This window comes from Malus domestica, chromosome 09 (assembly GCF_042453785.1).
Source record: "Malus domestica chromosome 09, GDT2T_hap1".
In the NCBI taxonomy this organism is placed as follows: Eukaryota; Viridiplantae; Streptophyta; class Magnoliopsida; order Rosales; family Rosaceae; genus Malus; species Malus domestica.
In genome coordinates this window covers 17,421,623-17,493,197 of record NC_091669.1, presented here as the reverse complement: position 1 = coordinate 17,493,197, position 71,575 = coordinate 17,421,623, and the positions used below count along the sequence as shown (strand labels likewise).

Genomic DNA, 71,575 nt, shown 5'->3' with positions numbered 1-71,575 from the left:
CCAACAACAAGATATTGGTGAATATTATTAAGAGAATGGTGGCAGACAACCCATAAAGCTGGCATGAGAAGTTGGAATATACACTTTGGGCTTACAGAACTTAAAAAAGAACATGAACTATTTCTTATGCCTTGACATTCTGGCAAGATGTTGTACTCCTTATAGAAATCAATGTAAGCTCTATAAGGCTTTAGAACTAACTTGGCCAGCATAGGGATGAATTCATTTAGGCCATGTGTCAAGGAATTGAAGATTTAGATGTAGCCTGAATTGAAGCTCTAAACAAGATCCAAGAAGGGAAGAAGGTTGTTGCCCGATCATACAATAAGAGAGAGAAACTGAAAACCTTCAAAGAAGGAGAATTGGTGTGGAAGGCAGCTTTACCCTTGAGAGCTCAAGTTAGAGGTTTTGGGAAGTGGAGTCCTACTTAGGAAGGCCCTTTTACAATTAACAAAGTATTAGACAGTGGAGGGCACTACTTGGCAGTTTTAGAGGCAAACTTGCAAAAACATCCGGTCAATGCTAAATTTCTAAAAAAGTATCACCCAACTCTTTGGGATGTTAGAGACTGTTATATTGATGAAGTATAAGTACTCAGAAAAGTAGTGAAAATCCTTTTTATATGTTTAAAACAGTTAAGTATTGTTAGGAAAATGTAAATAAGCAAGTAAAGTAGTGAAGAAAGAAGTAATCTTTCATTTCATAAAGGGGGAAAGTATAGAGACCCTAGCCTAGTATGTTTACATCTTTAACTAAATCAGCTATCCTAGAGTGGTAGGTCTGCATTATGGTGAAAATGCGGCCAGGCTCTTCTAAGGTTATGTTGCTATTGGTTAACTGAACCTCAGCATCATGAACTTCATGATTGACTTCCTTCACTTCTTTAATTTTCTTGTAAAGTTTGCTAGAGAGGGTCATCTGTTTAGCTTTCAAAGTAAAGAGTGTTCCTCCAACTTCTAGATCTTAGCGGCCACCATCATGATTCTATCCTCTATGGCTGAGCCCTTTTCCACCAACTACTGCAAGGTTGTGGAGGTTCTGAAGTGCTTCTCTTTGTAACACTTCACCCTATTGGCTTGCCTCTCAACCTTGAGATGTTGGTCCCTTAGAGACCTCAGAGCCCTCAGGTTCTTAAAGAAGAGAAATGACTCATATTGCATCTTTGTTATCTGTTTAGCTGGTACAAGTTCGTGGGAGCTATCTCAGCACCTTGAAAAGCTTTGAGCTAAAGGAGGCAGTGAAGTCCATTTACATCCATTTTCTGAAAACCTAGTGTTGATCTTGGAGGTTTTGAGGCTCAAAAAGGCACCTTGGGGATCTTAGCTTTGTTTGAATTTGCTCGAATTCTTTGACTAATTCGGGCAAAGAAGCCGTGGCAGGAATGGAGGCTAGGGAATGAGACATCACATTAGCAGCTTTAGAATCAGCAACAGCAATAACAGCCTCATCATAAATAGAAGTTGGGGCCTAAGTAGCAGCAGCCGTTCTAGGCTGAGGGATGGGGATCCTTATGACTCCAAAAGCTCTTGAACATCGAGGGAGAACTACCCTACTTACAGCAGGCTGAGCAAACTGGCTTGAGCCCTCACCAGAGTTTTATTGAAATAGAAAAGAGACAAGTTAGTGGGATAATCTAGACCTGAGTTAAGAAAAAGACGAGAGTGAAAGCATGTTTAAACCTGAGAAGACCCTTAAGTTTTGGGAGGATGTTGTGTTGCAGCAGCTGCCTTGGAAGGGGAAGGCTGGCTTGCCCGATAAGAACCTTGAGGAGCCTTAGAACTGGTCACCTTTGAGATAACTTGTATCTTAGGGGCTATAGGCTCCCTAGTGGCTGGTGTTGGTCGAATAGTGGTCTTAGGCATGGGAGAAGACTGGCAAAGACAACATATAGAGTGTAAGTTCAAAGTGAAGAAACTTAAAGAAAAACTTAAAAGGGCTTAAAGAGATAAGACTTACAGAAGTACTGTCATCCTCTACAAAGTAGACTATCTCCCCAGTTGTTGGATTGAACTAAAAAGTATAAGTAACCACCATTGATGGAGGAATAAAAGAAGTATGACGGTTTGATGCTTGCCCGACCTGAGGCACTGTAGTATCTCTCATTGACTGGAAAATAACAAAAATAAGGTCAACATTTAAAAGTCATAAATACATAATTAACAAGTATTGAAAGTGATGATTTTACCTTTGAGTGCTTAGCCCGAGAAGGAAAAGTATGTGCAAGTCAGGCTAGAGGAGAAGAAAGCTTGGTTTGTGAAGTCCCCTATGCTTTGGTAGCCTATTTTGGAGAATAACAAGAATCAGCTAAGTACAAGAGCATTGAACTTTAGAATTAACTGAACACTCAAAAGTTAAGAAGGATACCTTCAACTCATCTAGAATCTTGGCGAGGACTTCCGTGTCTCTTTGTTACACTTCCATGCCCGCTTGCGACTTTTGAGGGGTAAGATCAGGTTTCTTGCTGAGGGGAGGCCCTAATTACAAGAAAAGAAGGGATTAGCTCAAGACTCAGAAGAATCAAAATTAGGAAAAGGAAAAACTAAATCTTGATCACTTAAGGGCATATGAAGGTTTAAAGGCTTGAGATGTCTGAGACCTAGTCTTTTTCTTAGTGGGGGGTGGCTCTCGGGATAGGTAGGGCGAGTTGAACTTAAGGCCTTTTCTCGGACTCTGATGATTCCACCATAGAGGGCATTGCTCAACGAAGAGCCTTTATCTCTATTTTAGGCCCAACCTCTATCTTGTTGAACAACTCAGAGATGTCTCCAACATCATCGGGAGCATGGTTGGAACCCATTCCTTACCTAGCTGCCTCTCCAGTAACCTTTTGAATGACTAAGGCATATACAACCTCTTTTTCTTGCCGGACATCCACTTCATTAGTGTTGCCTTAGGCTGCAAGGTCTAGAAAAGAGTTGGTAAGCACATACTATAAAAAAAAATGAAGTAAGAGGAGAAAGGCAGCAATATAAGTTACCTATAAGCAAAAGTTCATTTTTTTGGTTGATAGCCTCCTTCCAGCTCTCAAATTTTTCCTTATTTGGGAGAGACTTGAAGAAGACTTGCCCAAAAGCCTGTTATGTGCTTCCTTAAGGACTCCATCATACTTCTTGGACCACTTGGCCTCCCACCAAGTGGTGAACAAGGAGGTACACTCGAAGTTGAGGGCCACGGGCTTGTGAGTCATCTTGCTCATGACCTCCAAGTTGCCTTTAATTGCTTAAAAAATGCCTTCAGAGGGGGAGCGGAGGTGGTAGAAGGTCCCATAATGAATAGAGTTGAAGAATAGAACTGGGATCGCTTGCCTGAACCCTAGTTGCCTACCACAAGTTATGGTGGTAGACCTCCCCCGTGCTTGTAGCATGCTTGGTCACTCCGAACTTCCCAAGCTAGGTTCCTCTGTTAGATGCAGTTGTTAAACTTCTCCTTGCATGAGCTGCTAACATCCTCCCCAACTAAGTCTTGGAAAAGTTGTTCCGAAAACCAAGAGTACCTCTTGAGCACAGAGGCACCCCATTCCAAATCTACCTTAAGTCCGACAGATTCTGAAGAAGTAGAAGTAGGCAAGTGTATAGTGACTGATGGTAGGAGCCTCTGCCAAAATCCAGGCTGGAGCTACGGCCTCTAGGAATTCTAAGTTGGTAGCCCGATATTCTGGGAAGTACCACTGGAACCAGAGCTACACCATCCAGGTAGCTCCATTGTCATTGGTCTCGAATGGCTGACCTTTTGTCATCTCGTGGAAGAGATGGTAGAGATGTGCCAAGATGAAGGGTCTGGTGGCAACATAGTCAAAGAAATGCAGCACCACTACCGGTAGGATCCACTCCAGCTTAACTCATTTGGATTTATTAGGGAACACATGCTTGTTCAAACAACAAATGAGGAAGTACATGTGTTCTTGTGCTAAGTCCACAGTGGGGGAATGTAGGCTAAACATCTTCTTGGCGAAGGGGATGAAGCCCGCAAAGGAAGTCATGTAGCTCTTGAAAGTGGTGGAGTTCTACTCCAAATTGGTGATGGATTAGGAAGCTTTTGAATTTTTGACAGTCGGGCGAGAGAGGGATAACCAGTCGTGTGTGATGTCAACACATCTAGCTGATGGCTTTAGACCGAAGACCTGAGCCATATCCAAGATGGTGGGAATCATAAGACCCATTCTGAAGTCGAAAGTATTGATCCCATTATTCCATAAGAAAAGAGTTGTTAAGAGAAGCTCGTGTTTAATGGGGACGATGGTTTTCGACATCATGATGAGCTCATAGATGCCATTCTCCATCCACTTTTGGTTACAGATGGGCTCCAATTCATGCACTCATTAGGACAATGCTTCATCCTTCATCAAGGGAAAAACTTTCCTGAAGTTGGACTACTTGGAAACAGAAATCCCAACCTCGGCAGAGTAGGGGTTGGGAATGAATCAATTGGCAGTGGGCATGTTTCTCTCCATTGTAATAGGGACTCGGACAGTCTAAGCAAGCCCAAATGAATATACCCTTTCTTCATCGAAGAAGATGGAAAGATATAGGCCAACCTAAGAGCGATGGAGGCCATTGAGTTGACGACGCAAATTGACAATTCCCTCTCCAGACTCGCATGTAAGGCGCAATTTGAGGGCCATGTTTGAATTTGGGAGAAGACCGTAAAAAGTGATTGAAGACTAAGGCTACAAATGGCTGAAAATTCGAGAGTTTTGAAAGTTCAGAGAGTCGAGTTTACTGAAGGTGATGGCTGAGAAAAGTAAAGTGGAAGTCATTTAACGGGTTGGTAGTTAACTTTGAAAGTCGTGGGTTAGGACAAAAGTTTATTCAAAACGGCTAATTAAGTGGAGCGAATAACCAGTTAAGGCATGCAATTTATTTTTAATCATTATCAATGTCTTGATTAGCAGACTTGACAATGATTAAAGGGGGCATTGTTTGTGTGGAAATTTAATGCTGGGCTTTGTAAGGATGGAGGCCCAAGAATACAAAAGTAAAGGGAAGATTGGGCTCGGACAATAACATAGGTCCAAGAAGGATTAAAAACCTTTTTAGCAAGGCATATGCCACATGCCTATGTGAGAAGTGATAGGCGACATGAAGGCACCTCACCATCAGCAAAAAAGCACTTTTCAAGGGTATGGATGGTAAATTAAAGGTGACTCACTATTCTTCGAAGGCAATCAACAAAAGGCAAAGCTTGGACAGTCAGGCTAAAACGTCTATAAAAGTTGAACGGGACACTAGAGACAAAGACACTTAACCAATCAATCAAAAGGCATCCCACTTTGCTCTCAAACAAGCAAGAAACTAAAAAGCTACATTTGTCTAGATTCCCCCTTCCCCCATAGAAAGCCATCTTTTGTCAAGTTAGAAGCTCTGCTACCTTCCCCAATGTTGTAATATCGATTCCCTTTCGTAAATTCTATTTGTATTTTGTTTCCCAAAGTCCACAAGCCCCTGTAAACACAAAGAGAAAAAGTTGCAAGAAGTTGAACCTTGCCCGACAATGTTAAATCTTGCCTCTTTTGATTGTACTTACATAAAGTAGATCTATTGTTTAATGCATATCTCATTGTGTTTTAAAATCACTTTCAACTGTTTTTCGTTCGAAATCTCATCTATGATCAAGTTTGACTAAACTAATGAACTTGTTTTCTTTAAAGTAAATTGGGATAAAAGAAATGGTTGGAAGGGCCCTGAGGCCCCTTCATTTTGGACATACAATATTATGAGTAAAAACCCTTGTTTACAAGGCAAGAAAAAGAACCTTATGCAGACTTACCTCATCTGTGACAATCCAATAGGATCAAGAAGTTTAAAGTAATTTGTGGCACAAGTAATCAACCCAGTAAATAACCCATAAAGACAGTCTGTTATACAAAGATAACAGTGGCACGCTCAAATCTGTGTTAGCTTTAATTGTGAGCCTCAAGGCCGAACAAAGGCCTTACAAAGGCACCTTTCAAACTAACAGCAAACTCATATTGCAACACACCAAGCATCAAACCTTGCCCGACAAGCAAAACCCCGAGGAGTTGTGTGAGGTACAGATCCAGCCCGAACACATGGGTTTCCGGGACTCCAGCTAAGAACCTTTAGTGACACTGCTAATCCCGACAAGTCCAAGCTAATCTCATTAATCTTAGCCCCGCATGATAACAAACACTGGACTAGACTAAAAGCTAGTCCAATCTAGTCCAGTGCAACCTAGTGAAGCAAAACAAGCAGCCCTTACATTATTGATTTCTACACTAATGACCTTAGCTCTTGTAGTCTAACCATCGAGTTAACTTTTAACTTTTTTACAACGTAGCATTCAGTTGACTTATCCCTTTGCAATATCATGACAAATGGATTAAGAAATGCTATATGAACAAAAGAGTAACTTTTAATTTAATCATAGCGCTCAAAGACGGTACATAAATTTCTATTCTACTGAATTTCCACTAGCTTGCCCTTTCATTTTCTCACTATTCATGTGTTTCCTTAAACTAATTAGGGACATAGTATTGAATAACCAGGACCTCCATAATACATATGGGTTCCAAAGTTTGAGGTTTTGTCTTTAACAAGTACATCGTAGCATTTAGGATTTGTGGCATATGTTCTAAGATGTTCAGCATCTTTGAACTGTGAAGAGTTATCCAAATATTGGATATTGCGGACATAGCTTGCCCTACCAAATCCTTCGATAGGAAAATGATGACTTCCCATTTGAGTTGATGTGTGATGACCCTCAGGTTTTGAATTGAAAATCTCTCCACCCCAACTAATAATTTCAGCACTGCCTCTTAAACCTGGGACGATGGTGTCCGGCCAATATCCAACTGCCTCATTTCCAACTTGAAGCCACCAATGTCCACTCACTGTGTTCTGATGAAGCATAGAAGTATAAGATTATTGTATACTTGTGAATATAAATACGTATATATATGTATATAAATGTTTTCTTGTCAGAGAATTACATAACAAATACAAATTCTTATCTTGTCAAACTTTGAACAACAACCACACAATTTGTTAAATATAGTCGTGAGCAATGATTCAGATAGTCTAACTGTTGGAAAATATTATTATTTAGATTTATTTTAATGTTTGGTATTTTGGGCTTAGCCCATTAGTATTAAGGTTTCGTTTCCTTGCCTATTAGGGTTAGATTACTTTTCTATATATATGGTACTTTGTAACTCTATAGAATTATAAGTTAGTCACAATGTAGCATCTTAGGGTTTTGTAGCCATTTCGGCATTCTCCTTTATTTAATAATATTCCTATTATTTTGTTAGTTTTGTTTGTTGCGCACTCTGATATTCAACTTGGTATCAGAGCAGGTTTGATCCTTCGGGATTTAATCTGCTTCTGTTTGCTCGTATCAGTTTGTTTGGTTTTGGATTTCGATATTAGTTGTTGGTAGTCTAAACTGCATCTGGAGCATCTGCACCCTTCACGTTCCTGCACTCGCATCATTGTACTCTTGTGTTTTGCAGGTTCTTTGTGGAGAAGACTGTAGAAAAAAAAAAAAAAAAGGAAAAACGAAACAGAAAAAGGAGGAGGAAAAAGACAAAAGGGAAATAGAAGAAAATGCTTTGTTTTTTGAGGTTTTGACTTTGTACCCACACGGGCAAGAAAGAAGTATTGATATTGGTATTGGTATTGGTATTCGCATTGGCATTGGTATTGGCATCGGCATCGGCATTGACATTGGCATCGGCATCGGCATCGGCATCGGCATCGGCATCAGCATCGGCATTGGCACTGGAATTTGGAGTCTTGCATCCACATCTATTTTGGCAAACCCATGTCGTGTACCGCCATGAGTTTGACGGGAGGTGTTGGAAAATATTATTATTTAGATTTATATTAATGTTTGGTATTTTGGGCTTAGCCCATTAGTATTAGGGTTTCGTTTGCTTGCCTATTAGGGTTAGATTACTTTTCTATATATATGGTACTTTGTAACTCTATAGAATTATAAGTTAGTCACAATGTAGCCTCTTAGGGTTTTGTAGCCGTTTCAGCATTCTCCTTTATTTAATAATATTCCTATTATTTTGTTAGTCTTGTTTGTTATGCACTCTGATATTCAACATATCAAGAGAACATGATTACCCTACAACAAATGTCTCCAAATTACTATGGAAAATGTTAATCTTTTAGAGAACAGGTTTAAAATGTCAATCAGAGATCAGCCATGTATACCTTGTATATACTTAAGAATATATCATACTGAGTCCCATTGTAGATAGAAATAGGCGTTATGGGATAGCCAATGGCAACTTTGCTGTTTATTTGGACGAAACCAGGACAATCAAGATTGTAGCAACCACCTTGGTAATTATCACCCTATACAAAAACACAAAATCCCTTATAAAAATTAGTTAACTTGCGAGAAAAGTAACATGTAATATGGTCAAGAGATTAATTAGGGTACACTAAGAGAACTTAAAAAACTTACAGTCCAAAATATGAAGAGCCTTGTTTGGCTATCAGGCGATCTAACCTGGAAACCACAAATGGTTAATCAAATCCAATCGTTTTGATCTGTAAATCAATCTTTTAAATTAAAAAAGTGTGAAAAGATTCAATAGTTTATTGGAGTGGGGATTTTGGTTGGCTAAAACTTACAAGCCAGCCAGCTTCTAAAGTGCTCAGTTCTTGTCCTTGGCCTCCCACAATCCATGTTTGGGTTATACTGATTTCTCCATTAAACGATGCAGGGTTCCATACGTTTAATCTTGCCTGTGCTCCATAGTATCCACCATCGTACATACCAACCTGGGCATACTACAAAATACACGATTAATCAGGTGAACTAAATTTATGTATATAAAGCTTATTAGATATCAAAGTACTAATTTCAAGTAAGGCACTCTAAAAATCTCATTATGCGTTTCTCACAAGTATATTTTTCTTTTTAAATATAAAAAGTTCGGGGTGCATAATGAGATTTTTGGAATACTAATAACAAGACCCTCTATTGGTACTAAATTCACCTAAACTAAAAGAGGGAGATTAGATCTGGGGATGAGATTAGATCTGGGGATACATGCTTTTGACATATATTTTAACACTCATTTTGAAGGATTCACTTTGTAATATATTTTAATGATATGAACTATCTATATTTTAGTACATCATTCATAAATTATCTTTACAAAAAATTAGACAAATCCAAAACTATTAAAGCATTCATTTGTAGTGAAGAACATAGACAAATATAGTTCTACAATGAAACACTAAATTTAATCTAACGGTCATATATATGATTTCGAAATTGAGTATTTTTTTAGTATATACATGATGTTTGAGGTAAGACATAAAAGATAGAGGGTAAGATAGATGAAATACATTACAGAGTGGGTCTCACAAAAATATGTGTTAAAAATGTATCCCTGGATCCTATCCCATATATATAGAATCTGAAAATACATATTTTTGACACATATTTTAAAGAGCCCACTTTATAATATATTTCAAAATTGTGTGATATGTACCTCATGACCAGTTGAAGGAGTGGACCCAATTTCTTTAGGGTTAAACCGTGGTTTAGATCGATGATGATCAACTCCCTGTGTTCGTACAATGGGGATTGTTCCTTCGGGGCACTCTCCATTCTGACGCCAATACTGAAAGAGCTCATCTTCAAGACTTATGGCTTCAATTCCATTTGGATATGAACTCGGTTTCAGCTATTTTTCCAAACACATTAAGGTTATGTTAGACTTCAAATTATTCAAAAATAAATTTTAATAGAAACCATAGTACGTACTTGGAAAAGGAAATGGAGGGTTGCAGTCCTTCCATAGTGAAAAAATAAAGGAAAGAGGTGCACCTCTCTTGTTTCGAGTGTTCTTTTTAATTGCTGTCATATTTACTTGAGGAGTGCTGAGATGGACTCGAGTAATGGAATTTAGACAAACAAGGGTCCAAATCCAATTAAAACTATGTTGTAGCAATGGTTAAAATATCAGTATCGGTAGAAATATCGATATGCAATTTTTTTTAAAATATTGATAGATATATTAGTTATTGATTTTGATATCGGATGTTTTCGATAGAAATTATGAAAATTTAAAATGGAACTTTAGGAAATGTCAAACACTAGTTTAGACAAAATATAAAAGTTTTTTCGATATTTAACCGATATGTCGGAAATAACCATGAAATTTGTCAATTTTAGCCGAAATTTGAAAGTTTCTCTAATATGTATTGAAGTTTAGACTTCACCCCCTTTCCATATTTTTCTCTGATTTTTTGGATATTTCACAAAAATATCGACAATATCGAAAAAATTTCAAACATTAGTTGTAAGTTTAGTCTTTTACACGTAAAAAGGGGTGAAAACATAAAAAAAAATTAAAATAAGGTAAAAGTGTTTTGGAATTTCTAAAAAATTAACATTTTCCTGAATTTCCCTTAGATATGCTGCATATTATACCATTATCCTTGAAACGGAGAACGCAGGATTACTTGTAATCATGGTCTAAAATATCCATAATATCTTGATATTTCTATCGAAATTTTCGTGTTTTTGGACTAGTGATATTTTTTTAGACTACCAATATTTCCGATATCATCGATATTTTAGACCTTGCTAAGTCACTCATGTATCTTACCATACAATGTATAAAGTGTAAAATATTGTACTAATTCATTATATATAAATGATTATGGTGTGTTTAAACTTATTTCATTAATTACTACATATTTTTTACACTCACAATGTTTGACGGTTCGTTATATAATCAACTTAAATCAGTTATATCTATCATGCAATGCATTTCCTTCCAATTTTTTGTGATAAACTAATAGATAATTGACTAAATGAACAATCTGCAAAGTTTCAATAAAAATTTCCAAGTTTTTCTTACAATTTCCGTGGTTTTTATTCAATTTTTATCGATATCTATAATATTCCGATATTTCCATCGAAATTTCCGTGTTTTTGGACTACCGATATTTTTGATATCATCGATATTTTATACCTTACTTGTAATGAATGAGGATCCTCTCCGGATCCTCTTTGTGAGGATTCCGGATATCCTCTAATCATATCCGTTCATTGTATATCGTGCGGTCAGAAATTATTATAATTTTTTTATTTAAAATTGAATATAAACATTACCTGACAAAAATTGACCGCAAGATGTATGATAAACAGACACGATTGAAGAATTTTCAGGATCCTCACAAAAAGAATCCGGAGAGGATCCTCGTTCACTTATAATTGTAAGATATGCACATCACCACCAAACATCCACTTTTCAGTACCAAATGATTATAAAAAATTAATTAAAACATTTCTCATGTAAAATATAGTGACTAAAATGAATCAATCCACCAACTGAACAATCTAATTAGTTATAAAAGGGCAAACCTCTATGGTGTGATTTATGAGAAGTGGGTGATTAAGGGCTGGCTGTTTATAGATATCAACGCAATCTATCACATGACCGCCATCTCCCTGCCAAAGATCGATCGCCGATTATTTTCAACTTCCTATCAATTCCCAAATGTAAAATGGCTAAAAAATATTTGAAATTAAAAAAAATGGGGAATGGCAAGGTATACACACACACACACACACACACACACACCCCACTGAACCTTTATCGTTTTGATGACTGCTTTGTTGTGCTTCAGAGACTCTTTAGTTTGCACTGTTCCAATCTCTCTGCAATCAACAAATATCAAACTTGCCACTGCTGCGATGAGAAAGTAGCCTCCGACTTTGGTGTAATTAATCCCATTTGCCATTTGAATTGAAAAAAATTCAATTCTCGCTTGCAAAAGTGTGGACTACTGAAAACTCTTTATGTATATATGTATTCTTATAGTGCACTCATGTCCCACGACGGTTATTACGAAATATTAACTTACTTAAATCAATAAGATTTATTAGAAAATATTTTGCGACTTTCTTTTTCAAACACTCAAGGTTGTAACTGTGTTCTACGTGCATATATGTACTTACTCAGAAACTTGTACTAGAGTCACAAATATAACAAATTAACAAAAATGTCATTCCTTTGACAAAAGACAGAAAAACAAAAGCAAAAATAATGTCATTCCTTTTACCAAAAATGCACTATAGCTATCAACGTCGTAAATTCTTTTTCAGGCCCCATGTTTTTAGAGGGTGTAGTCAATTTGGATTTCAGAAGATTTTAATGGACTTTTTTAAATGACAGATTTTAAAGGATTTTAATAGATTCTGCAATTCCATATGGATTTTGACAGATTATTATGGATTTCTATTATAGATTTCTATGGATTTGTATGGATTTCTTTCATGGATTTCTTAGGATTTCTTTTTTTACTCCGACAACATAAATTTTTTTCTCAGTGACAATCTAAAAAAGACATAAGCATATGTATATTGATATGGAAATATAAACCGATCAAATATGTCTTTTCTTTCCCTTTCTCATTTGAATTGTGATTTCTTTACGAAAAATAATTTTAACTAATTAAAACAAGTAGTGCTTCTTAAATCAAATGTCTCAAAATTAACCTTTTTTCCTCAACAATTGATTAGTTCATAATTTGTTATTCAGTCTAAGTACAGTTACCAATATAAATAGGCTTTGGAAGATGCTTGCACCCTTACACTAACATGATTACACGAAAAAGAACAGAAAACTTGAATTGGCAATAAGATTCTTAGTAGTAATTTCTAAGAGTTCAATTAACATGGTAAAAAATTAACACATTCAAATAGAACGCTTAATCATTACAAGAACTGTTAGTAGTTATTAACACTTCCCATTAAAGCATTACAAGAAATACTATTACACAGTCCAAAATAAAGGAAATAAAAAATTCAAAAAATATTGTACAATTCAAAAAAATCAAGTTTACTACTGGGATGGTGACAGATGAACGTGAAAAGAAATAAGGTTGACGGGTTCTCTGTCTGAAAGAAAATGGAGAGTGAGAAAGAAAGATCGAGTTGCAAAATGGAGAGAGAGAGAGAGAGAGAGAGAGAAAGAAAGAACGAGGGGGTTGAAAAGAAATCCTAGGGATGGAGGTAGGATTTTGTTATGCTTATAATCCCTTCTCAAATCCTACAAAATCTCTTATTGAAAGAAATCCTTCAAAATCTATGAATTTTTTAATACCTATAGATTTACATGGACTCTATAAAAATATTTTAAAATCTCAATTGACTACATCAAGATTCTAAAGTCTTTTAAAATCCTTTAATTGACTACCCCTGTGTTTGAATGGATTCTTTTAAAAAAATTTAAAATCCTAGTTGACTACACCATGATTCTAAAGTCTTTTAAAATATTTATTTGACTACACCCATCATAACCTTCGTTCGCCAACTTTACTTTCCAAATATTTGTATTTCTGGAAAGCATTAATTGTCAATATACAATTGTTGGTTGTAAAAATTATCAACCCTATGTGGAGTACATGTTGAGCAATTAATGAGCTAACTACATTTTTTTTTTGTGAATGCGGGCATGCCAACTTGCGATCAAGCTCGGTTGGTGAGTAAAATTGATGCGATGGTGGTGTTGAATGCGTTGTTGGCTCATGTTTGAAGCAATCACAGCTGAGGAAGGAACACATCTTGGTTTTGGGTTCTAGAACCTAAAGACAAGGTTGCTAGTTCATTGAGAAGGTAAAAAAAAGTTCAACTTTCAATGTGCCGAACGCTAAGTAACTTGGGTAGCACTTAACTTCGCCGAGAAGGCTAATGAAGTGACCTCTCTAAGCGAGAGAATCAAAGATTCCTCTCTGACCGAGACTTAGATAGATAACCAACCGAATTCGAAGCAACATTGTTACTTCAAAGTATGCTCCTCTGTCACTTGATTTTACAGCTCCAATGTTGATAATCCAAACTGAAGATATCGCCGGTTGTCAACACAAGGCTATTAATCCAAGCTGTTAATCCAAACTAAAGATGTCGCTGGTTGTCAACTCAGTGTCATTAATCCAAACTGAAGATGTCATCGGTTGTCAGATGGCGAAGTTATGAAAATTAGTGATTTCTCAGAGTACGAGAAATGTATGCGTAAAGCGACATTTTGTGATGGGCGTTTGTGTGTTGAGTTGAATGTCCCTTTCTGTTGCACGGTCTCTTTGTATTTAATTCAGCCAAATTTAATATTTGGCCAATATTTATGCAAGCTGAATTTAATGTTCAGCCAATATTTAATAAAGACCAAATTTAATGCAGGTTGAATTTAATGTTCGAATAACATTTAATACAAGCTGAATTTAATGTAGGCCGATAATGTAATACATGTCAAATTTAATGTTCGGCCTACAAACTTTTTTTCAGTAAGCACATTACTTGTGGCCCCCTTGTTTTCTTAAGTATTGGTCGTCAAAACAATTGAATGATTAAGTAAATAAAAGTTAATTTTTTTTAACAAACAAAAATAAAATTGGCCAAACCATAATTAAGAGGAGGCCAACAATACTTTATTCTGAGCCAAGATCTTTGCATATGACTATTTTCAATATGATTTTGTTTCATGCTTGATGTAAAACAATAGCGGCAAATTTCAAACTTTCTTGTTTTCTGGTTATAAAGTAATCGAATTATTATTGCCCCCGAGCATAATCAATTCGCAAATATTGGCTTTTATCTCGAACACTCAACCTAACGAGATTGCTTCATTTCTTATTATTGGACAATTGCTTCACATCTTATTATTGGACAAACCCTCTCGGTTTTATCCTCATCTTCAACCTCATAAAATATTTCCACAAGATAATTACCACGATAATTGAATAGTAATATCTAAGAATTATATTAAAATTCAACGGCCTCCAATACACGGACCAATGATACAAAATCAGGTCCAAACAACATCGAATAAAACTGAGAATAAATATAAATTAGTTACAAAGGAAAAGATGACCTAGTGTAATACTCAAGACAAGTTCTTGATTTTGTAATACTCCATGGCATTCTTATATCTAAATTTGGCAATCATTGAGTATTGAGGACCTCTAAAATAGAAATAGATTTTGTAACCAACCCTATGTTGTAACTATGCTTTAAAGCCAATAATAAGATGATACTTTATGGACATTTCACATGTTAAACTAAACTAGTTTAATATAAGAGTAAAGATTATTGTTTAAAATCATCTCATTAAATGTTATACACTTAAACGATAAGTCCAAGGAATATGTTGTTAGGAGAAATGTGATTTAAAGAAGTTAGATTCATGAGATATTTATCTCTTATACACATATCCTAAACAATCCTGATCATGGGATTTCCAATTGGACATTGACGATCAGCATAGATCAATACATGTTATGTCTTCTCTCTGGGATAGTGACTAGTCTTGAGTCATTGGTGTGAATGGCACCAAGACAAGTATGTAGGTGTTCAATAGAAAATGAGTTCACTGAACGCGATCAACAAAGAGTTCTCATACTCATGTCACATGGGAACTTATAGTTGGGATAATGCAAAGTAGTCATTTGGCCGGAGACATCATAGTTATCTTATGGTTAAGTCCTTAACCCTTGACTATGTTAAAGACATTCCATTAGAGAGTGTCCACAACATAGTTGGGGCTAAACCACTTAATAATGTACAACAAGATATCTTTAACCTTCAAACCGTTGAGGGAGAATACTCTACAATATGATTAAGAATCTCTGGCCATAATATGAATGAGATTTAAGAAGTCGTTCCACATCACATTCAAGGTAATCGTATAAGTAAGAAAATTACATTGGATAGTAGACATGAATAAACTATCAAACCAAACAATATGATCAAGAGTAGAAATACCGTTTTGCATTTGTAATCCAAACTGAATAGGTTATCTAACCTCTTCTAATTAGCTTGGGAATGCATGATATACTGCTAGGTGTCACTCATGGTTTGTGGAAGCCCTAAAGATGTATAATCAGTAAAGGGAGAAATGAAAGTAAGTTTTAATTCACAATCGATTAGAAAAAGTTCTAATCGCCCACTGCCTTACTAAAAATAAACTAATAGATCGCACATCGTGTAAGGTAATGATTGAAGGAAATAATGAAGATGAGTACGGAAAATTAAATAGTTTAATTGGATATGACAAGGATTAATTAATACGTTCATTATTCATATGAAAGGTTTGTATCGGACTTTAAGTAAGTTTCGGGCTTTGAGACCCAAATGAGTTTTGGTCCACCACAACCATTGAGTCTAAGTTGTATAAAATTAACCCAAGCACAATTACACAATGAAATTGGTACCAAGAGGAATAATCTGTAATTTAAAATTTGATATATGCTTGACTGACTAGTCAACATCACTAATCAACTAACATTGGATTTGTTAGTTTACCAAAACCAAGAATAAGCAATTATATTTGATTTACTAACATAACCCTAGTTAACAAAGCTTCAGTTCAGTGCACATTTAGACTTTGTTAAACTTAGTTGAAAGCACATATCTATTTGCTAACCCTAGAGTCAATGAGTTACATGCAAATTAACAAGATATGTTAACAAGAATAACAATAATCAACACAAGGAGTTTTTGGTCGGAAAAACCCACATTTGGGTTTAAAAAGTAGGGACTCACCACTGAGTACAATCCACTAGTGTAAACAAGTTTCATACAAAGTATCCATACAAGCTATGAAGGAGCTTATACATTTGTGCAACCTTACCTTAAACGAGAGGGACTCTTTCGGTCTTCATGAAGTGGTAACTCCTCCTGAGCTCATCACCTTGCGGCACTGAGAACCAACATAACCAATCCAAATGATATGACAATGATGGTTATGTTAAATCTGGATTCAATGACCAGTCAGTTTCTATAGTCAAACATTTAAAGGAAGAAACTGATAAATCCTAAAAATAAGTCTATAAAAGGATTTGAAACTTAATGCAAGACCATGAAAACAATGCAAACCTACTTCCTAATGATTGGTGTATAATGCATGAAGAAGGTTTGACAGTTAGGGTTTCATAAATGGAGAAGATGCAAGCTCAAAGCTTTTAAGGCAACTCTCTCACTCTAAAATAAAGTATAAAACTATAAGAAACAAACTGAAACCCTAGAACACAAATATATCAAAGGAAATCTGATTTCCATCAGCCAACTTGTGCAAATGACACTTGTCAACTGCAAAAGAGATCTAGGCAGATCAATGGCCAGAAACTGACTACCAGCAACAAGATGTCAGTTAGCCCATGTGGCCAGTCTTAATTTATGTGCCCAGATAGCTGGAAGTTAGCGCAAAAGTGACTAGACAATCAAACTAGGGAGAATGTAACATAAATATAGACACGAAATGCACATGTATGAATAAACCTTTTGAGGTGAAATGTGCCACATCTTGAACATTTACTCCAGCAGTAACAACCCATAATTAGAGTATAGCCTAAAGCTAGATTAAGCATGTGTTCGGTTCAATTACAATATTTAACAAGGAAAGGCAAACCTAAAAGTCTTGACTTCACATACAAAATCGGCCAAAGAGAGAGGGAGTCATAGTTTACTTATTACAAGTTTGCCACTCACTTAGAAATAAGGTAGAAAGGCAACTTTACAGCTCCATCCCTCATTAAGGGTTTCTTTGAGCAAAGATGAAAGACACAAGTTCTCCTTTTCTCTCTAGAATGCCAGCCACATACGAGAAACTTAGCTAGCAATCTTCTTTCTCACATTCACTCATCTTCTTCCTTCATCACCATTGGTATCAAAACCTAGATGTCTCCTATTTTGGAGACTTTGGGAGAATCTCTCAAGCATTCAAATTCAAGAATCCAAGGAGGAAACTACAAGGAGATGATAGCCATGGATTTCAACTTCATGAGAGGTATGAAGGCACTCTCATGGGTGACTAGTCTTTGCTCATGTACAGAGGAACTTCAAAGGTATAAAGTTTCTTAACACTTTTGTGATTAGAGTTGAGTCTTGATTCATCATCACTACTAGGCTTTGAATTTCATGGTTTAAGTTTATTTTAAAGTGCATGCAAGCACGTTTCCGCCATTTCATTGTTAAATGCATGAAATATGTTGCTTAATAAACTTAGTTTCTCAAATAATGTCCTTCAAGTGGTATCAAGAGTCTAGGTCTAGTACTTGGTGAACTCTTTGGGTTCTGTTGTTCATAGCTTATGATTTAAATGTTGTAACGATCACAAGCTTTGTTATCGCTTCTTTGAACATAAATTTTGCTTGAAAATTTGCCATCTCAAAAGTTATAGATGTAGTTCGTATGAGCATGAAATTTGGAGCTAAAATTTGGTGCCTTTTGTTTGGGGAAATTCGGCCAAATCCATGGGTGGATTTTTTGGGTTCTTGTTTGTCTTGTTAAAAGAGTTTTAAAGTAACATTAGAAGCCCCTAAGTACTCTAGTATGTTATGGAGCTCTTATGGATTTTTCATGAATGTTCTTCATGTTCATAATAAGAACAAAGTTTTGGAGTTTTTTTATTCAAAATTTCTTTTAGATTTGTTTAGTATTTGTTTGTAATAGTTGATGTGAGTTGATTGTCACTATTCAATCATCACTTTACCTATCACCTTTTGAAATTTGTGTTGTAAAAATTGTGAGAATGATTGAATGCCCACATGGGAATAATAGTGAATAGTAGGAAATAGTTTATTGTGTGGTGTTTTTTCAAAAGTGGTTTATCACGGGTGATTGTTTGATTTGTCACAGGTGATTTTCCTTCTCTGTAAACCTACAAATGTGACTCTATAAATTGAGCACTCCACGGGTAATCAAAACATAGCAAATGAAAAAGAAAAGAACTGAAAGCAATAATATCAGTATCCTTCCATTCATCTTTTTATCTGCAATCATTTTGCGTTATAGTTACAAAACAAAGCAATATGATATTTTGCACCCACTTCGCTCCTATCCTTAGCAAAGGTTATCTCTCTAACTTTTGCCCATTTATAACACGTTATCAACACAACTCTCTAACCTTAAGCAGTTCTCATCTCCATTCGCCGAAAAATACTTTCTCCAAGGATTTTACTGTTCTTCTTCCTCTTTTGCTTCACATGTTGGATGTACCCTCACGAAGAACTGCTAACACCATACTTGCTTCTAGTTCTTAATATAACAATTACTTAAATCTTTGATTTCTTGTTTGGTAAAGCTCCTGATTACTAACCCATTGTTTATTTATGTTGACTTTACTACGATTGAAGATGGTGCAGTATCATCGCCCCTCTTAAACTGATTTAATTTTATTGCAATTTTAGGTGGTGCGGTATAATCGCCCACCCTGCTTTGCATATTTACATTTCCTGCTATATTGTTTCAAAGAGAGTGGTGCAGTATAATCGCCCTCCTCATTAATCATGTAAGTCTCAAGCCTGAAGTTTCAAGTGCTTATCATTGTGGCCTAAATATCAAAATGAAAAATTTGTAAAAACCAGAAGTTCTAACACTACATTCCTCTAGAATACATATTATTGCATGTTCTTACACATCTTTTTTTTTCTTTCAAAAAAGAAAATGGCGAACTTGGCAAAGCTTGATTTTGTTGCTCTGGATATTACTAGGAAAAACTACCTTACCTGGGTAGTGGATGCCAAGATCCATCTGGAAGCAGGGAATCTTAGAGAAACCATCAAGGAGGATAACAATGCATCATATCAAGATTGGGCGAAGGCCATGATCTTTATCCATCGCCACCTTGACGAAGGACTAAAGAACGAGTACCTAACTATTGAGGATCCATTAACCCTCTGGATGGCACTGAAAAATAGATACAATCATCAGAAAAAGTTGATTCTTCCAAGGGCTCATTATGAGTGGACACACCTAAAGATCCAGGGTTTCAAGTCGGTGGCTGAGTACAATTCTGCAATGTTCAAAATTAGCTCCCAGATGAAGCTCTGTGGGGAAACCATCATTGAGGAAGATATGCTGGAAAAGACTTTCATCACATTTCATGCCTCCAACATGTTCCTGCAATAGCAGTATAGAGAACGAGGCTTTATTGAGTACAACCAACTGATATTTGTAGTCTTTATGGCTAAACAAAACAATGAGCTTTTGATGAAGAATCATCAGTCTTAACTTACTGGATCGGCACTATTTCTAGAAATGAATGTTGCTTCCTTTAAAGTGAATACCATATCCTCTTGTGGCAATAATTACAAACGAGGACGTGGCAACAAGTGAGGTCGGTGGATCGGGAAAGGCAAGAATCATGGTGTCCAGTTTCACAACTAGGTTCTAAACCATAATTCAGCCCTGCTGAGCTTTAAGAATGCAAATCGCCACAAAGGCAAAGCTTATATGAATAACACTCTTAGAAATCCTGAAGGAGTTTGCCATAGGTGTGGTGGCAATGTACACTAGGCGCGTACCTGTCGTACCCTAAAACATCTGGTGGACCTGCATCAAGCATTCCTTAAAGAGAAGGGTATCGAAACCAATTTTATCAACCAGGTTAAACCGATGGATATACCTGATCCTGTTTGATTTATCAGGGCAATTTAACATAACCCACCTGGATGTCTCAAACTTCATTGTGAAAAGAGGGAATGAAGTGTATCGGTCAAATTGAATCATTTCTGTTTGATGTACTTTTATTATTCTGAACTTGTAATTTAAAGCTCGCATTTTCAATTCAATAAAAGTGGCATTTCAATTTCCTTTTATTATGAATAAACTGTTTTTAACTGTGATTCCCTTACTCAGAAAGCATGGATAAAAATTATGGTTATTCTTAAAACAAGAGCTATGGTAGAGATATTTATCTTGCAGACAGTGCAACCATGCATACAATACTTCGAGATCGAAATATTTCTTAAGCTTGATGCTTACAAAAGTAAAGGTAACAACAATATCAGGCCAATCAGATGTAATTGAAAGCTTAGGAAAAACCCAGATCATGTTACCAAATGGAACAATATTGTCCATACAAAATGCGTTGTACGCTACTCGATCTACCCGAAATTTGTTGAGTTTTAAAGACATACGTTTAAATGGATACCACATTGAAATGAAAAGTGCAGAAAATGTGGAATATATATGCATTACCTCCAATGATACCCAGAAGCGTATATTGGATAAGTTGCATGGTTTATCGAGTGGATTATATTATACATACATAAAGACAATTGAAGCACATACTGTCGTGAACCAGAAGTTCATTGATTCAAAAATTTACATGGTTTGGCATGACCGTCTGGGTCATCCAGGATCCACCATAATGCGTAGGATCATTACCAACTTTAATGGACATCCATTATTGAGCAGACACATTGCTATCTCAAATGATAACCCTTGCAAGGCTTGTTCTCAAGGGAAGTTAGTAATTAGACCATCACAACTAAGGATTGATGTTGAATCTCCATCATTTTTGCAAAGAATTCAAGGTGATATTTGTGGGCCTATTTAACCACCTAGTGGACCATTTCAATATTTTATGGTTTTGGTTGATGGATCTACTCGATGGTCACATGTTTGCCTATTGTCTACTCGAAATATAGCTTTTGCGAGACTTCTTGCTCAGATAATTAAGTTGCGAGCACAGTTCCCAGATTACCTTATTAAGTCAATCCGACTTGATAACGCTGGTAAATTTATGTCTAAAACATTTTATAATTACAACACTAGGCATTGATGCTGAACAACCTGTTCCTCATGTCCATATTCACAATGGTCTAGCATAATCATTTATCAAGCTGCTTCAATTAATAGCTCACACTTTACTCATGAAAACAAAATTACAGTCTATGCATGGGGACATGCCATCTTACATGGTGCATCATTGGTTCGATTGAGACTTGAAGCCAACCACCAATACTCAGTAATATAACTCGTGTTTGGGCATCAGCCAAACATTTCACATTTACGATTTTTTTGTTCTGATGTTTATGTGCCTATTGCACTGCCACAACTCACTAAAATGGGACCTCAACGCATACTGGGAATTTATGTGGGTTTTGATTCACCATCTATCATTGGATATTTGGAAACCTTGACAAGTGATATGTTTACAGCTCGTTTTACGGATTGCCACTTTGATAAGACAGTCTTCCAATCTTTAAGGGGAGAAAAAACCATTTTAGAATAACGGCAAGAGTTGACATGGGTTCTACCCACCTTATCTCATTTTGATCCACAAAACACTCAATGTGAAAATAAAGTGAAAATGATCGTTCATCTTCAAAGTATTGCTAATCAAATGCCAGATGCAAAGTGACAAAATCACATATACCAGCTGCAAATGTGCCTGCAAGAATTGATGTCCCTGTTAGAAACAATAACGTGGCAGCGAATTATTCATCCAGTGCACGCCTGAAGCATGGTAGACCTTTAGGTTCAAAAGATTCAGTCTCTTGAAAGAGAAAGATGAGGGCACATCTAAATCCAAATAAAATCATTTAGGAAAAGAAAGTGAAAGACAAATCCACAATTCATGATTCTGAACTTTAAGAAAAAGAAAATGTCCTTGATGAGACATATTTCCCTGAAGAGACAGAAGTACATGAAACCAAAGAAATCTCCATAAATTATGCATGTACTAATGAATTGTGGGATCGAAATGAAATAATCATTGACAACATGTTCGCATTCGCAGTAACCACTGAAATCATATTAAGCGATGATATTAAGCGATGATATTAAGCCCCGCTCTGTTGATGAATGCAAACAGAGACAAGATTGGCCTAAGTGGAAAGATGCAATATAGGCAAAATTAAATTCCTTAGAAAGGCGAAGTGTTTTTGGACCGGTAACCCAAATCCCACCTAGTGTAAACCCCGTGGGTTACAAATGGGTATTCACAAGAAAACGTAATGAGAAAAATGAGATTGCAAGATATAAAGCACGACTTGTTGCACAAGGTTTTTCACAAAGACCTGTAATTGATTATAAGGAGACATACTCTCTTGTAATGGATGCAATTACATTCCGTTACTTAATAAGTTTGGTGGTTTCAAAAAAAAACTTGACATGCGACTTATGAATGTCATCATCGCATATCTATATGGAGAATTAAATACTGACATATATATGAAAGTCCCATGAGGACATAAGTTGCCTGAAACGACTAACAAACCATGAGGTATGCTCTCAATCAAATTAAGGCGATCATTGTATGGGCTGAAGTAATCTGGACGAAGGTGGTACAATCGTCTTGGTGAGTATTTGTTTAAAGCAGGATATACCAACAATGTCATTTACCCTTGTGTGTTCATTAAGAAATCAAATTCTGGGTTTGTTATAGTGGCAGTATATGTCGATGATATGAACCTAGTTGGAACCCCTGAAGAGCTCAACAAAACTGCTGAATATCTGAAGAAGCGAATTTGAAATGAAAAACCTTGGGAAAACAAAATATTGTCTCGGCATGTAGATCGAGCATTGTGCTAATGGAATTTTGGTCCATCAATCAGCTTACATTGAAAAAAATCCTAAAGCTATTTGGCATGGACAAGGCTTACCTACTCAGCACGCTAATGGTCATTTGTTCTTTGGATATTAAGAAAGATCTGTGGAGCCAAAAATAATCACAAGGCGACACGTGGATCTTCGGATAAAAAAGGACAAGAATACCCTTGAGGCACATTGGGATTCCTACGCGCGAGTAGCGGAGAATCATCTTTCAACAAAATCAAAAATGCTCCAAAAGAGGTAACCAATTCAAAGTCCATCTCATCAAATCCCCTTTTGCAAGGTAACCTACAAAATAATGTTAATTGGTTAATTAATGGATTAATTACCCAATTAATCCATTAAACATCAATTAAATTACGCAATTAATCACAAAATATATCCCATTCACCCTAAAAATAGGTAGTGACCGGTCACCTCACATTCTTCTTAGTCTTTCTTACTTTTCCCCATTTTACTACCCCATTTATACAAATAAATAATTTTATAACCTTCCATTTACTTCTTTCATACTTAATTAGCCAATAAATTGGCTAATTAAGCCAAAATCATAACCACAAAAACCATCAAGGCCGGCCACAGCAAGGGGAAAAATGGGTAAGCTTAATCCTATAAATAGGCACCTATTCTCACCAAAAAGTCATTCCAATTCTCTTACAAAAAATCCCAAATACTCTAAACACTATTTCTCTCCAAAATTCTAACTTTGGCATCGGAGGTTCTTCAGCCAAAGCCCCCCCATTAATCGTGGGGGCGTGAGGCTTTTGGCCTTAACCTAAGGTGCTAGTTGTTTTGTAGGTGCAAAATCATCCAAGATCGAGGAGGAGAAAATTTGCATCCACAAATATGGCGAAGTTTTTCCAAAAATATGGCATCAAGCAGCACATGTCTTCGCCAAGATATTCTCAAGGCAATAGGCGGGCCAAAGTATCCACCAAGATGATCCTCGACTGCCACAAGAAATCCCCTACTAGTAAGAAAAGAAAATGGCCAGACGAACTCGCTGGATGTCTATGGGCATATCGCACCACCAAAAGACGAGCAACCGAAAGGAGATGGCCACAAGCTTAAATATGGCAGAGGATAAGTGCGAGCAGACTATCACCCGCATCGCAGCTTACCAGCAGCAACTCCTCCCCAGCTACAACAAAAGGGCCAAGATCCGACAGTTTCAACCCAAAGATCTAGTCCTAAGAAAAGCCTTCATCATTGCCCACAGAGAAGGCTTCAAAAAGATGGATCCTATCTGGGAAGGTCCGTACAAGATCAGCAGAGTAGGTGGTAAGAGTAATTACACCCTTGCCACCATGAAACAGGAAAAAGATTGAAAAGCAGTGGATGGCCTACAATATGAAGAAGTATCGTGTGTGACCTCCCGCTACAGCAAAACCCGAAGACTCAAGAAGCTCGACGAGCACCACCTCATAAGCCAAGGACTATCCAGTTGTTATGCAGTTCCTACCTTATAGCTAAGTTCTCGTTCGTTTCACTCATTTTTTAATGAAGAATTCAGAAGTAATCACAACTTGGCTCGACTGCATGCTTACAACAACTGATCACTCCTGCACTTCAAAAGAAGACTGCGCCCTACTTAGGGATTCATCGCAGGAATTGCGCCCCCCGAGGGACCAACCATGCTCTCTAGTGTGAGAGGGTAAACTAATTGCTCTCCAGTGCGAGAGGTAAACCAATTTTCCGACACCCACATAGGTCAGCTCTCTAAGACGGGAGGATAAACTCTACACTCCGAATATCCAGACGTGGATGAGCCTGGCTGCTCTAGTATAATTAGATGCAGGATGGCTTGCGCCGGGATTCTTAGAAGTAGCCACAATGGTCTTTTTCAAGGCTTAGCTAACTGAAGGACTTTGGGTCTCTTGGCCTAATCCGTAGGGAACCGAGCCCTAGAGAAAGAGGGGCCACATTACACAGTACATCCGATGGATAGCTGCCCTGGAATCCTAAAGCTGCTACCGAGTGCACTAAGGTAGCCTACGAATTCTAGATACTGCCTACGGCTTGCCCTTTGAGCAGTAAAACCGCGCTAGACTTATACAACCGCACATTCTTATGAAAGGTTAAACAAGCTAGCACGCATATACGAGGTTTTATCCACTGCCGACATGCTACGTAGTCGATAAGCTTCACCTCTGGCAAGCGCGGAACAACCTACACCAAGTCCTAAAGTGTTGTGATACTTGCTACGCAACCTACGGAATTGGAGAAAGTCAAGGTTAACAGCCTAGTGGTTACGTGGACTTGTCTGCTTCTATAAGTAAGGCATCCGGTTGCCAACCCAATGGCTAACAACTTTGCATAGGCTACGCGAGCTTGTCTGCTTATAAAAAAGTAGCATGCTTGCCACTGGTCTATCAAGTCTAAAGGTTAGGGCATGAACAAAAGAAGCAAAAATGAAGAAAAGCTAAGGAAAACATGTTTCTAAACAACTAGCAAAGGCTGGAGGAATTCAAGCAAAACAAAAGCTACAAGGAAAAACAAAGAAAATCTTAAAGGCTACCTAGATGACTACACTTTAGCAGCCTGGACATCCCACGACTATTCAGTTGCCACACCTTTAACAGCTACGAAGCTCTTAGCAGCGGCATCACCCCCGACTGCTCCAACCTGGGCACCAACTTCTCCAACTACTTCACCAATACCAACATGGACGTGCTGCAGCTCATCCACTTATTTCTTCAAACTTTCGTTGATCTTCAGTACACCTTGAAGTTCCAACACTTAGGGTTCAAGCCTATCGACGATTCTCTTGAAGTGGATCACTTGATTATAAGCAGCAATCAACTTTTCATCCTTTGCATAAACAGCGAAAGAAGTCTTTGGTTTTTTCTCAGCCGGCATCTCTTGAGCAGGCAGAGAAGATCCTTTTTCCCACCTTCACTCGCAGCAGGATCCACAATGGTGTTTGCAGGATCCACCTTCACTCACAGCAGGATCCACAATGGTGTTCGCAGCAGGATTCACCTCTTTTTTTTTTAGCAGCCCACGTTTCTCCTGACGAAGAGAGTTAAAGTAGCCAACGCCATTTGTGGTACCCAGCAGGGGAGTTCAACCCAACATTCCAGCAGCTCATGAGGCCCGCAACCTTTTCATTTCTCTCAATCACCTGCCTAGGTCGCGTTATGTCCAAAAGCCTAAAAGGACATGAGCCATGTGACTCGTTTAGCATTGCGCTACAATCCATGGCCCCAGCCATACAAGCTGGCCTTGGTTCTAGCCAAGTCGAGCAGCTTAAAGTAGTGGTCCCTGCCACAATACCTCCTCGGCCCATGCCGAGTCGACTCCTGGTCCATGCCAGTCGACGTGCCGCACCACCTCAATGGTTGCGCCGCGGTAGCACCATCCAAGAACAAGACAAGGAAAATTAATTTTTTCTTACCTCGATGCAGCATGAAGAAGATGAAAAAAGCAATGAAAGACGGTCCTTTGCAGGGGCAAGATGTAGAAGATTGCTAGAGGAGGGTGAACAAATATCCTCTAAGCTATCTCTTTCTTGTAGGGTAGAATAAATCGCTCTCCAAAGTTGATTTAATAACCCACTTAAGGTGGACTTAAATAGGCTTTGAGAGAAATTTATTTCCCTTTCCTAGAATGATCTAATTTCCTATTAAAGAGAGAATCAACATCAAAATAGGAAGCAGTCTTAAGTTTCCTAAAGCAAGAAGATCTTTACACCTGCTACCCTTTCTTGCGAGCAGCCCAATAGGTGTGGGGGCATTTGTGGAGCCAAAAATAATCACAAGGTGACACGTGGATCTTTGGATAAAAAAGGATAAGAATACCCTTGAGGCACATTGGGATTCCTACGCGCGAGTAGGGGAGAATCATCTTTCAACAAAATAAAAAATGCTCCAAAAAAGGTAACCAATTCAAAGTCCATCTCATCAAATCCCCTTTTGCAAGGTAACCTACAAAATAATGTTAATTGGTTAATGAATGGATTAATTACCCAATTAATCCATTAAACATCAATTAAATTACCCAATTAATCACAAAATATATCCCATTCACCCTAAAAATAGGTAGTGGCCGGTCACCTCACATTCTTCTTAGTCTTTCTTACTTTTCCCCATTTTACTTCCCCATTTATACAAATAAATAATTTTATAACCTCCCATTTACTTGTTTCATACTTAATTAGCCAATAAATTGGCTAATTAAGCCAAAATCATAACCACAAAAACCATCAAGGCCGGCCACAGCAAGGGGAAAAATGGGTAAGCTTAATCCTATAAATAGGCACATATTCTCACCAAAAAGTCATTCCAATTCTCTTACAAAAAATCTCAAATACTCTAAACACTATTTCTCTCCAAAATTCTAAATTTGGCATCGGAGGTTCTTCGGCCAAAGCCCCCCATTCATCGTGGGCGCGTGAGGCTTTTAGCCTTAACCTATGGTGTTAGTTGTTTTGTAGGTGCAAAATCGTCCAAGATCGAGGAGGAGAAAATTTGCATCCACAAGATTCATTTCGTCCAAAAGAAGATGATGAAATGGTCCTTGGTCCAAAAGTACTATATTTGAGTGCAATTAGTGCTTTAATGTAATTAGCACAGTGCACTAGACCAGATATAGCTTTTTCAGTCAACTTGTTGGCAAAGAATAGCTCTGCTCCAACAATTCATCATTGGAAATGAGTCAAAGATGTATTGCAATACTTTCGTGGGACAACAAACCTGGGCCTCTTCTACTCAGAGAAATCCACAAAAGACCAGATTCTTGTTGGATATGCAGATGCTGGTTTTCTCTCTGATCCGCACAAAAATAGCTCACAAACTAGATATGTGTTCACTAATAGAGATATAGCAATTTCATTGTGCTCAACAAAGTAAACATTAGTTGCTACATCTTCTAATCACTCGGAAATATTTGCTTTACATGAAGCAAGTCGTGATTGTTCTTGGTTAAGATCAATGATTCATCATATCCGGAATTCATGTGGTCTACCTTTAAAGACAGACACTCCAAGTGTCATTTATGAAGATAATGCAGCCTGTGTTGCCCAAATTAAAGAAGGATTCATCAAGGGCGATAAGACTAAACACATATCTCCAAAGTTTTTTTAGTGCACATAAGCTTCAGAAGGCTAAAGTTATTGAAGTCAGACAAATCCGTTCCAATGAAAATCTGGCAGACCTGTTCACCAAATCTCTACCAAAATGCACGTTTCAGAAGCTAATGCAGGGAATCAGATTATGTCGGCTCACCAATCAGCTAAATTTGAAGAATGCGAAATCATAGGGAGCATCCATGATACATGCTTGTTGTACTATTTTTCCTTCGACTAGGATTTTTCCCATTGGGTTTTTTTTATCAAGGTTTTAACGAGCCAAGATAAGCATGCTTAACACTATATCAACAATCCAGGTAAAGTTGTACTCTTTTTCCTTCGTTATGGTTTTTTTCCCACTAGGTTTTTCCAAGCAAGGTTTTAACAAGGCAACTGATGTTGATATGTGGGCATCCAAGGGGAGTGATGTAAAAATTGTGAGAATGATTGAATGCTAACATGGGAATAATAGTGAATGGTAGGAAATAGTTTATTGTGTGGTGTTTTTTCAAAACTAGTTTATCACGGGTGATTGTTTGATTTGTCACGGGTGATTTTCATTCTCTGTAAACCTACGGATGTGGCTATATAAATAGAGCACTCCGTGGGTAATCAAGACATAGCAAATGAAAGAGAAAAGAACTAAAAGGAATAATATCAGTATCCCTCCATTTCTCTTTTTATCTACAATCTTTTTGTGTTATAGTTACGAAACAAAATAATGTGATATTCAGCACTCACTTTGCTTCTGTCCTTAGCAAATGTCATCTCTCTAACTTTTGCCTATTTATAACAATTTGAAACTTACAACAGATTTTGACACAATCTCTCTCTACAAAACCATCCATCCCCACAAAAGGGGTACTTTTGGGGCTTTCATACAATTACATAAATGTTTTATACTTTTGTGCATTTGCAGTTTGACCCAAAAGTTTATGTTTTTTACATAAAAGCCGAAAATCACTAAAGGACAAATTGTTTAGTTCCCTTAATCAGTTTTTGTAATTTTTAAAATTTTTGGGTTCTAATTGTAATTACATGAAGTAGTGGACTTTTGTTTTTTTTTCAAAGTGACCCCAAAAGTTTGTTTTTTGCACAATCGCCCAATTGTTGAGATTATTGCATTTTGGCCAAAATTAGGATGAGAACAAATTATTTTTGTCTCTTGAAATGAGAATTAAATTTTTATTTCATTTAGCTCCATTTAAATCAATTCTATGGATACAAAAACCAAATGACATTGTAGCATTCTAGTTTAATTAGTTAAAGTGTTTGATTAATTAAAGAAATGGTGATTATGTGTGACAACCCGTCCCTAAAATTTCTTTTTTATTTATTTTAATCGAGGGAATTGACGAAAATGCCTAGAAACAAGGATTTTGACTTCTGTTGACCATGGTGTAAAAGAACGTATGACTTATTATTTTAGCATATCCTCGTAGTACTCGTTGGTACGAACACATAGGTAAAAGCCGTTTGTGAGTCCAAATTACAACGGTATAGTTTACGTTTGATTTTGGTTATTCAAAGTTTAGTTATAAAGAATTTGAATTCCCACCTTGTGGGATGAGGACCAATTAGATTAGAGTACAAGGGACCAATCAAATAAAAGGGAACTAAGGACCAAACAACCCATCAGAAATGAGGGAAGAAAAAAAAAAGGGAAGTTCAACTTCCCGTCGACCCACACACAACCCAGTTTGACCTCCCATTTTCCAAGGCCGATTCCGGCCAACTCCGGTGGAGTTTTTCGACACCATCACCTCCATCTTGAAGCTCTCATTCCCCTCTACAAAACCCAACCAAGAACCACCTTTATTAACCACCATATGTGGCAGGGTGAAGCCTCAAAATCCGATGCGTCAAAACGGTGCTCCAGCCACCATTTTCACTTTTTCGGCGAATCGGCAAAGCAATGGCCGATGCCACCACTTGGGCTTTGTAGCCCATCATTCTAGGAGAAAATCCCAACCAACCTTGACCCCGTTAGACCATCGTAGACGACGAATCGAAGCCAAGAAGCTTTAGGCACCCGTAGGCTTTGTGGGAACAATTGACCACCTTTCGTCCACTTTTGGACTTTGTGGCAGGTATGAAAGTTGTTCCTCTCTGTGAGATCTTCATTCCTGTAAAATTTGGTAATTTTTAAAAATAGTTGAATTTTCCGGCGAGTCGAGGCGGCCAACCGCCACCTGCGGCGGCGCATGGGCCGAGGTGTCCCTTGACCTTCCTAGACTAAATTTGAATACCTTGGTTCCATATGTGAAGTCCGATTAGGGTCCGCCACTTGAATATTATAGCAATCGACGATCCAACCGTTGGATCGTCACCAAACTTTATTACATTATAGGACGTAATATTTGTGGACCATAGAAACTTACGGATCGGAAATTCAACGTATGGATCTTCCCGAATTGGAATTGTTAGTTCACAAAATAAAGTGTCGACCTCCACTTGGTTTTGGCAATTAGCAGAGATCCAACAATTGGATTGTAGTAAAACTTTAGTATAATGTTTTAGAAGTATAATGTGAATCTGTGGAAGTTACATATCTGAAATCCGAGATGCAGATCCCCAAGATCGAGTTATGTAGGGTGATGGACCCTACCGTCAACCTTTGATTGATGGTTGACTTTTGGTTAATGAGTTACAAATCATTCTATAACGTCCTTGAGGATATGTTTAATGTAAGTTACGTGTTCTATCAATAAAAACTCTAAGACGTGATTTGATAATTGTTCTAGGCGAAGATGGTTCGTGATGTCACAATATTCGTGCTAGGGAGTCATAGCGTAGACCTCAGGTAAGTGGGTTTTTTCCTTTCTATATATATAAATATATATATATATATATATGATAATTCCACAAATGGTTATAAATTGATTATTGCGTATAATTATTGTGAATGCTTTGAAGTTCTAATGCGAACTACGAATGACTTGATCCCTGTTTAGGGTACGTAGGCAGTCTAACGAGACGTTAGATGTAGCCATACCATAAATGAGACTAAATAATTGAGACAATAGCCTTGTTTAGGAAATTGTGCCATGTGAGGGACATTGGGGGAAAATGTGAGATTTAACCTTATGATTTAGTGATTGGATGTTGGTCATAAATCATTGTGTGAATGATCGAGAAATTGAAGTAAAGAATCATAAGTATTGATAGTTAGTTAAACTAGTATTTAGTTGAGCTTGTCACCGATAATTATTCCCGAAAATTAATAGTTCGGGAGTAAGGCGTTATAGATTGTGCATTTTATGCCACATTATTGATATATATATATATATATATATATATATATATATATATATATATATTTGGAAGCACTACGATATGGTTAAGTTTTGGATTTGCCTCAGGGCATGTCCATAAGTATATTATTGCACATAATTATTGTGAATGCTTTAAAGTACGAAGGTGAACGCAGGATGCACAGATAAGTTCAGGTGAGTATATGGTGTGAAATGTGGGATGCATGGTTATGATCACATTTTATTTGGAACGATTGAGTGATGGCATGACTATATTATGTTTTAAGCAACTCCGATACTGTTGTACAGGTTGCAATAGAGGCAACTCCGACATTGTCGTACAAGTTGTCTATAAGTCGTACATGCCATATTAGATGCATTTAAAGCTCATAAACCTGCTCCCTAGTGTTAGTCTCTCACTCAAGGACAGGGCCTAGCCTTCACGTGATCGTTCACCTCCCGCACCACACGCTCACCTTGGATTCAAGGTAGGTGCCAGCCTGTCGTACAGACCACATTAGGTGGTTCCGACTCATAAGTGACTTGCGATACTTCGCACAACCTTCACATGATCGTAGCACTTGAGCGTAATTATTTACACCTAGCCTGTTGTACCGACCACTAAAGGTAGTTCCGACTCGTGTGCAGGGATATGTGATGAGCTATGGGTTCAGTCGTACAGGCCACAAGAGATGGATTCGGCTGACATATTACTGAGATATTGATTGATGAGATATGGATAAGTCATACAGGTCACTATAGGTGACTCCGACTTATGAGCTAGCATTGATTGATGAGATATGTGATATGGATAAGTCGTACAGGTCACTATAGGTGACTTCGACTTATAAGCTAGCATTGATTGATGAGATATGGATGAGTCGTACATATCACTACAGGTGACCCCGACTTATGTACTAGCATTGATTGATGAGATATGGTTGTAGTTGTACAGGTCACCATAGGTGACTCCGACTGGCGTGCTAGTATGGGTTATTAAGCACAAGATTATTTATATTGTTAATGAGATGTTGTGTGGTGGTATACTTCTAGATTTACTATTATTATACTTTTGATTTCATACTTATACGTAGTATAATTTTCTGGAAACTAAATAAGTGTTACGGCAAGGGATTATATCATTTAGAAGGTCTTTATTTTCTGACCCACTCACTCTTGTTTTTATCCCTCCAGGTCTAGTAGCAGAGCTTTCATATCGACGAGGATTCGTGGAAAGTCTTGGTATTGGAGATTACCTTCGATGGTATGATTTTCAATTCACTCTACTGTACTTTACTTATGCTCTAACGTCACGTGTGAAATGGGTTCATTTTCACTCACAGCACACTCCTGTATTTAGGCACTTTTAGGTTTAAATTTATTCACTTTTTCCACATCATTACACTTTATGGCTCGGTCAGCTTCCAAGTGTTGGCCATCAAAGCTCGATTCGGAGTCCTAGTTGACATTTCAGGTCGGGATGTGTCATTATGAACCTAAGCCTACAATAATTGAGTTATGTGATTGGCCGTCTCTCAAATTTGTCTGAACCAAGGGAATGCCTAGATTAGATTTTGTTTTTAATTTGATTTGATCAAATATGTTGTAAAAGAGTATAAACTCTCCTTAACTTTTAAGTATGCATTTTTTGTTTTATTTGATGTACATGCAAATTGGAGTAGTTGGGTCCAATGCCCAATAGAGAAACATGCATTAATATGATTAAACATGTAACTAAAATCAATCACCATCCATAGACCAAGAATCAACACTAAGCTCGTGTTTGATCAAATCGAAGGTTTATAGTCATCCTAAGGCCCTAAGGGAACTATATATTTCATCAAAGAATGCAAAGCTTATGCTAGTAGTACCATATACTCTTTCTTTTCAATTCTAATCGACTAGCCATATTGTGTCGATTCTTTTGAGTAATATATTTGAAAATGCCCATTGATTCCTTATTAACACGATTTTGAACACAACTGATACATTCCAAATTAAATGTTACTCAAACATATTTGCCCTTAGCCATGAACCTCCTTTGGTTTTTTATTCACTCAATTCTTTAATTTTCCAACCCGAAGAGAGGAAGAATAAAGGACAAAAAAAATAGAAGCAGGTAACTCAAAATCAAATTATGAAAGAAATATTTTGTTGCAATCAATATAGTAATAAATAATAAGTAATATAATGATTTTTAACTATATTCATAATTTTTAATTGTTGTACTGTATTTCATTTTCAGTTAAGTATCTTGTATGACATTGTTGTTTGCTTTAAAAACGTTTTACAAGTATAGTGCAAAGTATCATATACTACTAAATCAATCACATGGACCAATAGTTTTGTGATATGACCAAATAGTTTTAATTAGATTAAAATGTTTGTTAATATGTGATGAGACCTAAAACCCTCAACCAAACCGTTATTAAGTTGTAAAGCGTGTGAGTGCTTTGAACACTCTTTCATGGTCTTCCACCATGGTAAGCTCCAATAGCTTGTGACCCATATACCAACTTCACCTTATCATAGGGGAGTACAAAGTATGTGCCTACACTCATGAGAAGTTCTATATACATACATGATGTGATGGTAGGCAACAAGAATGACCCACATCATATCATTGTGAGGCAACATTCTCTAGAAGCCAAATAAGATGGGTACATACATGAGATGTAAATAAGTAAGTATACTCTCTCATTATTATTGATGCTAGCCAACATCATATTATTGTGAGGTGGGCTTGATAATAGTGAGCCCTCATACCCTACTAAGAGTTTCCTCTAAAACTTTCGAATTCCAATGAGGGATATGAAATTTGTCAAAATAGTGGTGGTACTATTTGATTTAAAGACCCAGATCAAATGATGTAAAATCAATCAATTTATATTTGTTATATATTATTTACCTAAATATTTGAAAAAGCTATCCAAAACTCGACAAAGAAAAGCCAAATGCTTTAGTTTCATACTTGGTACCATGATCCAATAGATTGTCTTGAATGGATTGCATATGTACCCAAGTAGTCACTTCCTCACAATCTTCCTATTGATAATGTAGTATTGGAAGCACATTTTAGAAATGTCTATCATATTGGAAGCACATATTGGAAGCACAATCTTCCATTTGGTTCTTACTTCCTTATATGAACTACAAAGAAATTGGAAAAACAAAAATTGTCTTTACATTCCAATTTTAATAAGGAACTTACTCTCATCACTACAGTTTTAAGAGATGGATGGATTGTCTTGTTTAACAAAACATTGCTCTTTATTATGAATAATTGGATTATGGTAATCAAATTGGTTGTCTCTACATAGTAGAGATGATGTGGTATTGTTAACTATTCAGAATAGAATGATGCATAAAACCCAAAAGAATACAAAGAAATGACTAACCTACTAAGGTGTGACACCTTGAAAACATTAATTACAAGTTGGCCTTAGATGGATGCTTTGGATCATTAAATCCGGATCCAATGCCTTCTTGCTAAACTTGCATGAAGGCGAAATGTTCGGATCTATAATCTTTTGGAAAGAAAAAATAGTCACAAAATTGTTAAGGTTAATTCACTTAGATGTTAGTGTCATTTGTCCATAACATAACGTTGCTCATGTTATGTGACGTTCACCGAAGATTACTCTCAGTTGGACTATCGTGTATTTTGAATAAACACAAGTCTGAATACTTTGCAAAAGGTTTCAATGAATTCAATAATGTAAGTTGATGAGTAAGACGTCTAAAGTATTTATCTCCTTAGATTTGATCAAAGGAAAATGAACACTTTAGAAGAGTTTACTTGAAAGGTATTAAGGAAAATAGTGTCATATGATAATGGATTTCTCTATTAGGAGAAGAACGAACTCTAATTAGATATAGTTTGTTAAATATTGTCAAATTACCCATATCTAGAATATGTACCTCTAGGACAATGTGATTGTCTGTTAAAGTGTATTCCAAAATGTTTCACAACTCCATAAGATGTAGTTAGGAAGAAAGACAAGTCTTAATCAAGTTGAGATTTGGGGTTGTCATGCGTATGTCAATTGACTTAATGCATGTGTGCTAATAAGCAATGCTTGTTTAAGCACAATCTTGTGGGATATCCTTAAATTAACCTTTGGATATCACTTCTACAATCCAACTAACAAAGGTTGTTTATCGCATAGTTCATTATAATCCTACGAATAAGTTTGCCTAAGATAGAGAAAATGAACGAGAGATGGAACTCAAGGAATGAGTTCTTTAAGAAGACAGATGTTAGTCAACAAACTTAACAACCTGGTTCCTACACCACAAGCTCCAAGATAGTCGAGAATGATCTATAAACCGTCTTAGTTGGAAGGTTGAACTTTATGACTAGATTATAGAGTTACATTTCTTGATTTGAAAGAAATTAGAAAGAAGATCCTTATGACTACATTGAGTGTATATATGACATATACTCAATGGTATAATACCATTTGACCCGAAATAATGGAACCTTCAAAAATGATTGGTAGCTTAAGGTGACTACAACCAAAAAGATTGGTTGACTTCGAAGAAACCATCCTTGACATAGTCATGGTTTCAATTAATTCGAATATAGCTCGCCACAATTAAATGATGATTCAACATTTGGACATAGTATGGGCTTCGAAACCATTATCAAGATAGCCTTGATGATATATTTCTAAGACCCAAAATCAAAAGATGTGTCAGTTGTAGAGATCCATCCATCATGAATCTAAGCAAGTTAGTGAGAGCTATAAGCATTTCATAAGAAAATATTAAATCATTTGGTTTCTTGTAAGGATGTGAATGAATTTTTTGTTTACTAGGTTTACAAAAGATTAGTGAGAGTTAATCATATTCCTAAATTTGAACATATATATACCATATATTAAATTTTCGAAATGAAAAGAATTATTCTTCGATAAACTTATTACTTTTAGCATTCTATAATGATAGGATGTATGTGTTGGAGAAATGTATGGTATATATATGGTATATATATGTTCAAATTTCTCAAATGACTTCAAAAGAAGGACAATTCCAGTCAGACTAGGAAGTTGCTCTTCTTAAAGGGAATGTGTCATTTGACTCCCAAAGAAACATAATACGTAAACAGAGTCATGTATGCATACATAGAAAGGTGATTTATGTATTTCATATAGTATGAAAAACATTCTTATGAGTTCTGCCTAGAACATTACAAGACGATATCAATGCAAGCCCAGGATCAGAACCATGGCAATTGTCAAGTAAGTCCTTAAGTACTTAAGAAATGCTAAAGGATAGGTTCCTTAAGAATGAGGAAGATTTAGAGTAGTTAATGAAAACGTAAACATATTAGATTATGAATCTAATATCACATCCATAATTGGATATCTCTTTGTTATAAAGAGACAATTGGATATCTCTTTATTAAGACTAAAGAGATAATTAGATGGAAACACTAAAAGTAGTTACTGTAGTGTTGATTATAAATGTAAAATATGTTGCCATATAAAAGCTTACAACAATTTTGTTTGGATGGGAAAGTTCATTTATGAACTCTTCATTTGGTTCTAACCAGAAAATGTCATTAGCACACCCCACTACGACACTAATGAAGCGATAGCTCAAGCTAGGGAATCAAGGTCTCATCAAGATTTGAACATTATTGAGAGACTAAACCATATGATTGAGAATCATGTATAATGGTGACGTTGTTAATCTCAAGAATGTTTCTGTGGATAACATATAGATATTCACCAACTAGGCTTATTACTTAGCTATTTGTTAAATGACTTCAGAAGAGGTGTTATCACTGACCACATAGCTAAATGGCTCTAGTGTAAGTGGAAGATTGTTGGAAATATGCCTCGGGATCAGCAAATCCAATGGTTAAACATCATTGAAGAGTACCGGAGGTAATTTCTTGTTTTCGTACACACAACAAACACAAAGCTTCATCATTACTAACTTTATGGCACCCATGTCTGAATTCAAAACATCTCCATTACATCACGAAGAATCAGATCACCACACAAAGTTAGAAGACTAAATGGTACATATTCCAACTTACTTCGAAAGGCATAGTCTTTAGATAACTATTTATCCTCAAATGGAATAAGTTTCCTTTCAGATACATAGTTAGGGGAAATTATGGGACCATGATTTTTCAGGGCCGAAGTAAGGTTAATCAAAATGACGTTACCTTAGAAGTCAGGTATGGACTTAATAGCTCTGAGCCGAGCTGGATTAGACAGAGCAGCGGTGCTACCATTACCCTGTTCTGGGGCAATATGCGAAGTCTAAACGACTCTGCTACTATGAATATGCTTGTTCCGCAAGACATGAGATCTAATCTAGATATGGACACAATCAGATTCCTCATAAGTCTTGGAGTTCCTACAATCTAGGAATTGACGTGCACTGCAAGTAATCACAACTTCTAAGAGGATGCAATTTCTACTTCTAAATATCTTCTAGGATTTTTTCAGCTTGTTCATGTCTCTCTCCCAACAATATCAATACACCCATATAAGGTTCGTCTCAGGTAACACAATCTCAATATTCTAATTCTCTTGCCAATTGCTTGAGTCTAAAACTACTTACTAACTTGACTAGTCGAAGAACCTTTGGCTGACACACACACAACCATCATCCCCCCCCGGGCCCCAGTCTTAGGCTTGCTCACGGTTGTTCTCTGTTTTCTAGGTTGCTCGGGTTTATACCTCCACCATCTACGGCGGTGCACAAATTTGTTTCCAACAGGAAACTAAGTTTTTTTTTATTTCAAAAACAAAATAGAAATCAACCATAAACCACCCAGTAACGTGAGGGGCAGGGGAAGGGGCTAGGGGTGGGCATGGTCTAAGCCGGACCCAAATTTGGAGGGACCAAACTGAACTCATTTTAAAATGCAATAGGGTGGACCAGGCCGGGTATGGGAATTTTGAGTGTTGGGCATGTTCTTCAATGTAGTCATGAGCTTGATAAATTCTAGCTTTTGAAATGTTCATCATGTCTTGGTATCTTCTACAACATATTTGTGGATGCAAATTTCCGCCTTCTTCTCCTTTGACAAAAATGCACCTGCAAAATAATAACACTTAAGATTATAGTTGTAACGCCTCAAAAATTCCGAAGCTAAACACAATGGTAGGCCAAAACAAAACCATGGTTAATCTTTACTATATTAACAACAAGGAATTTCCTTATTTAACACTTACTCAAAAAAGATTTATTTCGGCTAGATCTAACTTCAAAGTCAGGCTGCCTACGTACCCTGTGAAAAGATCAAGCCAATTGTAGTTCACCACCTTATTTAAACAACATAACACTCAAAGGATTTCAATTGCGTCTTTGGTCACCAGTTAAATTACCCACACATATACATACACATAGAAAAGAAAAGCTTTTGTGTTTTTTGGAAATGAATCAGGGAGAAAAGAGAGGAAGAACCATCCAGTCCCCCCCCCGGTATTTTTTTCCTTGAAGGTCTTGTCCTCCCCGATAACTCCCTAGAACCAATGCATGCTGGGTGGCAAATTCACAAGTACAACCGTCTTGCATGTATGACAAGTGGGACTTGGGAATCTAATGACACACACACATACACACACACACATATATATATGTATTTTTCTTTCCAACGAGTTCACCCAAGTTCATAACCATCCATTAATCTGTCTTTCAAATTCTTCCATTTAATCATAAAAAAATTGAATAACTAAATCATGCGTCTAAAAATTCGGGGATATTACATTCTATCCCCTAAAAATAAATCTCGTCCTCGATATTTTCGACCACTATATAATGAAAGGGATTTAGGCCAATCCCACAATTCCGTTTATATGGAACAAATCAAAACCTCAGTCTATGAGTTCATTTCTTGTTCAAAATAAATAAATAAATAAATAAAATAACATTGGTCTTCGTAAATATTAGAATTTCCAGTCACAATCAATGGCAATACCAATAATCAGAATATCTAGCCATAATCATCATTGGCTAAACAAGACTTTACCACGATTCTTTTTCAGAATCCGAGTACAAAATAATCTAACCTGATGATTAGTCCCGCGGCCGATTACCTTTACTTTAATCTCACAACAACTCAAACTAGGGTAATAGAGTGTCCATTTGCTTCCTACACCACATGGATCACAAGTACCCTCCTTACAGACTATGGGTACAAGTTCGTCAGTATAGGCCCCCAAAGGTTTAGGGGATCGAAACCCAAGGCAGCGCACGGTGCCCCTCACTCCTAGTTCCTCTCAATCTAGGAGTGTCCATTTTCTCCAGTTATGCCACATAGACTATCCCACAGGATTAGCCCATCCACACAACATTCTCTGACGGTTTCGAGGATCAAAACCTAGGGGAACCACACAGTCCCTTTCACTCTCAAGTCATCAAAATCATCCATGAAAGCTGCATTCCCTCCCTGACAATGAGTGATTCACAATACACATATATATTTCACACGAAGGCACCATTATTCATAATACTTATGAAATAATGTAATATCAACAAAGAGCTTAAAACCATAACATTTTGCAGAGTAAGATCGTTTGCTCTGATACCACTATGTAACACTTCAAAAATTTAGAAGCTAAACACAGTGGTAGGCCAAAACAAAAGCATGGTTAATCTTTACTATATCAACAACAAGGAATTTCCTTATTTAACACTTACTCAAAAAAAAAATTATTTCAGTTGGATCTAACTTCAGAGTTAGACTACCTACGTACCCTGTGAAGCCAATCGTAGTTCACCACCTTATTTAAATAGCATAACACTCAAAGGATTTCAATTGCATCTTTGGTCACCAGTTATATCAGTAATCCCCTTCAATTCACTCAACCAATCAACGACATGTAGGACTTTTCTCCACAATACTATCTATTCTCCACAATATTGTATGTGAAAACTGTCTATATATATACCCACACATATACATACACATAGAAAGGAAAAGCTTTTGTGTTTTTGGAAATGAATCAAGGAGAAAAGATAGGAAGAACCATCCATTTCCCCCCCCCCCCTCTTTTTTTCCTTAAAGGTCTCGTCAACTCCCCCCTAACACAAGTGTGGTAGTCTCCCACTTCACTTCATTCAACACCTCAAAAGCTTTCTCAGATTCTAGTGTCCATTTAATCTGTCTTCAACATTTCGCTTTTCCTTGAAGGTTTCGTTAACTCCCTGGAACCAATGTCTGTTAGGTAGCAAATTCACAAGTACAACCGTCTTGCATGTATGACAGGTGGAACTTGGGAATCTGATGACACACACGCGTGCGTGCGCACACACACACACACACACACACATATATATATATATATATATATATATATATTTTTTTTTTTTCTTTTTTCTTTTCTTTCCAACGAGTTCACCCAAGGAAAATGATAGGTGATATAAGTTCAACCCTTAGGATACAAAGTCAATCTCAACTCCTATATTATTTCCCTTTTATTGAATTTCATAACCATCCATTAATCTGTCTTTCAAATTCTTCCATTTAATCATAAAAATTTTGAATAACTAAATCATGTGTCTAAAAAATTCAGGGATATTACAATGTCCAAGAGCCTCGCGCGCCCACGATGAATAGGGGGCTTTGGCCAAAGAATCTCCGATGCCAAAGTTAGAATTTTAGAGAGAAAGTGTTTAGGGATTTTTAGGGAAAGATTGGACTTAGGTTTTTGGAGAAATGTGGGGCTATATATAGGGGTGTGGCCAGCCCTATTTGGAGAAATAGGGACCGGCCACTTATGGTGGAATTCTTGCTTTAATTGCAAGATATTATGTCAAATAATATCTTGCAATTAATTTGGTAATTAATCCCAATTTGAAAAGAATAATTAGGAGTTACCCTGTGGGTGAGGATTTGATGAGGAGTGAGGAGAGGATTTTGAATAAATACCATTTTGATCACCTTTGACCTCGATTGAGCCGTTATTGTCCGTTGCATACGTGTGGGAATCTTGGTGTGCCTCAAGGGTAATTTTATCTTTTTACCCAATAGTTCATGTGTCGCATCCATAATTTTCTTGATTATTTTTTGCTCCACAATGTTGTGCAAGATGATGCACATCATCATGATGCTTCGAATTGCCTATTGTTCCACAATCGATCAACTTCTCTAATGATTACCTAACGAACTTGGAGGATACCAAAACACTTCTTCACATCTTTCATATACTCTTGTTGTGCTACAAAGTGTTTTTCGTTCTCTATGTCATTTAACACGGTCTTGACAAAAATGGTCCACAATGGGTTAATTTCATTAACTAAATAGTACGCTCTTGAGTACATTGTACTATTGATTTCATACGCGATTTGAGGCGACTCTCCTCTTAGCACATCAAAAGAGGCAATTGACCAAGAACATTTAGGTCATTTTTAGATCCTAGTACACAAAAGAAGGAATGCAAAATGTATGTATCAAATGATGGCACTACCTCTAAAGTGATACTTTTTATAGCGTTTCAATTTTCGTAATCTCCTTGCCATGAACTTGGGCAATTTTTCCACTGCCGATGCATACAGTCAATGCTTCCAATCTAGGAAAACCTCGACAATCAGCTTTTTAAAGAAGCATTTTGAGGTCAGCTATGATGGGTCGGTGGAGGTACTCTGCAGTATATAGTGGAGAACTTATCAGGGTAGTCTAGTACAATCAAGGTAGAAAATATCGGTAATATCGGAAATATCGGTAGTCCAAAAACACGGAAATATCGATGGAAATATCGGGATAATATCGATATCGATAAAAATTACATGGAAACCACGGAAATTGTAAGAAAAACTTGGAAATTTTTATTGAAACTTTGCAGGATGTTTATTTAGTCAATTATCTATTAGTTTATCACAAAAAATTGGAAGGAAATGCATTGCATGATGGATTTAACATTATCAAGTTGATTATATAGCGAGCTGACAAACATTGTGAGTGTAGAAAATATGTAGAAATTAATGAAAGAAATCTAAACACACCATAATCATTTATATATAATGAATTAGTACAATATTTTACACTTTATACATTGCATGGTAAGATACATGAGTGGCTTAGTAACACATAGAGTTCCTATGAGGTTCAAAATTTTCACTATCTTCATCATCTCTATGTGTAGAGTGAGTGTATTTTGAAGAGTAGTTAGCAACCATGACAATGGTTTTCAAGAACCAAAACCCAAAATTCAATAGGAAACCGAATACTTCGGTATTTTTCGGGATTACCAAACAAATGGGATTTGGAAACCAATCCCATATCGAAAATTTCGGTATTTTTCGGGATGGGATTCCCGAACTTCAGGATGGTTTTGGTTTGGGTTTGGGACTTTTTCGGTTTGGTTTGGGATTTTCCGGAATTTTTTCCAGCCCTACCATGTAAGTGACCAAATAAAAAATAGAAAAATTAAAAACCACATGCCATTGACTAAGTAATTAATTGACACAATTTAAAATATAATACCACAAAAAATTTGGAATATGTGCAAATTTGTTTCTTGTAAAAAGAATTCAAAACAAAACCATATATATAAATATTGTAGCTTATTATCACAACAACATAAGTGGTACAGTGGTTAAGGCGTTAAGGAGTTAAGTGGGAGGGGTTCGAACCCCTCTATGCTCAAAATTGAGACTTTTCCAAATTTTCAGGAATTTTTGGACTAATATCGCGATATTATAGCTAATATCGCGATATTATAAGTAATATCGAGAAATATCGCGATATTTTGACGAAAACTCATTGGATACTCATTAAAATATCGGTAAGTCAAAAAAACGATCGGCGATATTTTCGATATTTTCTTCCATGAGTACAATGGATCTCTCCATCCTCTTGATCTCATCAACTACGTCTGCAGCTGCCCTATAAGCAAGCATAAGGCAACCATCATTTTTTGCTTCAGAAGACGACCTAAACCACGTGCATCATCCTTCTTTTGAAGGAAGTAATTACCATAGTTGTAAACAACAACCATGATGTTGTTGAACAAATATGGTGCATCCTAAATCTTTTATGAAAATAATTTGTTAGGTAAAAACTATTTGGAATAAAGTAATCTTCCAAGACATTCTTACCTCGGTTTCCCTCACGTAAGTTGAGGTTCAACACACGATCAGTTGTTAAACCACCTATTTCTTGGTTATGCTGATCGATTGATGATATCCCTTGCACAACTTGATAAGTTGATGCTTCTTTATGCCTTTGGTGTTGGGCACGTCTTCTTCTTCATTCTTCATCTTCTCGCTCGTTTTCTTGCTCAACTCTCTTGCAACCTCCTTAGGTTAGACATTGTTGAAAGAACTTACTTTTCTAAACATCTATGAATGAGATGAGTAGAGGGGATGAAGAAGGCTTAGTGTTAGTAAATATGGTGGTTTGAAGGGTTTTTTATGGAGAAATATGAGGAAATCAAAAGATTAGATAAAGACATGTGGCACTACGTGAATGGTTGAGAATCTTATCAAAAATCTAAGCGCATGTTATTAATGAATTATGACATATGGCACAATGAGAGTGATTGAAATCTCATCAAAGATCTAACGGGATGATGACATGTGGAAGATGAATGAAGATATATATATAGGGGTGTGATATCCACACACCCCTTTTTACTTCTCCCACACCTTTTTAGTTTTCAGCCATCAAATCGGATGAATTGAAGAAGATCAACGGACATAAATTAACAAGGGGTGTGTGAGAAGTAAAAATGGGTATGTGGATAGCACACCCCTATATATATATATATATTTGTGAGTAGTAATTGACCTTACTTTTACCCTTTCTAAACGGGTGGAGTTGCACAAAAGCGAGTTCAAAGTTAATTGTAACGGTAATTTACATGTTCTTGCACTTGCCTTGTCCTTACCTTCATAAAATGGATCGACTTGCTCTAAGAGCAACTCTACCGTTGCTTATTGCCTTGGGGATAGGCAACCAAATCCATTACCCCTCCCAGAACACTCTAGCCAACTTGGATAATTGGGCTTAAGGCGAGCCCGATAGAGAAGTCAGGCAATAATTGCTTAGTCTAGCGCTCTGTTTATGTGACGCAATACTCCACAATTTAAATTATTAAAAAATTATAAATAAAAAATAAGAATTGTAGAAAATTATAAAAAATAATTAAAAACATTAAAAAAATTATATTTTTTTTTCTATAAATACCTAACCATGTTCTTCCACTTTACACGACATTTTAATATTTTCAAATACTTTCAACCAATCTTTTATTATTATCCAAAGTTAAAAATAAAGTTATCTTTTATTATTTTATTATTAAATACAAATTACGAATATTTTAATACAAATTTCTTGGGCTATTCAATTTAGGGGTAGAGATTGACTTGAACAATTACTATTCACTATAGACAGTTACTGTTCATTTAAGAAGATTGAGTTGTCCATTGCCCAGGGGGCCTTACAACACTGGAAGTGCTCTAAGATCATCTCCAACTCATAGGATAGAGCTTACAATATAAGCTTCAAACTCCCCCCCCAACCATTTCCAACCATCTCCAACCATTGGGTTAATAAGGAAAATATATCTTCAATCTAGATTCCCCCCATAAATTAAGTCTGGCTTAAATTATTCTGGACTTACAAAACTGTCATATTTCAATCTTTTTTGGGTTTTTTACTTATAATCCAACGGTTGTGATCAAATGAGATCAAATCTAATGGTAAAAAAAATATTTGACGCTTCAAAATTAAATCTAACGTAAAAAATAATAGGATAAATTACATAGTAGCCCTTCAGCTTTGAAGTCTATTGCAATCTTATACAACATCTTTAAAACATTTCACTTTCATACCTCAAGTACTATTTTATTTCAATTTCATACAACCGTTACATTTTTCATCCATTGATCTGTTAAATGCTGACGTGGCTGCCACATATATGCCACGTGGCAAATAAAATAATTTTTTAATTTTTTTTTAAAAAACCTCTCTGCCACTTTTTTTTTCTCTTTCTTCTTCTTATTCTGAGTTCGGTCCCTTTTTTTTTTTTTTCGTCTTCTTCTTCTTCTTCTTCCTCCTCCTCCTCCTTCTCTTCTTCTTCTTCCTCCTTCTTCTTCTGGGTTGCAGGGGGTTCTATCATTCTTTTTTTCTTTTCTTCTTCTTCTTCTTCCTCCTCATCCTCTTTCTTCTTCTCTTCTTCTTCTTCCTCCTTCTGGTTCGGTCCCTTCTTTTTTTTTTCTTCTTCTTCTTCTTCCTCCTCCTCCTCTTTCTTCTTCTCTTCTGGGTTCGGTCCCTTTCTTCTTCTTTTTCTTCTTCTTCTTCTTCTTTTTCTTCTTCTTCTTCTTCTTCTTCCTCCTCATCCTCTTTCTTCTTCTCTTCCTCCTCTTTCTTCTTCTCTTCTGGGTTCAGTCCCTTTCTTTTTTTTTCTTTTTTTTTTCTTCTTCTTCTTCTTCCTCCTCCTCCTCTTTCTTCTTCTCTTCTTCTTCTTCCTCCTTCTTCTTCTGAATTCGGTCCCTCTCTTTTTTTTCTTTTTTTTTCTTCTTCTTCTTCTTCTTCCTCCTTCTTCTTCTGGGTTACAGGGGTTCGGTCCTTTTTTTTTCTTCCAATTTCAGGTTTTTTAAAAAAAAATAAAAAATTATTTTATTTGCCACGTGGCAGACATTTGGCAGCCACATGGCATATATGTGGCAGCCACATCAGCATTTAATAGATTCATGGATGGAAAATGTAACGGTTTTATGAAATTGAAATAAAATAGTACTTGAGATATGAAAGTGAAATGTTTTAAAGATGTTGTATAAGATTGCAAATAGACCTCAAACCTGAGGGGTTACTATGTAATTTACCCAAAATAATTTAAATAAATAATTTAAATCAAATTTACTTAAAACTTTATAAATACCTATATATTTGTATGATTTTTAATTATTTATCATAATTTAAATATTTTAACGTTAAAATGTTCATAAAAATAAATTAGAATAATCAACATAAATTTTATTTTCTAAAAAAAGTTACTGAAAAAAAAAGGATAAATCATTATTTTATAATCTCAAGCTAAAATTTTAGGCTACAACTATTAAAAAAGAAAAACAGTTTATGGATTATGACTTAAAATTTTAAGTTTTATCCTCAAGAGTTGGAGATGGTCTAAAGGTACATTTGAATAAATTTACCTTAAACCGTACAACATGTTCAGAGAAGTTGGTCATGCTACTGAACGAGTATTTATCAAATGTAGCAAAAAATTAACCCTTAATTTCAAAAAAGTCACTTTTTACAAAAACTTTCAAATATATCCAAAATTCACTTAAATAGACACAGATACCCTCAAATTTAACAATCAAATAAATTAAAGGCTTTTTGGCCAAAATGGTTCATGACATTGACATAACTCGTTAATATGGTCCTTAACAATGAAAATCAATTGTATTTTCCTTGAATTTGTCTATCGTGAATCATTTTAGTCTTTCTTTGAATTTGTCTATCGTGATCATTTTAGTATTTTTGTGAAAAATCTGTCAATTGCTCTGCTAGTGCAATGATGTGGCACGCTCACAAATACAATCATATAACGATATGTGGATTAACTTTCAAAACTATTTTTATATTTAAAACTAAAAATGATATTAGTAAGAAAAATAAAAATTATAAATAAAAAAAATGTAAAAAAAAGTCGTCTTCTTCATTTGGAGGATAAATCCATTAGACATGCCCAAATCAAAAATCCCTAACCCACCTAAACCCTTATTCTCTCACAATCCAAACCATCCACCTTCCAATCTAAATTTCCGCACACTGCGATAAATTTAGTGGTTCTTTCTTAAAATTTTCCTTTTCCAATTGGGTTCAAAGATTATAGAGAATTGATGCGATTCAGAAAGAGTTTTTGCGTCCATGAATTGGCGGCCTGGGGTGGGGGAGAGCTGAGACTCAGGTCGTGGGAAGAAAGAAGGCATTGAAGACATGATTGAAATTTTGCTGCTCCCACTTGTAGTAACCACAACGACGCTCATTGTCAGTGATGAGGGGGTCGAAAGGGATAGGGTTATGGTGGTGGAGTGTAGGAGCGAAGGTGAAATTGGACCGAAGCTTGAGGCGACAGTGGCTAAAAAGCCTTTAATTTATTTGATTGTTAAATTTAAGAGTATTTGTGTCCATTTAAGTAAAATTTTAGATACATTTGAAAGTTTATATAAAAACTGACATTTTTTAAATTAAGTGTTAATTTTTTACTATATTTGATAAATACTCCTACTGAACGACCTTAACCCTATATAGTCCCACTTCTCCGCCTCCGCCAAAACCCTATATCGCAAAAAGAAGCGCGCTAACACACAGAGCTGCAGCTGCAGCAGCGGCATCACCGATCAGCCATGGGTACGTGATCCACATTTTTTCCCCTTTTTTATGTGGATTTTCTCGATTTTTGATTGGTCTGCAACGGTGGGTGAGTGCTGTGCAGGTAAGGTTCACGGATCGCTCGCACGTGCCGGGAAGGTTAGGGGTCAGACTCCGAAGGTGGCGAAGCAAGACAAGAAGAAGAAGCCCAGAGGCCGCGCCCACAAGAGGCTGCAGTACAACAGGAGATTCGTCACAGCCGGTAAGCTCATCGCTCTCACTTTCACTCATTAAATACTTAATGATTTTTTGGGATTAGGGTTTCTTTGGATTTGATAAATTAGTTCAATTGAAGTCTCTGGGTGTTGAAATTTTGAAATGTGATGTTGGTTTTTTTTAGTTCTAATGCGTTTGAGGTGCTAAAGGTTGGTAATTTGGATGGTGCTGATTGTAATATCTGGTTCGATTTGCAGTTGTTGGATTCGGGAAGAAGAGGGGGCCGAACTCTTCCGAGAAGTAAGGTTGCTCTGTGAGGACTTTTACTGGTTTTTAATGAGGGATTAGTTTCATTTGAAATATGGATTGTGAAATTTTGTAGCAGTTCGATTAGCTTCTGGTTATGTTTAACTTGTACCCTTTAGGAGCACTCTCTATGATGTTCAGATTGGGAAATGCTTAGTAATATGTTTTACTTTTGACCACATGATTGTTTGGTACTGGTCTTTGATTTTAAGCTCTGATTTGCTCATGCCTTGTTGTTTCGTTGTTATAATTGGTTTTGGCATCACTAATGCCACCTTTTTATGATCCTACTAGAAATTACTGTTATTCTTGTTTACGAGAGGGTTAAGAGATTAAGGAGTTGTTTGTTTGTTTAGAAATCTTAAGTTAAGTGATAATGTGTTTAGATTTCGGTTGTTTTCTCCCTTCGTCAACCCACAAGTCTTTGAAACCATTTTCCTTTAAAAGTTTAAGCCACGGAATACATGACTAGAAATGGGAATGAACTGATGAGCGTATATGAGGAACAGAGTACTATTAGTGAATCTGTCATGATTACTCTGGATGAAAGCAGAAACAAAATTGGTTTCTTGAACATGAAAATCTTAAGACCCTGCAGAGTGGGGTGTTCCAATTGTATGATTGTATCTAATAGTGTAGCAGTATGTCACAAACACTTGGCACAATGATTCGAACATCACTGCTGGGACTCGTCTCTGCACGATGATTCGAACATTGATTGATGATGAGATGCTAGAGTAGAGGTCACCACGATCGAACTCCATAGTATATAATAGCGAGATATAGGTTTGGATGTTGAAAGTGAAGATAGCTCTCGAGGCCTACTGCTTTTCTAGTTCGCCCTTTAAAGATGGCATCGCAGGCGCCCATGGGGCGGGCGGGCGGGGTGGTTTGATTGCAAGTAATAATCTTCTTGTTGGGAGCTGGAGCTGGAGCTGGTTATGGAGACAATATCATAGCTTCTCTTTTTACCTAGTCTTTTATCAACAAATAATCATAGTTTTTGTATTGGTTTTGCCGTTTTTAATACGAAAACATCGGAATATCCGACCATTCCTACACAAATTGGGAACATGATCCTATTCGGATCCTCTTTGTGAGGATCTTAGGGGTCAATTCATCATATCCGCTCATTAGTCATTTTGTGGTCAGAAATTATTTTAAATTAAACACAAACAATACCTAGCAAAAGCTGATCACATAATGTATGATAAACGGTTAAGATGAATTGATCCATAGAATCCTTACAAAGAGGATCTGGTCATCCCACAAATTGTAAATATTTTTTTTTGAATATTTCGGAAGTGTTGACTAGGATCGCAAGGATCCAATGGGATTCGGACTGTCAAGTGTTTATCGAGCTTTGTCCAGTGATGTCTACTCGACAACGTTTAAAAAACAAATGGAGATAGCAACAAAAAATGAAAACAAAAGGTTGGAGTTGGAGGCCTGCCAATTGCTGTCACGTTGTTGCGACGGCCGTTTCAGCCATTTAGTCGTTTCGTAAAAGATTGAGAAAGGAAAAAACCAAACGCTATGCTATGATTTTGCTCACGCTACTTTGCTTACACCTACAGATCGAATACGCCACAGCCCCACCTCCTTGTGCGAGGGATTTGTAACTCATTAGTTAAGAGCATAGACTTTTATACCTAATATTTCGAGTTCAATGTCCCCCTTTCGTTTAATGTTGTATTATTTTTTTAACAAACGATAGTATCTACACTAAAAGGGTGGGAAGTGGGTTAAAGCTTACAATGGACTTCTCATAATAATATGATTCAACTTCGCCTTTGACGAGAATTAAACCTAAGACCTTTCACTCACAAGTGAATAAGAATATCATTAGACCATAGTACTAAATGGTCATTTAATGTTGTTGTTTTTTTTTTTTTTTGAATAATTGATATTATCTGTAATAAGGAGATGAGATGGGCTAGCAATAATGTAATTCAAATTAGCCTTTAGCTAGAATCGAACGTAAGACCTCTCACTTATAAGTGAAGAGGAATACCACTAGACCGTAGTACTAATTGATTGTTTAATATTTTATTTAAAAAGCCAAGAAATAGCAATTTTTGAATTTTTATTTTTTGGCTGCGCAAAAAACAAGTAAATGAAGGGGATTGTATTTTCTTAGTTTGGGGTTAAAGTTGACTAATAATTGCAATGCCCTCACGCTCAAGCGTTTGAAGAGGTATTACCCTTGTCAAAATTAATTAGGATATAAATGTTGTCAAATTGTATTCCCCCTATGTTATACATGTTAGTCAACTGTTTGCCAAAGAGGTGCGTATGTTGCCAATGGGTATTTTGCTAAACTGTAAATATTTCTACCTAATTAAGATGTGTATGTTGCCAAATTATAAATATTAACAGTCAACTATAGTTTCATTCTTGACTGACTGTGTGCTCGATACGCAAATCTGACCACATCATGAAATGATAAAAAAATTAGGCAAAAAATTAAGATGCATTTTCCACTAAAGGTATATCTGCCGAAACGTTAACAATATCATATAGCAGCCTTTAGATGTTACATACATGTAGCGGCCACACTATATTGATTAATCACCTAACAAATGATGTTTTCTTAGACCTACCCCTACTCTTGGAGTAAAACTTAAATTTTAGCTTCTAAACTCATCACAACTTGCTAAAACCTTGAGCTAAAAATGAGTTTTAACTCAAAAATTAATTTTGGATCAAATTTCAGTCAAGATTCCCCCTTGGGTTAGTGGGGTGGCGCATATATGAGAGTGGACATGCCCAACTTTTCCCCAAACTCGCAAGCTTCACTCGCCCAATGGATTGCACGCGCAAGGCGCTGACACGAGATGGGTCCCACACACATGGGCGTGTCGGGCACCATTATGAGCCCAATGACTCTTTATTTCATCCAATGGCTGCGATTAACTAGACCGTTGGATCAACCAACGGTCCAAATTCAAATTTATTTGATTTTTTTATTTATATTTATAAATTCATTGAATTCAACGGTTAAGATCTAATATGATTAAATATAACTGTAAAAAAAATTATCTAACAGCCTAAAATTAAATTGAACGGCTAAAACAATTAAAAAAATTATTTAATTGTTCATACAATTATTAGTGATTTTTCAATATTTATTGGAATCTAAATGTTTTTAGGCTAAAATGTTCATAAAATTAAATTAGGATAATCTACATAATTTTTTTTAAGTTACTTTTGAGATTTTTGGAGTGTTAATAACAGTTCCCTAAAAAAAAGCCTAAATTTATTATTTAATAATCTTAGGCTAAATATTTAACCCATAAGGGTTGGAGTAGAAAAACTATTTCTATGTTAAAACCTAAATTTTCTAGATTTTAACTCAAGAGTTGGAGATAGTGTTGGCACATAAATAGTAAGTTAATACTAAATGATCCCCTAGGTGATTAGTGAAATCTTCCTTATATCTTTATATGTAAAGCCAACAACCCCTTTTGGGGTCACAAGGTTCACCAAAATATTTGGACAAAAGTGTTCCCAAAACAAAAAATTTCAAAAGCAACCCAAAATAATGCACCAAATAATGTAGGAGTATTTTCATCATTTTAACAATGTTTTTTTAATAATTAATTCTTTTTGTACAATTTTTTTTTAATTAGTACCTCACAATAAGCTAGCAATTATGTGATTTAATCAGTTGTTCATTAAAAATTATTTTCTCTATTTTTAAACACGTTCAAAACATCTTAAGAGGCGTATAATGCGGGTTATAAAAAAAGGTCTTTCACAAGCGCACAATAATATGATTAAATTAGTTGTCAAATGATTGTTTTTTTTTTAAACAAACGATATTATCCACATTAAAGGGGAGGAGGTGGGTTTAGCCTCATAATAGGCTAACAATAATGTGATTCAATAAGTTGTTTATTAAATATTATTTTCTCTATTCTTATTGTAAATTCAATAGAATGTAGATGAAAATTGAAAGACCAATTTTATAATGTCAATTCAGCTGTTTTGACAGGTTTGTAAGGGGTTTTTTCTATCACTCAAAATAATGCACCAAATAATGCAAATGTATTTTTGTCATTTTAACACTGTTTTTTTAATAATTAATTCTTTTTGTAAAGTTTTTATTTTTAATTAGTACCTCACAATAGATAATGTGACTCAATCAGTTGTTCATTAAATATTATTTTCACTATTTTTAAACGCATTCAAAACACCTTAAGAGGTGTGTAATGCCGGTTATAAAAAAAGGTCTTTCGCACTGGCATAATAATGTAATTAAATTAGTTGTCAAATGATTGTTTTTTTTATATATATTTTACAAATGATATTATCTATACTAAGGGGAGGGGGTTGGCTTAGCCTCATAATGGGCTAGCAATAATGTGATTCAATCAGTTTTTTATTAAATATTATTTTCTCTATTAATGTAAATTCAATAGAATGTAGATGAAAATTGAAAGACCGATTTTATTATGTGAATTTAGCTACTTTGATTGGTTTGTGAGGGGTTTTTCTCTAGCATGATCTAAGATTATTCATTTATTTCAAATATTTGACTTTCCTTTTGTCAATTCACGCATATAAATACATTTCAAATGTGTAAGTCACGCGTAGCATTCCGTAATTCAAAAAATGTGTCATGCGCATGCATGAAGGCTAGTTATATATAAAGCCAACAACCTTTTTTGGGGTCACAAGCTTCACCAAAAAATTCTAGACAAATATGCCCCCAAAACAAAAAAAATATTCAAAAGCAACCCAAAATAATGCACCATATAATGCAAAAGTATTTTCGTCATTTTAATAGTGTTTTCTTTAATAATTAATTCTTTTTGTGTAGTTTTTTTAATTAGTACCTCATAATAGGCTAATAATAATGTGATTCAATTAGTTGTTCATTAAATATTATTTTCTCTATTTTTAAACATGTTCAAAACATCTTAAGAGCCGTGTAATGTTGGTTATAAAAAAGGTCTTTCACACGTGCATAATAATGTGATTAAATTAGTTGTCAAATGATTGTTTTTTTTTTTTTTGAACAAATGATATTATTTACACTAAGGGGGAGGGGTGGGCTTAACCTTACAATGGATTAGCAATAATATGATTCAATAAGTTGTTTATTAAATACTATTTTCTCCATTCTTAATGTAAATTCAATAGAATATAGATGGAAATCAAAAAACTGATCTTATTATGTGAATTGTGTTGCTTTAATTGGTTTGTGAGGAATTTTTTCTAACATGATATCAGATTATTCATTTACTTCAAATATTTGACTTTCCTGTTATCAATTCACGCATATAAATATATTTAAAACATGTAAGTCTCACATAACATGCTGTGATTTAAAAAATGCATTCTACACGCGCGTGAACGCTTGCATGAACACGCACATGCATGAAGGTTAGTGTAAATAAAAAGAATGGAATGATCGGAAAATGAAAGTAACTGAACTAACAAATTGGTAAAGCCACAACACGTGCACGACGAAGAAGCCACAAAACAGAGGAACAAGGACACAAACATAAGGTATAACCTTTTGCTTTCATTCCCTTTCTCTTTGCACCAACTCAAAGGACCAAACCAATAAAACAAACACAAACATAAGGTATAACTTTTTGCTTTCTCTCCCTTTCCCTTTGCACCAACTCAAGGGACCAAACCAATAAAACAAAATCCTCAACTCAGAATATGATTCTCTTTCTAGCTATTCTCATTCACCTTCATCCCCTCTTTTCACATATTATTTTTTGTCTTATTATTTTTATAAAAAAATCAATATAAAATGTTGCGTAGCTAAACTGCAATCGTTTAAATAAAAGAGAAATAAAGAGAAGAAAGATTAGGAAATAAGAGAATCATCCTTCCCCCAACACACACACTCTCTCTCTCTCTTATACGCTTTCTTCAGTTTTACTTTTCGTAACACCCCACTAGACAAAACCAAAAGGAAAAACAAAACCAGTGGAACGAGTGACAGCCCCTTAAACCTCTCTCTCCCTCTCTCCCTCTCTCCCTCTCTAAATTTCATTCCTTTATTGAATGAATGAGAGCCGGCTCAAACTCGAGAGCAAAACAATTGAGGTGAGACAAGTGTGAACCGATCTGCTTTGCTTCCTTAAACGTATCCGGCATTGATTCATCCACATATTGCTCTCCTTTTTGCAACGCACATGGTACTAGATTTTCTCTCTCTCTCTCTCTCTCTCCTCTCTTTCTCTAACCATGTTGCATGTTTTTTCTTATTTGCCAAGATAATGGGAATTCAAGCCTTTGTGATTTGAATTTTGATCCCAAAACTTTCCTTTTTGTTGATTTGAGCCTTGTTGTTTGGAGAAATCCCATTTGGAAATGTACTTTTTGTTCCTAACTTTCTGATGTGATCTCGATCTTTTGTTGAATTTGGATGCGTTATGGGCCTCCCTTGTTGCATAAATTGGAAACCCCATGACGCAAAATCCAAATTTTCTTCACTTTTCTCATTGAAAGTGATTTTTCAGAATCTGGGGTGTACTTGTGTGATGATTTGAATCGAAAAAGAGGTTCTTTTGAATTTTTCATTGCGAAAACTACACAACCCTGAATTTGAATTTGAATTTAAATTTGAATTTTGTTGTGTTTGGTGGCAGTTGAATGCGATTAAGATTTGAATCAAGATGCAGTCAAGGGGAGTGGTGGCATTGGAGGAAGGCAAGGATCCTGCTACTACATTTAAATCCAGCCATGCCAGGGCCTTGCCGATGCGACTCGTTCAATTTCTTGTCATGTTTGTAGTTTTGGGTCTTGGGGTTTCGCTGTTGAGTATGCACTCGATTCGGTTTTTCCCTGTTCAGCATGTGGCTCCAACAGCACCTTCCACAATTAGGCCTTGCTTTGAAGAGCCGAGTAGTTTAGAAAGTCGGATTAGACCTCCATCTAATCTGTTGCACGCCATGAATGACACCGAGTTGATGTGGCTCGCTTCACATGCTCCTCAAATAAAGGAGTATCCGTTTAAGAGAGTTCCTAAAATTGCCTTCATGTTCTTAACCAAGGGACCATTGCCGATGGAGCCTCTTTGGGAGCGGTTTTTTAGAGGACACAAGGGGCTTTATTCGATCTATGTACATTCGTTGCCATCTTATAATGCCGATTTCTCACCTACATCAGTGTTTTACAAGAGACAAATCCCAAGCCAGGTAAATTTACTTTAATTGAATATGTTTCATGCATTTGGCCTGCTTGTTGTGAGTTGGTGCCCTATCTGTGGTTTAATATTTTCGTATGCTGCTTTTCACTTGCATTGTATGTCGAAAAATGATACTTTTGATTCTGTCAATCTAAAAGGTTTTGAGGACGAGCTCCTCCAGCTCATGTTGGATCGGACCATCCCATTTTACTCTATGATTTTGCAATCTTAAATTGCTAGTCATATTTTGTTTTACATCTGTAAGCTATTAACTTTCCCAACCATGATTAACCAAAAATACCTCGCCTGAATCATCTGCCAATTCTCCCCATGTTATGGTGTTGGTTTGGACCATTCCCTGCACAGCGTGCATTTTGCTTCCACGGTTCCACCTTGATCGATGTTAATGTACTGAAAGCGAGTATCTATTTTGAATAACTAATGCATTGATCAGTAGGGAACCTGTGGTTAGAAATAGTTTTCCCCGTTGGTTATCTACATCAATGGGCACCTGATTATCGATCATTGATGATACCTTCATATATATGCACAAACAGATATGTCATTCCTCTGTGGCTTTCTAAGCATAATTTTCAGAACAAACTTGTTCTCGTGTATTTAGACCTGTGACTATTTATATTCTATGATTCAGGTTGCCGAGTGGGGAGAGATGAGTATGTGCGAAGCTGAGAGGAGACTCTTAGCTAATGCATTGCTTGACATCTCAAATGAATGGTTTATCCTCCTTTCCGAGTCATGTATTCCTCTCTACAACTTGAGCATTGTCTATCACTACCTATCAAGATCCAGGTACAGCTTCATGGGTTCGTTTGATGAAAATGGGCCCTATGGGAGAGGACGTTATGACGGACGCATGGCCCCTTTGGTCAATCTCTCTGATTGGCGTAAGGGGTCTCAGTGGTTTGAGATTAAACGGGAACTTGCAGTTAGGATTGTTGGAGACACAACTTACTACCCTAAGTTCAAGGACTTCTGCAAACCAGCATGTTATGTGGATGAGCACTACTTCCAGACAATGCTTAGCATCGAGACTCCGCATCTTTTGGCAAACAGGACCCTTACCTATGTAGACTGGTCGAGGGGCGGTGCTCATCCGGCTACATTCGGCAAAGCTGATATTACAGAGGAGTTTTTCAAGAGGATTGGAAGTGATACATGTCTTTACAACAACCAGCCAACCTCACTCTGTTTCCTTTTTGCACGAAAGTTTGCCCCGAGTGCTTTGGAACCCCTGTTAGAATTAGCATCGAAAGTATTTGGGTTTTGACATATCATTGAGTTCTAATTGCGTGTTTGGAGCATGTGAGCGTAGCTGAGATGGATTACCTTTTTACCCAAATTCAATAGGGTTTTTGAAACTTCAATGTTAAAGCATATTGTATGTATAGAAAAATAGGGCTCAAAATTAGGATCTTACAAAATTTCTGGTACAATAATGATCGGTTTTTATATCTGGTTGATAGTTGATCGAATGTATTGCTTCTGAATCATACTTATTCAATAAATTTACTGCCTCCCATTTTTTCCCCCTTTCTAAAGACTTCATACACTTTTGCTTTCGTTAATCTTCTGATGCGGTTCCAAGTTAAATTTTGTGCTGCCGAAGATACCGTAGATTGTAGTACCAAGAATGCTCGTACACTAAACATTGCCCACTTTATTTGACAAATGTGAATTCAAAGTTACAGCGTTTGATGAAAACTAAATGTTGATACATGATTGTATAATTTACCGACGAATGAACCATGCAATGCACAGTTGCTGCAGTATGAAAATCCTTCAGTGAGTATGAAGACTAGGTAATGTTTGAACGAAGGAATTGGTCAATCAGCCTGTTATAATTCATCATGGTGTTCTCGTTCTGGCAAAGGAACTTCCTGTTGAAACTCGAGCAAATACCTCGCAGCGAAAGAAGCATGGAGTGCAGCACCATAAGGAAGTGCATCTTCGTTGATACGGAAGTAGGGTGAATGCGGCATAGGCAGGGGTCCAAGTGCATCATCTGCCATTCCAAGGAAGGAAAAGTATCCAGGTATTGCCTCTTGGTAGTATGCAAAATCCTCGGATCCCATCCACCGTTGATGGTCCTTGACCTTTTCGAAGCCAAGCATATCTCCAGCTACGTTTCTGAAGTGTTCGCGCAAGTCCTTATGGTTTACGGTCGGTGGGGACAAAGGTTTCTCATCTTCAAAGAAATTGACAGTTGCGAGGCACCTGTGTACCGATGCTTGTCCTGTTATAACCTGGTAAAAGAAGAACATCATGTTATCATTATACAAATAATTAATTAACCGATAAGAAGTGATTAACATACATATTACATGAGCAATGTTAACTGTTTTACCTGCTTAATCCGCTGCTTGAGTTGCATTAGGCTTTCCGTTGTAAATGCACGGAAAGTTCCATCTATTTTGACAGAATCTGGAATAACATTGAATGCATCACCTCCTTGAAATTTTCCAACAGTGATTACCTGAACATATAATGTCGTACCCAGTGCACAAGGCTCCCGCTTTACGCAGGGTCTGGGAGAGGTGAGTGATTACCTGAACATATATGCTTTCAAATTAGTTAACAAGAGTTCTTAAAAGAGAAACACCTTTCCAATTATTTTCCATATCGCAAAATCTCAATTCTATACAACCGAAGACTGTAAAGCAATGCAGTTATGGTGGTTTCAGACAGTCACCGTAGTAGACAACCGGTTGAACAATGCTGCACTAACTAGTGCTTGCAGTCATTTGATCGGGAAATGAATCTAAAATAGGTCCCGACTAAACTGTCATTGTTTAACGCAAGCAAAGCAACGAGCAGTAAGCGCTGAGCAATGCCCATTATATTTCAATCAGGTGAGTGTAGATTTTCAGCGAGAAAGGACAAGTGTAAACAACCTGTACAGAAACCAAATAAGGAATGAATACCCATTGTATTAAGATTAGAGTGGAAATGAGGGGTTTTACCTGCAAGTCGAGTGGATCAGCTTCACGCGAGACAAGATGTTGCAAGCTGACAATCACATTAGAAGCTGCCAGGATCGGGTCAACCGCGTGGTGAGGAAGGGCTGCATGACCACCTTTTCCACTTATTGTCGCTTCAAAGAAGCCAGCACCAGCTAAAAAGGGACCAGGTCTGGAGGCCACTTCAGCAATAGGTACGTGGTTTGCAACATGCAACCCAAAAATAGCACTAACATTCTCTAATGCTCCACCAGCTATCATTTTCTTAGCCCCTGCTCCTCCTTCCTCCGCCGGTTGAAATACAAGAACAACTGTTCCCTGTTGATGTTGAAACAAATATAAAAAAAAGTTACGACCTTATGAGAATCATAAAACTCACATTACGCTTTCCAGTCACGAAACCAAACGTGAAAATGGCAATGTGGGGGGCAAACGATTTGTCTAATCCTGCAAGCGAATTCTTATTTATGCATACTCAGATCATACACCATAGACATCATAAAGCTGTTAAATTTTACCTGCAAATCTTGCTCATGCTCTTTAAGGATCTTTGCTGCACCAAGAAGCATTGCAACGTGAGCATCATGCCCACAAGCATGCATTTTCCCTGCATTTTTACTCTTGTGCACCCACTCCACCATTTCCTATAAATACAAAATCCCATCAATCAAATTATAAATTAATTAGTCTATCAATAACAAAAACTCTTATCTACACAATCTACACATCCAAACCTGCATGGTCAGAGCATCCATATCAGCTCTGATTGCAACGAAAGGCGGTTTTTGGGTGCCAATGAAGCCTACAACACCAGTAACCCCAACTGGATGTTTATATTCAATACTCATTTGATCCAATTCTGCTCTGATCAGCTCACTGGTCTCAAATTCCTCATAACCCAGTTCTGGGTTTGCATGTATTTTCCTCCTGATTCCCACCATCCAATCAAACACCTGGGGGTTCTGGGCAAAACTGAGCAACTTCTTATGGATTTCTGAGACCCCATTTGAGCTCAGAGAGGAATCTGATAGCACAGTTACTGGAACAACAAACACAGAAAGAACTAAAACCAGAGGGAGTTTCATGCATAACTTCATGATGAAAGCATAAGAGAGAGTGAAGAAAAAACCAAATATATGAGAAGAAAACTGATGGATTCTTTGTGCTGCTGAGTACTGACCAGGTTGTGCAGTCAAAACTGCAAACCCACCTGCTGAATCTTCTAATTTTTCGCACGATTTAGTACCATTTTATTGTTATGGCAAATGTATCTGTACGTGTTAAGAAGAAAATATCAATTGGTCTCAAGCAGCCATCAAATCTAGTTTTGCCACTTCCTTGGCGTGATGAAGAATCTCTCTTTACCTAAATGCCTAAATAATGACGTGAAGAACGATCTCTATCCCTAAATGGCTAAATAATATTGGATTTTGGAGGATTTTGTTGGAGTTTAAGAATCTAACATTGAGACATCTTTGTGCCAATCTTTGTCCTGCCATGGCACGTTTAGGATGTAGGATAACCAGGAGAAGCAAGGACTTGGCTGGAAAAAAGTAGAGCCCATAAGAACTCCTTCGCACGCTATGCAGCATGCGAAATTCTTTGAAGATCAAGTGTAGCCCCGTACTACTGATTTTTAGCAGTTCGAAGCAGGTGATGAGTCTGAGAGTGGCGGGGCCAGATTGCAGATGGTCATGTCATATCTAACCAAGATGCCCTTCAACAACCACTATGTCTAGTGAGATTTTTCTTCACTTAAAAATGAAAGGTCTTATGTTCAAATCTCGTGGATCACAAATTTAACACCAAATTAGGTTGTTCATTGTGTGCCTTAGCTGAACTCCCTCTTCCCCTATTGTAAAAATATTGATGTGCTAAAAAAAAAAAAAAAAGATGCCCTTCACACACTACTAACACTTGATATAAAAATATTAAAAAATTAAAAGAGTATAAGAGAAGTAATTTGGAATGTGTGAATATAATCTATATTCTTCTTTCCTTCTATTTTTTTGGACTAAATTTTGTGCTAAAAAGCAAAAACAATCAAGTGTGAAGGAAAACATTGAAGATCGGGAAGCGTAGAGAGCAAAATCTTTTGGGTTTTGAGTCTTTGGATTTGTTTTGCTAAAAGTTATATTCGTTAAAGGTATATTAGTACTTTTATATTAACCTTTTGTTATAAATTTTAAAAGTTAGCTATAATTCTATATGAAATTCAAATTTTGATTATTTTTCCAAATTGCCCTAGATCAAGGTACCAAGGATGGATTATAGTATGGGGGTATAAGTCGCTAGGCTCGGGAAGGGCGGCCAGAGTATTGGAGCATGGTTCCCACAGACTTTGTAGTTATTCAGAAGGCCTTGGTGCCGTTTCAAAACGGCTTGACATTCACCTTTGCTTCGCACCCTGGTTAGAGGAAGATTGTAGAGTGGAAATGGGAACTTTACTTGGTTTTAAATTGAAAGAAATTGAAGAAATCGGTCACGACCGAGAAGAAGAGTGGAGAGTTTTTGCTGAAAAGTTCAACATCTTCTTGAAAGATTTTGTGGATATTTGAGAAATCAAACGAAGAGATTCGACGATATTTAAGATATCTCGGAATTACCCAACTATTGAAAATGGATCGTCACGTTTCAAGAGCAGTAGATCCGACAACTAAATTTAATTAGAGAAAGAATGGACAGAACTTTGTTTTTTGCGCGCACGCAACTAAAACAATCCTCATCATTATGATATTGAAGGCACGTTTCATGAGGTAGTGTGCTCGAATATGGATCACCTCAATGTTCAAGAAGTTTGCTAGGAATGAAGCCAAGATGCCAGGTGTTTGAAGAAAGAAAATGGTACTTATTCTGATTTACTCCGGAAGGCATGGTTTCTGGGTAACTATCCATCATCAAGACGTACAATCTTGAGAGTCATGCCGTAAATGTCGCAATAATGAAAATGTCTTAGTTGCATGTCCATGGAGAACGAGGAATTGTCTTTTACTTTCCCAATTGACTTCAACGTCGAACTCATTGATCTCAATGCGAGATGATCTGGATTCAACTCCATTGATTTTAGGGAGCTTTAATTAAAAGGGTTTGGACCAACAAATATTTAACTAAAAGCCATCCCAAAATATTATTTAACCAAAATGGCTCAAAGTTCAATAAAAAAACCATCCTCTTCTCACCTTTCTCGGGCTTAAGCGGTGCAAGCTTTGCACAAAACTTTTCACTTGGGTTTTTTCAACTTCTCCAACAACGGCGACCCCAACAACAACATCTTCGGTGTCGAGTTTGATGTCTTCGAAAACCAAGAGTTCCAGGATCCTGACAACAACCATGTTGGTTTGGACATCAACTCTCTTACGTCTTGTTGATGCACAAAACCGGAGGTCTTGGAACAACGTAAATCCGACCGTGAATCTGCATGAAATGTAAATAACACAAAATGTATCGTGGTTCACCCCAAGGTTTGGGCTACGTCCACACTGATATTGTATTTCTCTGTTTGTGAGGGAGAGAGATGGAGAGAGCTTCTGAGAGTCAGAGCTTTGAGAGGATGAGGGGTTAGGTCTAAGAATTGGCCTCCCTATATTGTGAGCGTGATGAGTCCTTTTATAGAATAATGACTCCTCACTTATTACATATTTACCCCTTCCCTTATTACATAATTACATTTGAGTCCCTCGAGTATTTATACGAGGTCTAAATATGGAGGACCTAAGTATGGTACAAACAGTAGTCCCCCAAGTCTTCAGTCAAGAGAGTCTTTTGGTTGGAGACTTGAAATTTAGTCCATGTATGGGCCGAAGTAACTAAATGTCGTCTAGAGCTGAATACTCAATATGAGGCGGCGTTCAATGTGAAATAAGGCTCAACTAGATGTAGCACATGTTGCGAGGCTGCTCGGCTTTTGGCTTATGTTGCCTTGGTTAGCTCGGCTTGTGGCGTTTGAAGGTGAGGGAGTCCCTTTTATAGAATAAAGCCTCGCTCCTCAATACATAAATGATGGGCTAGAGTTGATGCTCGCAGCGAGGCGGTTGCTCAGTAGGCGGCGATGCTCTCTAATGATGGTGAGGGAGTCCCTTTTATAGAATAAGGGCTCGCTCCTCAATACATGAATAATGTGCTAGAGTTGATGCTCTCTAACGATGGTAAGGGAGTCTCTTTTATAGAATAAGGGCTCGCTCCTCAATACATAAATATGGGCTAGATTTGATGCTCTTTAATGGTGGTGAGGGAGTCCCTTTTATAGAATAAGGGCTCGCTCCTCAATACATAAGTAATGGGTTATGAGTGATGCTCGCGGCGAGGTAGTTGCTTAGCAGGCGGCAATGCTCTCTAATGAAGGTGATGGAGTCCCTTTTATAGAATAAGAGCTCGCTCCTCAATATATAAGTGATGGTCGCGGCGAGGCGGTTGCTCAGCTGGCGGTGATGCTTTCTAATGAAGGTGAGGGAGTCCCTTTTATAAAATAAGGGCTCGCTCCTTAGTACATGAATAATGGATGCTCTCTAATGAAAGTGAGGGAGTCCCTTTTATAGAATAAGGGCTCGCTTCTTAATACATAAGTGATGGGTTAAGTCCCCTGAGTATTTTTCATGAGGCCCAGTTGAGGCCCAATATGTGGTACATAATGTAGTCCCCCCAAGTCTTCGGTCAATAGAGTATGTTGGCTGGAGATTTCAAATTGAATCCATGTATGGGCCGAAATGGTGGTTGTTCGGAGGCGGTATTTGTATACCCTGCACTGAAGCTTTATAGTTGAAGCTTGCAAGTGAAGCTTTGAAGCTAGAGCTCTGTAAATGAAGCTTTCGAAGCTAGAGTTTTTGTAAATAAAGCTTTTGAAGCTGTAGCTTTGTAAATGAAGCTTTTGAAGCTAGAGCTTTTGTAAATGAAGCTTTTGAAGCTAGAGCTTTGTAAATGAAGCTTTTGAAACTAGAGCTCTGTAAATGAAGCTTTTGAAGCTAGAGCTTTTGTAAATGAAGCTTTTGAAGCTGATTGACATGAGTGATGCTCATGAATGTTTATGTTGATTGATATGAGTGATGCTCATGGATGTTGACATGAGTGATGCTCATGAATGTTTATGTATGATTGATATGAGTAATGCTCATGAATGTTTATGTATGATTGACATGAGTAATGCGAATGTTTATGTATGATTGACATGAGTAATGCTCATGTATAAATTGGGAGTACTAGACGTACTTTTGATCACCTGGTTGGTGGTAATAGCGGCAGGTTGCCAAATAATTGTGGAGTACTGGGCGTACTTTTGATCACCTGGTTGGTGGTAATAGTGGCAGGTTGCCGAATAATTGTGGAGTACTGGGCGTACTGTTGATCGCCTGGTTAGAGCTATTTTGGGCTTATGGGCCTTCGCCCTCTACACAATATTCCAGCCCATTTATTTTGGGCTTTGCCCTTTTTTTTTCTTTTCCCACTGATGGGGTTTATACAGATATCTCCGAAAGATACGAAAAATAAATTACATAATTCAAAAATAAATAAAGTAAATCACATCATTCTAGTGGGATGTTTATTCCTTGATTTTGTGTTTCTGCTTTGCTTTTGTTTTTTCCCACTCCATTTCTTTCTCTTTTTCTCTTTTCCTTTTGCTTTCCACTGTATCTCTGTCTCTGTCTCTTAGCGAAACTGGAGGGCTAACTCCACTTGCTTTTCTTGGACAGCTAGTCCTGAGTCGGACCCTTTGACCCGACATTGCAGTAGATTTGCATCGAAAACAGAGGATCCCACCTGCTTGCCTGTACACCATATAATTGCATGTTGTTCGGATATGGGCACATGCAAGCTTTGCATAGTTGCAGTAGATAATTGCAGTGGAGATAATATATATAACAGGTGAGTGCATGGTTGGAGTTCGTGGAGGACCCGTTGGTGGTGCCTGTGCCACTGCTAGTGGATGATTGCTTTTGCCTGTTTTTTGCTAATGGTGTCTCTTTCTTTTTGAGTTGGTGGTCGACACATTAATTTGTCAGATAAAAAACTTCTTATCTTCTTTCATCAGCTTTCTTTGTCCACCACGACATTGAACCTCAGCTTCCATGATATGGGTCCTTCTGAAAAGCAATTTGGGATTGATTGTAACCACCCCTTCTACCCCAGTCACCAACTACCAAAAAGCTGAGTGAGCTATCAGGTTTCACAGGGTGCTCACATCGCTGAAGCTCCACCGTCAACACAGGAACAAACCTTAGCTCCATTAAATGAATCTCATTGTACCTGAATTATGCCTTTTATCTTCCAAACTCCATGAGTATACACCAAAACATGTGAATCATCGGGATGTAGTGTTTTGACCTCCTTCCTGACCTCCTCAACTCCCGCATTGTGATCAGTGGACATGCATTCTGCCACTACTGGACTCTTTTTACCATCTGAAACTCTCCGGCCAAGGACTGCTCTCTAGTCCCCCAGATTGGCTACATACAGAACATCATTTGATATTGCTCACAGAAGGCAACACGACCCAACGGAAGCGATTTGGGGCATCATCGGCAAAGATCGCTTCACCAAACGTAAAAAATCCTTCTCGGTGACGCTGAATGCCTTTTTTATCACATCTGGTGACAACCCACCTTGCTTCGGGACTGCCATGGCCGTCATATACACCAACATACGTCGCAGAGGGCGAGGTGAAGACCTGACCTTGATCCTCTAAATTCGAATTGGCCTGAACCACAACAATCGAGTAGTCACCAGAGGCGTGGGGCTTCAAGTCCATGTGCCAAAGCCCATCTCCACCGCCTTCAGCACCAAATCGCAACCCCAGACAACGCTCGAGCGGCCTGTAGCACGAGCGCAGCATACTATCTCAGTTCGTCGTCTCCGTCCGTGGGTTCTGGGTTGCGTTTCGATTTGAATTTTCTGTAGTCGTTGCGTTTGAATTTGATGAGCAGATGACTGAAATTCGAGAGATTTTGAGAGAGAGAAAGGCTGTGACTATTTTTCTGTGTAGGTTAGTGATAGGAGAGAGAAAAAAGGAATGTGACTGTGTTTCCATCAATGCCGCCATGACCGGGAGCCAAAGCGGAAGACATGGATTTTGCAGTGACTATGCAGGTGTTTGGTTCTTGGGTTTCTGCAGGTTTTGCAGATTCACGGTGGAGGTGAAAAAATGAAAGAGAACAGACATAACTTTTCGTGTCGATTCCTACAAATGGTGCCAAATGTTGATGCACAAAACCAGAGGTCTTGGAACAACGTAAATCCAACCGTGAATCTGCATGAAATGTAAATAACAAAAAATGTATCGTGGTTCACCCCAAGGTTTAGGCTACGTCCACACTGATATTGTATTTCTCTGTTTGTGAGGGAGAGAGATGGAGAGAGCTTCTGAGAGTTAGAGCTTTGAGAGGATAAGGGATTAGGCCTAAGAATTGGCCCCCCCATATTGTGAGGGTGAGGAGTCCTTTTATAGAATAAGGGCTCCTCACTTATTACATATTTGCCCATTCCTTTATTACATAATTACATTTGAGTCCCCCGAGTATTTATACGAGGTCTAAATACGGAGGCCCTAAGTATGGTACAAACACGTTTAATGCTTCGAGCACCACTGGTATTAGAGTGGCGAACTTGATCAAGATTTCAACGAGTTGAAGCTCAACAATGGAATTAACTATCAAGTGTGGATTGATTTTATGGGCTTGAGAATTAACGTGACCATGGCTCGTGCCGACGTGGCAAAAACAACCAAATCGAATTCCTTTATTTCAAAAACAACCAAATCAAAGTTCAAATCAAAGTTGAAAAATGAAGCATTTATCGGAACAAAGCAACCGAACACAAGTTCAAAGAAGTTTAATGGCAGAAACTGGTGAAAAAGTGTCTCAAAAAAAAAAAAGAACCAAAACATAAAACTGTTTCTGGAGAACCCAAAACATACTATTTCTGGAAAAAAAAAATCAGATACAGTGTTTGTTTTGTCTAGCATAAATAAACACTGTATCTGGAAAGAGAAGAACCAAAATTCAGAAACAATGACTTAAATTCCAGAAACAGTGACTTAATTTAAAAAATAGTGACTTAGATTCTAGAAACAGTCTATGTTTTAACCTTTGACTGTTTCTTTTCTTTCATGCATTAGTTGATTATATTTAAGAAACAAGTTGCTTAATTTGCTTTGATTCCAAATACAGTGAATTTCACTATTTCTTTTCTAGCTTACATTTAAGAAACAGTATGTCTATTTCATTTGGATCCAGAAACAGTGACTTAGATTCCAGAAACAGTGTTACTTAAAATCCAGAGACAATTTAATTTTTACAATCCAGAAATAGTGACCCGTCGTTATTATTGAATAACATGTAGATCTCAAATTTATTTTCTAAAGAAACAAACGATGAACTCCACTGATGAAGAAAAATTGAAAAACAGTATCTCGAATACACCATGAATAATAACGACGATCACATTTCAACGAAATAATACAAAATATAGCATGAGGATCTATATTTTGTTTCAAAAAAAGAAGAAGAAGGTCTGCAAAACAACGATGAACTCCATTAAAAATGAAAATCTAGAACTCAACCTAAAAAAATTAGGAGTAAAATCGACAAATCATAATTTATTATAGTTGGATCATTTTTAGTTGGACTACTTTAATATGAACCTTGTACTAATCATTAAACAAAACTTATAACATGGTTTTTGATTAAAACTAAAAATTTTCAATTCATTTTCATTAGTTTTCTTTGATTTTAAAGTCTATAGAAATCCGAATGTATTTGATGGTGATGTTAAAGATATCTATAAAAGTATAGGTGCAATCCATTGATTTTAAAGTATATTTTTTATTTATGAAAGATTTATCCTCCTAAATCCCATCAAATATATTACTTTTAAAATCCTTTAAAATCTTAGTTTGATTACACCCCTTCTTAAAGTATTTTGGAAAGTAAATGTTTGGGTAAATTTTGAGTATTTTTTTAGACCATAACAAATTATGACGTTCCTCAAGATTTTAATGGATTTTACTTTCCCCTCTCTCATGATATAATCCCACACCACCTCTACTAATCACCACCACTTTCATCATTTCAAATCTAACACTTCTATGGGTCGAGGCGGCCTTGGGTTTCAAAATCGCTGCCCTAGCCATATACACAAGGAATTCATAGCCCCACATTATTTTTCTACGTTTGTACATTAAGTTTAATTATTTCTCTTGATTTTTTTTTTAAATTCATTCAATTTAGAAGTTAGAAATAAATAATAGTGTAAAAAAATGTATAAATCATTTTCATTAATAAAACTAACATTTGCATACACACTTGTGTGTATGAACACATTTTTTTAGAAAATGAGGAGAGAGGGAGAGAGAGAACGTGGGGGGGGGAGTGGAAGGTTTTTTTTTTTTTATTTTTTTTTATAATATCGGAAGTATTTTAACATCATTTGTAGGTGAGGCTTCAATAAAAAACAGTAAAATCTGGACCTGTGAAATTACATTATTGCCCATCTTTTTTTTTGTGTGATAGAAGACTAATTTGTCTTTTCACCATCTTTTAGTTGACAAAGAGAGTTTTATTAATTAATAGAAATTAGGGACAAAATTCGTTGTGGGCTATTATTAAGGGAACTTTAACAAAAAACTTCCGATACTGTTCATTTTAACGAAAAACTATATTTTTACACTAAAAAATCAATCTAGTATTATTCATTTTATCCTTTATTTTATTCTTATCATTAAAATTTAAAATTTTCAAACTCTTTTAATTAGTTTTCTTTATTAATAATTGGCTACATCCCAAAATTTGTCAAAAGAGTGAAAAAAGAAAAAAAAAGAAACCTAGACTACAAATAGGTGAAGACGAAATTCAGAGGGGATGTCAAGTCAACCACCACACTCTGACTCTCGTACAGATTCTTCTTGGGGAGACCGCAGGACCAGGTAATTCCTCACAATTCTTACTCCTTTCAATTTTTCTTTCTATCCTTTCATCTCTCTCGCTGAAATCCAATTGGTAATCGACGACGATCTTCTGTTTTTCTATTCAATTTCCAGGTCAAAATTGATGCTTTTTATTCTTTTCTGAAATGAACCTTGTACTTTAATATGGGTTTTATTTGCTGATTAATTCAATCGTGTTCTTTGCATCTTATGTGGTTTGTAGTGAATAGACAATGTTGAAGAGAGCCCTGCATACAAATCTACCTCGTGATAGGAAGAGGAGGAAAACGGAAGGGGAAGGCGTCTCCGGTGCGTTAGGTTTTGATTTGTGTACAGAAGCGTCTGGAGTTGAAGGAAGACGAAAGAGTGGAGAATTAAGCATGACTGACAAGAGTGTTAAGCTTAAACAGAAGGAAGGGGCCGGAAATTCGAATGGTGTGGAGATGACAGTTGAATGCGTGGATTATGTCTCGCAATTGCCCGAAACTGTAATCCATCTCATCCTGTCTCTCCTTCGTAGTACAAAAGATGCTGCTCGAACCAGTACCTTGTCGAAGAGGTGGAGGGACTTGTGGACCTCTTTCTCTGTTTTGGCATTCGATCAGTGCAAGTTTCAAGCACCAGAGGGAGTTAAAGATAAGAAGACGTGCAATGCGATGTTTAAGGAGTTTGTTGACAAGTCTCTCCAAAGCCACTTTGAACGTAATTTGGGTATATACAAGCTTGTGCTGCATTTGAATTCGTTTGATCAAGATATGGCTCATCGTATTGAACAGTGGGTTGGACTTGCAGCTGAAAATAAAATAAAAGAGATTGGTTTCCATGCAAGCGGCCACTACACGTTGCCTAGGAATGTCTTTGCTTCGGAAACCATAACTGGATTAAGGCTAGAAGGCTGTAGACTGGATACTTCTAGCAATATAACGCTTCCTTATCTGCAAAAGCTATATCTGCGAAAACTTCCTCTTGATCAGTCGATAATTATGAATCTCATTACTAGCTGCGCTCAAATTAACGATTTGAGACTCATACTTTGCACGGGGTTAAATCATCTGCAGATTTCAAGTCTCCTTAAACTTTATCGGGTAGAGGTACACTACTGCCATGGACCAGCTTTGATTGAAATCAAAGCTCCAAGTCTTGAAACATTTTGGTTTTGTGGGAAGAAAAACATGCCCTGCAAAATTAACTTGGCTGAATGCGAGTCTCTGAAAAGACTGACGTTAGAGGACAGTGGAATGACAGACAACCAGTTTCGTGATCGGTTCTTTATGTTTCCTCTCCTGGAGAAACTGGATCTACATAAATGCCTTAACTTGAAAAATATAAGAATTGCAAGCCATTGGCAGAAAAGGCTAGTCTTAAGAGGTTGCAAGAAGCTAGTGGATGTTGAAATTGATACTCCTAATCTTCTTTCGTTCGAGTATGAAGGTGATGAAATGCCCTTTTCCTTTTTGAATCCTATAAGTTTAAAGGAGGCCAAGTTTTCATTTGCACCAGTGAAAAACGTCATATCTGAGCCTGAATGGTTTCTCAAGATGCGAGAATTTCTTGGAAAGCTGGATCATAGAAACTTTAAACTGGTTGTTTACACCAATAAGGTTATTCCTTTTATTATTAACAATTGCAACTCATTTTTCGCTTCTCATAATTTATCTTATCTTACATGCCTTCATTGGCCAATCCAGAATGTCATCATCCATGAAAATCTTAGAGAAACTTCACCCCCTCCAAACTGTGGTCTGAAATTTGAACTAGTCCAATCATCAACTATTAGATGGTTCATTGCAGAAACGGCAGCTGGAGACCGTCTATATTTTCGTCTTCCGGCAGTGAATTCCTCAAGGTATGGTAGTTTCCTTGCATACATTTTGGTAATTGCTACCCTATTACATTATCTGTAATTTGTATACTGTTGTTGACCCTAGAAACTACAAAGCCTACGTGGCGCGCAGGCCGAGTAATTAATAAGCTAACTACGTCCTTCGGTGAATGCAGGGCGTACCAACTCGTCGGCCGAGCTCGGTCGAGGAGTAAATTTGTTGATGTTGCGTTGAGTCGCGCTACTGACTTCTGCGTCTTGCGATTGCGGCCGAGAAAGGAACATGTCTCGGCCTCTTGGGCTCTCGAACCTGAAGACAAGGTTACTATTCTTACGAAGTTCAATATCAAATTCGGCTTTCAATGTGCCGAATGTAATAACTGTAACACCTCACTTCGCCGGGAAGGCTGATGAGATGACCTCGACCAATAAGGGTTCAGAAACCCTTCTCGATCGAGACTTGGATAGGTAATCAACCGTTCTCGCCGCAGTGCTGTTGATGCCAACGGAAGATACTGCAAGACCGATCGATTCTACGGTGACAGAGCTATCTATGCCGACTTAAGATATCACCGGTTGCTTCCACAGTGCTGTTGATGCCAACGGAAGATGTGTCAGCGAAAAGAGAAAATAAAAAAATCTCAAAGTTGTTGAGAGGGTTTGCGTAGGGCAGTTTTGTGTGTTGAATTGGAGATCCTTTTGAATGATCTGCCGCTTAGTATTTATAGAGATCTGCATGCTTAAGTCGTGGAAACCAATCCCAATTGTACTGTGACTCTAAGTCTTTATCTGTTGCTAATCCCACACCTTATCACATCAACCACAACTTGCCGACATCTTGAGAACCTGACCTTCCATCAAATTCGGCTTTCAAATATTTATCCTGATGCAATCTTGGTAATATTCAATGCACTTTGTTGTTTTGATTATGTAGAGAATAAAAGAATATTATTTTATTCTTTACCATCTCTATCTTTCGCATGCCCCAAGAGACCATATCCATTTTAAATTATATCTCCTTTTAGATGGCACTTATCACTAACTTTTTGCTTGGTCAAGTTCCAACTTGATCGATTCTCATCCATGCAGATCCTTTTTCATATCTTTGTGCTGATCACTCCACGTATACACAAATTGCATGAAAAGTCCCTCACCCACACGCATATGCATCTCGCATGGAAGAAAATCTGTAACGCTAAACGGCTTCGATCAGTCGAGCCGATTGTGTAATTTTAGG

The 71,575-nt window shown here is 36.9% G+C and overlaps 6 protein-coding genes and 1 pseudogene across 12 annotated transcripts in view; 4 read left to right on the top strand and 3 right to left on the bottom strand.

Annotated features, from left to right (window-relative positions):
* Positions 1-5,299: 5,299 nt before the first annotated feature.
* On the bottom strand, positions 5,300-11,741 carry LOC114827135 (protein neprosin-like). The gene is made up of 10 exons (XM_070804401.1): positions 11,592-11,741; positions 11,362-11,448; positions 9,479-9,673; positions 8,610-8,768; positions 8,440-8,484; positions 8,184-8,327; positions 6,503-6,857; positions 6,264-6,349; positions 5,767-5,771; positions 5,300-5,441 (listed from the first exon to the last, which is right to left on the bottom strand). The coding sequence occupies exons 1-10, from the start codon at positions 11,739-11,741 to the stop codon at positions 5,300-5,302; spliced, it is 1,368 nt and encodes a 455-aa protein (XP_070660502.1).
* A 7,699-nt stretch (positions 11,742-19,440) lies between these two features.
* LOC114827134 (uncharacterized) lies at positions 19,441-19,905 on the top strand. Its single transcript, XM_029108807.2, has one exon. The coding sequence runs from the start codon at positions 19,441-19,443 to the stop codon at positions 19,903-19,905; it is 465 nt and encodes a 154-aa protein (XP_028964640.2).
* Positions 19,906-47,838: 27,933 nt separating this feature from the next.
* Positions 47,839-48,651, top strand: LOC103443717 (small ribosomal subunit protein eS30z/eS30y/eS30x). The gene is made up of 3 exons (XM_008382608.4): positions 47,839-47,989; positions 48,075-48,212; positions 48,424-48,651. Exons 1-3 carry the CDS (start codon positions 47,986-47,988, stop codon positions 48,468-48,470), a joined length of 189 nt encoding a protein of 62 aa, XP_008380830.1. The 5' UTR covers positions 47,839-47,985; the 3' UTR covers positions 48,471-48,651.
* A 5,451-nt stretch (positions 48,652-54,102) lies between these two features.
* Positions 54,103-57,179, top strand: LOC103443716 (glycosyltransferase BC10-like). Of its 2 annotated transcripts, none has more exons than XM_008382605.4 (3): positions 54,103-54,636; positions 55,090-55,638; positions 56,281-57,179. In XM_008382605.4, the coding sequence occupies exons 2-3, from the start codon at positions 55,117-55,119 to the stop codon at positions 56,914-56,916; spliced, it is 1,158 nt and encodes a 385-aa protein (XP_008380827.3). In that variant the 5' UTR covers positions 54,103-54,636; positions 55,090-55,116; the 3' UTR covers positions 56,917-57,179. The 2 variants fall into 2 exon arrangements, with proteins under 2 accessions (XP_008380827.3, XP_008380829.3); XM_008382607.4 differs by lacking the exon at positions 54,103-54,636 and adding an exon at positions 54,801-55,002.
* A 107-nt stretch (positions 57,180-57,286) lies between these two features.
* LOC103443715 (IAA-amino acid hydrolase ILR1-like 4) lies at positions 57,287-59,939 on the bottom strand. Of its 3 annotated transcripts, none has more exons than XM_029108313.2 (6): positions 59,736-59,939; positions 59,341-59,645; positions 59,125-59,250; positions 58,610-58,924; positions 57,994-58,122; positions 57,287-57,892 (listed from the first exon to the last, which is right to left on the bottom strand). In XM_029108313.2, the coding sequence occupies exons 2-6, from the start codon at positions 59,545-59,547 to the stop codon at positions 57,485-57,487; spliced, it is 1,185 nt and encodes a 394-aa protein (XP_028964146.2). In that variant the 5' UTR covers positions 59,548-59,645; positions 59,736-59,939; the 3' UTR covers positions 57,287-57,484. The 3 variants fall into 3 exon arrangements, with proteins under 3 accessions (XP_028964146.2, XP_070661568.1, XP_008380826.3); XM_070805467.1 differs by having other exon boundaries at positions 59,787-59,936; XM_008382604.4 differs by having other exon boundaries at positions 59,341-59,935.
* Positions 59,940-64,007: 4,068 nt separating this feature from the next.
* On the bottom strand, positions 64,008-65,996 carry LOC139188047 (probable protein phosphatase 2C 63; annotated as a pseudogene).
* A 2,440-nt stretch (positions 65,997-68,436) lies between these two features.
* Positions 68,437-71,575, top strand: part of LOC103443753 (putative F-box/FBD/LRR-repeat protein At5g56810) — a 6,731-nt gene continuing 3,592 nt past the window's right edge. Inside the window, exons 1-4 of one of the 4 annotated variants that reach the window (XM_070805465.1) lie at positions 68,437-68,516; positions 68,740-70,117; positions 70,205-70,362; positions 70,515-71,246. In XM_070805465.1, coding sequence (XP_070661566.1) covers positions 68,750-70,117; positions 70,205-70,362; positions 70,515-70,749 — 1,761 coding nt within the window. In that variant the 5' untranslated portion in view covers positions 68,437-68,516; positions 68,740-68,749 and the 3' untranslated portion in view covers positions 70,750-71,246. Of the gene's footprint in view, positions 68,631-68,739; positions 70,363-70,514; positions 71,247-71,575 lie in introns of those variants that run through there. The other 3 variants (XM_070805463.1, XM_070805464.1, XM_070805466.1) reach the window with 3 other exon arrangements.

Bases quoted from the DNA above. Each gene is read 5' to 3' on its own strand.
- LOC114827134 (XM_029108807.2), top strand. From the start codon at position 19,441: ATGGCGAACTTGGCAAAGCTTGATTTTGTTGCTCTGGATATTACTAGG.
- LOC114827135 (XM_070804401.1), bottom strand. From the start codon at position 11,741: ATGGCAAATGGGATTAATTACACCAAAGTCGGAGGCTACTTTCTCATC. The intron at 11,449-11,591 runs GTTCAGTGGGGT...GATCTTTGGCAG, and splicing joins CAGTCATCAAAACGATAAAG to GGAGATGGCGGTCATGTGAT. The intron at 8,485-8,609 runs GTAAGTTTTAGC...TGTGGTTTCCAG, and splicing joins CTTTAGAAGCTGGCTGGCTT to GTTAGATCGCCTGATAGCCA.
- LOC103443717 (XM_008382608.4), top strand. The intron at 48,213-48,423 runs GTAAGCTCATCG...TTCGATTTGCAG, and splicing joins CAGGAGATTCGTCACAGCCG to TTGTTGGATTCGGGAAGAAG.
- LOC103443715 (XM_008382604.4), bottom strand. From the start codon at position 59,703: ATGAAGTTATGCATGAAACTCCCTCTGGTTTTAGTTCTTTCTGTGTTT. The intron at 59,251-59,340 runs GTTTGGATGTGT...TTGTATTTATAG, and splicing joins TGGATGCTCTGACCATGCAG to GAAATGGTGGAGTGGGTGCA. The intron at 58,123-58,609 runs GTAAAACCCCTC...TTATATGTTCAG, and splicing joins CTGATCCACTCGACTTGCAG to GTAATCACTGTTGGAAAATT.
- LOC103443716 (XM_008382605.4), top strand. From the start codon at position 55,117: ATGCAGTCAAGGGGAGTGGTGGCATTGGAGGAAGGCAAGGATCCTGCT. The intron at 55,639-56,280 runs GTAAATTTACTT...TCTATGATTCAG, and splicing joins AGAGACAAATCCCAAGCCAG to GTTGCCGAGTGGGGAGAGAT.